The sequence below is a fragment of the Urocitellus parryii genome, unplaced genomic scaffold (assembly GCF_045843805.1).
Source record: "Urocitellus parryii isolate mUroPar1 unplaced genomic scaffold, mUroPar1.hap1 Scaffold_59, whole genome shotgun sequence".
Lineage (NCBI taxonomy): Eukaryota > Metazoa > Chordata > Mammalia > Rodentia > Sciuridae > Urocitellus > Urocitellus parryii.
The window spans coordinates 2,785,439-2,857,527 of record NW_027554094.1 but is presented as its reverse complement, the minus strand read 5'-3'; the positions used below and the strand labels follow the sequence as shown (position 1 = coordinate 2,857,527).

Sequence of the window (72,089 nt, the reverse complement as noted above, 5' to 3'; positions counted from 1 at the left end):
CTTCAGCAGCATTATTTTTTTAAGACCATGCATGTAATGAGAAAATTTCGAAGCAGCATTTTAAAAGAAAACAACCATGAATTCACTGTAAACAGCATTTAATTTCCTAAGGGAGGATAATCACTCAAACATGATAATTACCTAAAACATTGAAAAAAAATTAGCAATCACTAAAGGTCTCAAATAGATGGACAGGATCTAAATAGCATTAGAAATAATGAAAAACTTTCATAGTTAACATAACATTTTTATTATATAAATATTTCAAAATTCCACAAAAGGTTATAAAAATCAAAATGACAAATTATAAATAAATAAACCTTAAAAGCATAAAAATACTTATCCATAATAATGATAATGGGAATGAAAAAATTTACACAATTTTTCACTCAATATTTTTTTGTTTTCTGGTCTATATATATTATCAAAATCAGAATAAATGAAGTCAAAAGCATTTCTGACCATTACCAAGAATCACATTAGGATTTCCACTTATTGCTTTCATTTCAAGTAAAAAGAATCTTGTATTTCTTCAATTCTACAGATCATTCTCAATCACATATTCTTTCTTCCCTTTGGAAGTTTAATTTCACTGGATGTAGAACTCAAGGATGATGGGTTTTGTTTTTTTCCAACACTTTAGAGATTTCACTTGGCACTCTCTTGCTTGCATGGTTTCTAATAAATCCACTATAATTCTTTTTAAAATTAGTTTTTAGATGTTGATGGACCTTTATTTTATTCATTTTATTTTTATGTGGTGCTGAGAATTAAACCCAGTGCCTCATACATGCCTCGCAAGCGCTCTACCTATCACTGAGCCACAACCACAGCCCCAAGTCCAATAATATTCTTATTTTTGTTCTTCTATAAAGTTTTTCTCCCACCACCCCTGGGCTTCCTTCAAGATCTTCACTTTGTCTTTGATTTTCTTCAGTTGGAATATGGCATTACTAGGTGTATTTTTGTTTTGTTTTGTTTTGGTTTGGTTGGGTTGGGTATTTATCTTGCTTGGTATTGTTGGAGATTCCTGGATCTGTGGTTTTGTGACTGTTATATTAATGATAAAATATTTGAAAAATTCATGACCATTATTACTTAAATATTTCTTCTGCCTATAACAGGTGTGTAGAGAAGCTGTCTTTGCCCAAAGCAGTGTCTCTTTACTTAGGCCTGCAGATTCCCCTTGGGTAACTAACTATAGGATAAAGCTTGGCATCTCTGCCTTCATTTTGTATCTGTCTCCTCTATTACCTCAAACTCTGTGACCTGCTCAGCCCTGCATATACACATGTTAGTCATTTAAGGAGTATTCATCTAAAAGTGGGTAATACGAGGTTTATTAGCCCAAAATTTACCTAACTTATCTTGGCCCTCTTCAAGTCTGAGGCAAAATTTGCAGGGATATTTACAACATCCTGTTTCAGCCCCCTGAAGTGGTGCTTAGAAATTTCTAGTCATTGCTCTACCCCTTCCAGGAACAGCAAAGCCTTGCAGGCACATTACCACACACTGAGACTGCCCCCTTAAGCAGGAGCATATAGATTGTTCCTGCATCACTATTTTATTTTTATATTTAGTTCTGGTAAAGTATACATTAAAAATTACCATTATGTCCATTTTTTATTTTATTTTGAGACAGATCTTGCTAAGTTGCTTAGGTCCTCACTAAATTGCTGAGGTTGGCCTTGAACTTGCAATCTTTCTGCCTCAGTCTCCCAAGTTGCTGGGATTACAGGTCTGCATCACTGTGCCAGGCTCCTCATGACCGATTTTAAGTGCAAAGTTCAATGGCATTAAGTAAGTTCACATTGTTATGCAACCAATCTCCAGAACTCTTTTCCTCTTAAAAAACAGAAATTGTATACCCATTAAACCACAATTCCCCATTCCTCCTCTTCCCAAACCCTGGCAATTACCAGTCTACCTTCTATGTATAAATGTGATTATTCTAGGAACCCTATGTATTTATCTTTTCAGTTAGCCTTATATTCTGAAGGTTGATTCATGTAGTAGCATATGTCAGAATTTTCTATCCTTTTTAAGGTTGAATAATATTCCACTGAATGTATATACCACATTGTTTATCCATTCATCCATCAATAGACACTTCAGTTGCTCTTGGTTAATGTGAATATTGCTGCTATTAATAGCACCATTCTTCAAAAAGGCAATATTTTTACCCTGGAATTACTTTGACACTTTAGTTGAAAATAACAACACCACATACACATATGAGTCTATGTCTGGATTTTCTATTTTATTCAATTTATCTCTGTTTATACTAATGGCAATACCACACTGTCTACTGAAGCTTTACATAAGTTTTAAAATCAGAGAGTCTGAGTTTTCAACCCTGTTCTTCTTGTCAAAATTATTTTGGCTAATCTAGGGTTTTACATTTTCATATAATTTTTGGAATAAGCCCATTTATCCCAAAACACTTGCAGGGATTTTGACTGGGATTATATTAAATTTGTAGACTAATTTGGGGATGCCTCAGTCAATTGGGGCTGCTTATGACAAAATTCCTTAGACTGAGTAATTTATAAACAGAATTTTATGTCTCATAGTACCAGAGACTGGGAAGTCTAAGATCAAGGCACATGCAGATTTGATATCTGGTAAGGGTCTGTCCCTCATAGATGGCATAGGACATCTGAGTGTGTTCCTCTTATTATCACAAATGGATGCAGTTGCATTGTCTGGAGACAGGGACATTCAGAGGTAGAGAAATTCTTAGAAATTCTTTAATTGATAGCCTCTCCCACAAAACAACTTCGGGAATTACAATTAAAGTTAAAGACTCTCTTTTTCCTTGGCATGTCAGAGAATGGAGAAGAGGGGAGGAAGGGGAGAAAGATATGAGCCAGCCTCTTGGATCAAGCACAGAAACCTTGCATCACACAAGGGCTAACTGAAAAATAGCAAAAAGCCATGAGAAAGATGTGGAGGCAATCCCAAAATGTATCATGTCCATTTTTTTTCTCCAAATAAGTCCCACATTAAGTAGACAACTTTTCTAATGGTGAAAAATGTCTGCAAAACCTAAGTGATCCATTAAAATAATTGTTATTATGTGAGGAAAGGGGAAAAAATTCTGAATTACTTTGATTATCCCTCTAACAGCTTAGAGAAATATTGTTAATGGCCTAATGGATCAACAAACTTGGAAAACATCCATTTGCTTGGAGTTGAGTTGTTTTACCTAGTTGCTATACTGAAACTACTGTGTCCCTAAAATGAAAGTTAATAAATTTCACAGGTCTTTTCACTGTACAATTTCTCAATATTTATGTTTTTCTTTGGCATCAATGATTTTCCAGAACCTAACACCATTCCTCAGCATTATTAATATACCTCCAGTTCTTTCAGGAGAAGAAATGACTGACACTGTCAAATCAGATTGCTTTTCCTTTGCCCTGTTCTCCTATCCACCTAAAGCCATATTGTACCAGAGGAAAATAATATCAACACCAAATTATGTTCATTAAAAAATGTTTATTCAGCACTTAATACATATAAGAAACTGGTCTAGGCACAGGAGATGTCATCATTGAAGCAAAGTTTCTGTGCTTCAATTCTGCTGGAAAATAAAAAAAAAACAATAAACATAATATATGCCTTGATGGTGGGTATTATGAAGTAAACCAAAGCAGGGTAAAGGGAAACAGAGTGATGACTTGAGGGTTATAAAATTGATTATTTAAGTCAGGGGACTATTCTTCTTAGTAGCATTCATATACTAATTAATAATTCCATGAAAGCTGATACTGTCACAATTATCTTCATTTTCATAAATATAGAGAGAAGATCAGTGAAGTAGAAGTAGGAGAACAAGAGGGATGGAGTGAAGGAAAGGGAAAGAAATATGGAATGACTCTAACAAAATCATGTTATATATGTATATAAATGTACCAAAGTAAAATTCACCTTTTTGTATATGTAGAAAGTACCAATCAAAAATGAAAAGTAAAGGAGTGAAAGGAAGATCAGCAGAGGAGGGAGAAAAGGGGGAAGGGAGAAAAGGGGGAAGGGAGAAAAGGGGAAGGAAGAAGGGAAGAAAGCAGGGGATGGGGATCCAAATCAGATTCCTTGTATATATAAATTTATCAAAAGGAACCCAAATATTATGTATGATTATAATGCTCTAATTAAAAAATAAATTGAAAAAAAGTTGTCTTCAATTTTCACCTTGTTCCTGGCTTAGCACAAGATTCACAATGAATTCAACAGAAACAGTAGTATGCAAATATACTTACCTTCTACTCTTAAAAATATTGTAGTTATAAATAGACAGAATGCCTTTATTTTATTTGTTTATTTTTATGTGGTGCTAAGGATCAAACCCAGTGCCTCACACATGCTAGGCAAGTGCTCTGCCACTGAGCTCCAGCTCCAGCCATTACCTTCTACTCTTGAATTTGGACATATGTTGACATCATGAGGATAGATTATGATTCTAGTCCAGATTTTGGAAGTGCAAAGTCCATACTTCACATTCCTTATTCAGAACTATTGATAGCTAATTATACATCAGGTAAAGCAAAGAATTAGGGGTGATGATCTCAGGCAATCACTTTTCTTTAGGACCAAGCAGGCTACCATCTCCTCATCTGTTCCCTGGATTCATCTCAGGATTACATCAATCCAAAGCAACCCTGGATGTAGTCATCAATCACAGGGTTTCCACACCCAAGTTAACCAACAAATGCATGGCAAATGATGAGGGGCATGTACAAAATATTGCAGGGACTCATGTATTTTTAATAATCATTTTAAAGCAACTACTATTGTACCAAGAACTATTCAAGGGGTGGATTATTTCCCCTCAGTTCAAAATTTCTCAGCTACTTAAGATTTGGACAATCATATTGCTTACATATTTAGAGATAATCAGAATTTGATGACAAACCACTTCACTGCAGCAGAATCACACATCCCTAGGCACAAGGGGTTGTTGAGCAGGGACTTTTAGCAGAGGGATTGAACAACAACAACAAAAATCCTGGCTATCTAGGCTGGTGCTATCCTGTGGTGTAGGATAGATAAAGGGTTCTGTCTCCTCCCCTCCCTACTTTTCCAGCAAGGAATTCCAAGTCACTTGCCCTCCTAAGTCAATTTCAAGGTATATTTGCTGAGTTATGAAGATGGAATACACATACACACACATGTACAATCTGTTAGCATGATTTTGAAGTTTTAAATATCTAGACCCAGGATATATCAGCCTCCATTTATACTTTTGCTTTGACCTCACAAATGTCAGATGTAGGCCCAGATAGAGTCATTCTGAATCATTATAGAAAGGAATGAATTGGCATTTTTCTGCCCCCATTCCATTTTCTTTATAGTCATAATTAATCAGAATCTATCTGCTCACCTCTCTCATGCTCCCAAGGGAAAAAAATCACCTACTATAACCAGGAATTAACCAAGAGAATAGATTGGCCAGGATTCTTCTTTTGGATGTGAGACAGGAAACATGGAAATATGATCAAACACACTGTGATTCTAAGAGATGACAACAGGAGGCAATTTCAAAACAAGCCTCTGTTGTTGAACCTTTGGGCCTCGATGACACAAGAGTGTTTTCCATTACTGAGAAGAGAAAACCAATGCAAATACAGTTGGCTCCCTATATTCACTTGTTCTGCATTCATGGATTCAACCAGCTGTGGATGGAAAATGTAATTATGCCTACAAGGCTTGTGTCTGTACTCAACATGTACAGACATTTTAGTTGTCATTATTCCCTAAACAATACAGTATAACAACTATTTACATATCATTTACATTGTATTAGAAATTATAAGTCATCTAGAGATGGTTTAAAGTTAATTGGAGAATGTACATAGGTTATGTGCAAATACTACACCATTTTACTTGAAGGACTTGAGCATCTGTAGATTTTGGAAACTGAGGAGGTCCTGGAACAATCCCCCATAGACACTGAAGGACAACTTAAAGGTGGATGATTTTTCCTGATTACTGAACCAGGCTTCGGTTAGTTTCAGAGAAACTTAATTTGAGTTGATTTATCTTTGCTGTGTGGAGCTGGTTTATCATTTGAATGGATCCAGTAGATCACTCTGGAGAAAATAATGTACCTAGGAGTTAGGCCTTTTTAGTTGACTATCTAGGATCCACCCTGGTATGTGGCTTACCTCTAAAGGCCAATCCTACCTCTCTAGGGGATAAGAATGAGGATGAAAAGCCACAGGAGGGAAGAAGGAAAAAAGTATCTGCTTATATCTGAAAATGGGGAAGAGCTATAGAGAACTGTGAGGAGAGATTTCATTCAAATAGAACATCCATTTCCTTGGACTACTCCATGTTTTTAAATTCAAGATCCATCAGGTTTCCTTCCTATTGCTCTCTCTACTCTCCCTCCCAGCCCCTGCTTAAGGATTATCTCCTAATAGTCCTTGTATTATTTGGAAGACTATGTGTATCAGTCCAAGTTCCAACATGGAAGCACAATGAACTGTGGAAGAAGGGATTTATCATAGGAATTAGTCCTGGAAAGAGGGGTGGGGGAATGGAGGCCCAGAAGGGAGTTGGAGGATAGGAGAAGCCACCCACCATTAGAAGCTCACAGCATCCAGCTACCCAAGTGGAAGAGGAAACCTGTAGGGAGACCTGTGGAGAGTTGCTCCTACTTCTAAGCCTGCAGCTAACTGTCCAGTGGTGGGCCTATGGCTGCTATTGGTCAAGAGGATCAGCAACTGGAAAGAAAATCTGGACACAGAATAAGAATGAGGACAAGCTGGGACTCAGTGTAACTTAGACCTCTGTTTGTCACCACACCTTACTACATAAACCTTGGGGAAGTAAGGACTCCTGCTTTCCCCTTCAGTACATGCAACTAACACAGAGCTTTAAGGGAAGGGGAGCCTGGGAAATGTTATTCCAGCTTACCAAGTTGGCACACTACGTTCTACCACACTAGGAAACTCATAATATATCTGCTAACAGAACTACCCTAGCAACTGGCATGGCACCTAGACAAAGATGGCACATGATGAATGGATAGACAGAAAGCCTAAAAAGTATCCATCAACTGATCAGAGCATATTTTATTATCCTGGATATTAGAATATAGGAGAAAATTACTAATAGTTTTCCCACTGGGATGAGGCCAAGGAAATCTTCACTTAGCTAAGATGAATTTAGATAGGTAGATGTCTTCATTCTCAGCTGAGGTAACAGTCAGCAACCAAAGTTCCCATAGCACTTTGGTGCAGCTAGATTTTTTTTAACCATCTTCATTTGGCTTTATTTTGTAACTCTAGAACCAGGCAACACTTCATTTCATCAAATAGAATATGTGTTCTATGGGTTGAGCTGTGGAGGTTGGTTTTATAGACAAGGAACTAGTATGCACAAAGTCCTCAGCACTGAAAAAAGAATATCCAAGCTGGGTTGGGTGGCATGTAAACCAAACTACTCTGGAATCTGTGGTAGGAGAATCACAAGTTCAAGGCCAGCCTGAGCAATACAGGGAGGTCGGTTTCAGAGGTCGACAGAGGGCTCCATTCCTTTGGGCTGGAGGTGAGGCAGGACATCATGGCTAGACAGTGTGGCAGAGGAAAGTAGATCATATCATGGTGAATAGGAGGCAGAGAGTGGTATAGCTAGATTTTAAAAGAATCTTTTTCTCAGAAAGGCTTCAGCACATGCATATTTAAAGAGTTCTTTTTCACATACCCAGAGTTATCTGAGGGGACATTACCTTAACAGAAATTATGAAGATTCCACATTGTTAAAATGCACAAATTCATTATCAGTGGTGCTTAGAATAACTCCTTGGAAGGAATAAAAATGTTTATTAGAATCAAAGTACATTTGAGTGATTTATTTTCTCCATCTTTATTTTCCTATTTAAAGAAAGTGCTGATTTGTATATTAACACTTCAAGGTTTTGACTACTTTCTTATCTTGGAAAAAAAAGAAAATGTTTGTCATTCCGAGAGCATAATCAATTGAGCCAGCACACAATGACATAGTTAATTCACCAACGGAATTTGTTGCCATAGCTCCAGCGAGGGACAGGGTAAATTAAACAATGGCCTTTTTCACAACTGCAGCTTTCACCACAACCTGCCTGTCCCCACACAACAGGCCATCATAGCGCCAGTCCAGAGCACAGCAATTGTCAATGAACAACAGTCCAGAGAGGACAAGAGGAGGCTTGTGGTAAATAAAGGAAGAGTGTCGGGCAACTTGAATCTCTGCTTATTCAATAACTGGACACTCCTAGTTCCTCCAAGCTCATCTTTAAGCACTGGGCATAGAGAGCTGGCTTGACCTTTGGTCAAGTGTTCCTGTCTAGAACAACAAAAATTTCACTTAGGGATTCATAAGAACTTGAAAGGGAAGAGGATCCTAGTGAAAAGGGAAAGAGATCAGAGGTAGACATGGTGGGCCACCAGGAATGCACCATGGAGGAGGACACCAAGAACAATTGCACTCCCAAACTCTGGTGCAAGGTAATAAATATGTAACCAATTTCTTATTGATTTTTGCCTTTGACATCAAAGTTAGTTCAAAGAGTAAAGTCTTCTGTATCTGCTAATATAACAGACCTGTACTAATTAATAGAGTCCCACTGAAAATGGAAATATATCCATCTTATTAAGGTGATAAAAAAGAAAAACAAAATGTGGCTAATATTTCTTTATCCCCTTATGGAATGTGTAAGCTCCTTGTATAGAGTTAGGCAATAGGAGCTGACTCACTTTCTTAAAAAAAATCAGGGGCTGGGAGTGTAGCTCAGTGGTAGAGTGTATGCTTAGCATATATGAGACCCTGGGTTTAATCCCAGCGCCAAAGCCAAAAATAAAGTCAATTTATCAATTAAATATGAAGAAATATAGGTAGCCCAAGGCAAAGAATGATGATGTGGGAGCCTGAGGACATTGGAGAAATGTTTTAACAAAATGTCCATTGTCTTATAAAATGAGGAATTCTCCTAATAAAAATGTTCCATTTTTTTAATTTTGTTTATTCTTTTTAATTATACATGACAGTTCCATGCTGTGTGACTATCACATAAATGAGTTTATCTTATGTGGTCTTTAATTTTGGGGATTGTCCAGAGGAATGTGTGTTTGAAGGGTAGCTTTGTTAAATGAAATAAGTTCTAGATGGAGAAAGTTTGGGCAGTGGGACAAAGTTTTAAGGAGAATCTAGATAATGTGAAGAAGAAATTTAAGATCAGAGGCAATCTTCCCAGAAACAGCATGATTTCTCTGGTGTTATAATGGTGAAACGACTTTTACTCCATTAACCTGAAAGGGGTTTCTCAGGCCTTAAGACATGGTCCTATCATTTCTGTCCCAGAACTCCTTCAAAATCTTCCTGTGTACCTTGGAATGGATATGAATAGCTGCGTTAAGCACCATAGGCTCAGAAAGTAATCTGGGTCCACATCCACTGGACACTTAAGCTGATGACTGGTAGACCATTTTCCCTAGTTGGTCCCTTTTCAGATAGCCATCATGTTATCTTGGCTTTAGAGAAATTTGCATATTGAAGGTATATGGGTTTATTTTTAATGTTTTTATTAGTGCATTATAGTTATAATATTGAAGTTCATTTTGACATAATCATACATGCATGGAATATAATCTGCTTCATTTCAGTCCCCAGGACTTCCTCTTTCCCTAATCTCTTCCCTTCTCCTCTTCCCTTTCCTCCACTCTCCTGGTCTTCCTTCTAGTTATTGTTATTTTAATTAGTGATATATAAATATACATAAAGGTGAAATTCACTGTGGTATACTCATATATGTATACAGCATAATTTGGTCAATTTTATCCCACCATATTATCATTTGTTTAATTCAATTAATGGGATAATCAGGAGGCATTTAACCATTGATTCATTCTTCATTCAAAAAATAGATTTGAAATGGTATCAAAACAACTAAATTCAGTTCTTGACTAGTGCAGATATAATCAATATGTTCTTTCCATGTTGGAGTCATGTAGAATCAAATCTGTGCAAATACCACTTTGTACTCTCATACTGTTTATGAACTCAAAAATAGACAAAGGCCTCCAATTTCATGGTCACCCAATAGCATCACTTATCATAATAATGACTGGCATTTTTGGTCCTTAAGTGGCATGCCCTGTTCTAAGTACATTCTATGCCTTGCTTCATGTGATTACGTTCACTGAAAGGGCTCAATCTCCTAGCCACTGGTCTATTTTGCTAATTTGTGCCTGAGTTCCTCCCTGATAAATGGAATGGGTTTATTTATCCTCCATGGGCAATCAAAATGGATTACATTGTTAATTGTAACAATATTAAAGGAGAGATTATATTAGCATTTTTATCATGTTTCTCAGTTCTCAATGTACTGTACTTTTCTCACACAGGTGATATCAACTTTTATAAAGTTAACTTTCTGTCAGGGTTTTTGTACACCATGCACTGTTATCCCACACTAACACATGACCATTTCTGGTTATTGCTAACGGTGTGGCTTATCAGCCAATAGTTACAAGCATCATTAAATATTGTATCTGAAAAGTGAGGACAACTATGAATTTAATAGTATTTTAGAGCTTTCTGAGAATGGAAACTCTCTTTAAGTGATAAAGTTGGTTATTTACATCCCACATATTTAAATTTGGTTAGCACTTATTTGGAAATAGGAGAATGCCCAAACATTATTCCAATTCCTCTTGCCCCAAATCCTGTGAAGTTGATATTATTCATAATCTCATTTTCAAGTGACAAAATTGGAGCTCGTAGAAGTTAATTGTCCAAGGTAGTGCTGAAATTCAGGTTCCTCAAATTCAATTTCAATTTTTCTTTAAACCTGTGTTGTCAAATAAGGTGGACACTACCACATATGGCTATTGGGCACTACCACATATGGCTATTTAAATTTAAATTTAAACAAAATTTGAAATTCTTTTCCTCAGTCACACTAGCCACATTTCAAGTGCTCAACAGCTACACATGACTAGTAACTACCTCATTTGGACAGTGCAATTACAGAATATTCCATAATCATGGAAATTTCTTTTAAACAATATTGCTCAAAATCATAATGTCTCTTTTAGATATGTTGACAAATGTCCTCAAAATATATTTAAGTTTTGTAACAAATAATATAGACTTAAAATCTTACATTAAAAATCTCATTCATTTAAAATCTCCTCATTTGCATAGTACAAGTTAACTTTGGTCTGCAAATTAATAATGTACATAAGAGTCAAGGAGACTGTTAAATGCATTTCAGAGACCAAAGATTTTTAAGCACCATCAAATAACTCCAGAAGCACTCACTTAGATGCAAGCAATTGATATGATAATTACACATCATTTTTATTTATTCATTAAAACAGGGATCCCCTAAGGTGACCTTGTAGGAAATAATGTGGCTACCCTACTTATTTCTAGTAACCCTTTTGCTATTTCTAAATTCTCTGTAAGATCACTTTATGCTATTGATTTACCTTCCTCTCTTCCTTTGGATCATACAGTAAATTGGTAGCACAATATACTTCCACACTGAAATTTTGACTAGCTCAAGATCTAATTCCAAAACCTTCACTTCTCCCCCTATATTCTGTGATTCCTTGAAAGAGGTGCTCCTGTGGACCCAGGATAGTGCCTGGAACATAGTAGGATTGCCTAATATCTGTTGATTGACAGTTCTTCCAAGATACTATTTACTGAAGTGGACTTGGATTTTCTACAGAGAATACATGAATCAAATGGAAAAATATCTTCTGTTTTTTTTTTCTTCTTCCTCCTTTACCAGTCTTTGTTCCCAAGTCTTCATGGTAAGATAAGGACTTCCCATCTGTGAGAAAGAGATGACTTCTGGGCATTCAGGTGGGAAGGGAGGGGCATGTGATCTGGCCTATGGATTTGGAAACTACATCTGCCAGCTTTTTCAGAGGGGAGAGTGGGCATCAAATATGTTGCCTTCCCAAGGCACTAGTCATCAGTTAGCTCCATTAGTCCTAAAACACCATGTTGAGTGCATTTGCTGGTACTGTGCTGGTTCTAGGTAATGAACATGATAGAAGAGAGAATTTCGACTTGTTTAGAGAAGAATGAAAGTGGGGCATGTAGCTCAGTTGGTAGAGTGCTTACCTCAAATGTACAAGGCCCTGGATTCAATCCCCAGCACCAAAAAAAAAAAAAGATAGGAATGATACTTGTGGTTTTATTTGTTTCCAGTGCTGGGATCAAACCCAGGATCTTGGGTATAGTAGGTAAGCACTTTACCACTGAGCTACACCTCCAGACTGAAACTTACTTGTATGTCTAAATCCTTAGCTGAGGTGATTTCTTACAGCCTATTGAGATCCATCATACCAAACATTAATGCATTTTTAGCAAAAATAAAACCCAATTCCTCAGTTTAGTTATAAGTTTCAAAGAACATGATTTGTTGCTTTCTTGTCTTCCATAAGGAAAATTTCTAGCCTACAGGCCATAATCAGAGAAAGAAAAATTCATAGAAACAATGTAAATACACATTAAATATTTAAGATTTTATTTGAACAACTTAGAATGCTCAGATTTATGAAGCTGAGCATTTTTAAGCCACCTAAAGGAAAAGTAGTTGCATTTTTACTTTTTGTTCCAAAACATCATTAAACCTTCTTTCCTCTCATCTCTAATTCCTGACCATGAACCCTAATATTACAGGAACAGGCTTCTATTTGTGCAGCCTTCACCTAACTCAACATAGTCTTTGTGTCCTTCTAAAGGGTCACAAATCCTCTTAATTCAATTAGCAAATATATGATCACTGCCAGAGGTTTCTCTTCTGACACTTCTCCCCTCTGAATATGGACAGGTGGACACAACCTGCCCCAGGTTTTATAACATTTTAAAATTCTGTGTCTTTCCATGAATGACAAATCACCCCACCCCCATATACCTGAGAGAGAAAGAGATAAAGAATTTTAAAAATTGGAAAGTATGGTCCAGGACCAAGAGAAACATAATATCTGTTTCAAATATGTTTTCCTTAGTTCCATTGATTCAAGTCATAAATAAAAGCACAGAGTAATTTACATGATAATTTCTTTTGAAAACAATGACCAACATACCTCACATATATTTTTTATTTAATTTTTTTCATTGGTGTATACTTTGTTTTTGTTTTGAGGATGGAACTCAAGCCTTCCTGGATGCTAAACATGTGTTGTACAACTGAGCTACATCTGCTACCCTAAAGCAATCTTTTAAAAGTTTGTTCTACATATATATTCTTGTTCTAGATGTTCTTTTTTTTGAGAGAGAGAGAGAGAGAGAGAATGAGAATATGAATCTTTTTTGTAGATGGACACAACACAATGCCTTTATTTTTATGTGGTGCTGAGAATTGAACCCGGGTCCCGCCCGTCCTAGGGGAGCACTCTACCTCTGAGCCACAATTCCAGGCCCTCTAGATGTTCTTAAGAGTGGAAACTATCTCATTCATCTTGGATGCATGGCTCCTGGGGACGCTTAGTAAATGTTTTTTGAGTGAGTGAAAGGAATTTAAATCACTATTTATTCTGTATCTTTCTTGTCCAGGGAATCCTGATTTTGTCCATCTAGGATTACCTCCAGGTCATCTAGGAGAATGAATGAGTTTCAGTCTAGCCTTTGAAGCATGATTCAATGTTAGGTGGACCAACTTCAACTTGACTCCAGACTCTAAATTGATTAACATTGCCATTAGCACTATAACAAAGATGTTGTGGTCACCATTTACAAGGCTCTCTTATTCAATCCCTGCCGGTCTTCTAGGATTGCTATAGGTTTGTGATATTTAATGACTGGGAAGGACTAGCTCAGAGATACAATAGATGGCAGGTTCACCTTTTACAACTCTTTCTCAGCTTATCCAGAGGGGCAGGAGCTGGACCCATCAAAGAGAGATGGTTAGGACTTATACGTATTATCTGAATTCTTTCTCATGTGGCTACTACACCTTTATCTAAGGGTAAATTTAAGTACTAAGAGTGTCAATTTAATTACTTTCTTAAATATTACAAATAATTCAAGATAAAAAATGGAGAACTGGGCACAATAGTGCACACCTGTGATCCCAACAGCCTGGAAGGCTGAGTCAGGAGGATCACAAGTTCAAAGTCAGCCTCAGCAATGTAGTGAGACTTCAATCTTAAAATAATAAATAAAAAAGGGCTGATGATGTGGCTCAGTGGTTGAGTGCCTGTAGGTTCAATCCCTAATACCAAAAATGGAGAATTAATAAAAGCTTTGTAATATTTTCTCTGTTGTTCATTGAAAAATAGAATTATTATAATAGAAATTCAATTAAAAATGATAAATACTACATTAAACATCTTATTTAAATATAAAATATATTACTAATTTGACAGTCCTTTGATTGGGGGCTACTGATTAGAGCTCTGTGTTATCTCTTTTCCTTTTCTTTTTTTTTTTTCTAGTACTGGGGATTGAACCCAGGACCTTGTGCATGATAGACAAACATTCTACCAATGAGCTACACCCCTAACTTTATTCATTAGGCATACAGAAACATATTGCCTATTAGTTCTGGTTTTATTCTAATTGGAATGAAAACTTAAGATACTTTCAAAACACTCTGCCTATAGAAGCCTAGATTTTTTTCCAGTTTAGTCTCCTAGCTTTTACACTTGTCTTGACCTCAAAAAGCAATTCAACAGCAATTTTTGAAGGTCAAATAATTACATATTCTCTTTCTAAAACAATTTAGCTTCGTAAAACAAGACACATTTGAAAGACGCAATTCACATTTAAGGTATACAAGTCAATATTTTTAGTATATTCATGGGGTTATACAAATATCACCATGATTTTAGAATAGACTACTGTCATCATCCCATAGAAGAAACCTCATACCCACTACCAGTCACTCCCCACATACCTCCTCCTATGCTCCCAGCAGTAGGTAAACCACTAATCTACTTTCTGTTATAGGTATTTACCCATTCTGGATGTTTTGAAATCAAGGGAAAACCAGAATAAACCCTCTAGGCTAAACTTATTTGACCTGCTCTTTGTTAACTTCCAGTCACCTTTCATCATGCCTCAGAATATAAATATCCACAAGGCCAAATCTTGGTGGGTAGATTTGAGATTTGGGTCTCTTGTCTCTTCACAATTGGTTGCCTTGTGAATTAACTTTCTTTTTTGCAAATCTCTTTGTTTCATAGATTGGTATATTTCATGGTGAGTAAAATGACCTGGTTCAGTAACAATTTCATATAAGTACAATTATATAACATGTAGTCTTTTGTATTTGGCTTCTTTGACTTAGCATATGATTTTAATATTCATACATGTTGAGGCATGTATCAGTACTTGGTTCCCATTTATGGCCAAATAACATTCCATTGTGTGGATATATCACAATTTGTTTCCCCATTCATTAGTTGATGGACATTTTCCACTATTTACTTATCGTGAATAATGCTTCTTACGATATTCACATACAAGTCTTGTTTGTGAACATATGTTCTTAATTCTCCTGGTGTAAAGCTAGGGATGGAATTAGTAGGTCTAATGGTAAGTCTATTTTTTAACTTTTTGAGGAAGTGCCAAACTGCTTTCCAAAAAGGCTGCACTATTTTACATTCCCCTCCAGCAATCCATGAGAGTTCCAACTTTTCAATTCTCACCAATACTTTTTATTTTTCAGGGTTTGTTTGTTTTTGTACAGGGAATTTTACATAAGGGGTACTCTGCCACTGAGCTACATCTCCAGCCCTTTTTATTTTTTGAAACAGGATCTTTACAAGTTGCTTAGGGCCTTGCTAAATTGCTGAGGCTGACCTCGAACTTGTGATCCTCCTGCCTTAGCCTCATGAGTTGCTAGGATTGTGGGCATAAGCCATGGTGCCCAGCTACTTTCCAGATTTTAAAAATGTCCTAGTGGGGGCTGAGGTTGTAGCTCAGTGGTAAAGCACTTAAGCATGTATAAGGCATTGGGTTCAATCCTTTCCACTGCATAAAATTAAATTTAAAAATAAAGGTATGTGTCCATCTACAACTAATAAAATATTATTTTTTTAAAATGTCCTAGTGGGTGTGAAGTGATGTGTTATTGTGGTTTTGATTTGCATTTCCCTAATGGCTAATGATGAGCATTTTCATGTGGTTAATGGCCATTTGTACATCTTCTTTGGAGAAATGTCTACTTAAATCCTTTGCCTAGAGGGGTGCAATGGTACATGCCTGTAATCCCAGTGGCTCAGGAGGCAGATGAGTGCAGTGGTACATGCCTGTAATCTGAGTGGCTCAGGAGGCTGAGGCAGGGGGATCACAAGTTCAAAGCCAGCCTCAGTAATGGCGAGGTGCTAAGCAATTCAGTGAGACCCTATCTCCAAATAGAAAGCAAAATAAAGCTATGGATGTGGCTCAGTGGCTGAGTTCCTCTGAGTTCAATCCCTGGTACCCCCTGCAAAAAAAAAAAATCCTTTAACTATTTTGACTTGTGTCATTTATCCCAAAGATCCATCTTGGTCCTAAAGCAGGATTTTTAAACCTCATCATTATTGATATTTTTAGTTGGACAATTCCTTGTGGAGGCTGGCTTGAGCAATGTAGGATGTTAAGTAGCATCCCTGGCCTCTATTCACCAGATGCTAGTAGCAATACCCACATAGTAATCAAATTATCTCCAGACATTGCAAAATAACTCTTGTGGTGTTTGTGGGGAAATCTTCTGTAATCAAGAACCACTGCTATAAATGATCCTTTTGAAAAACTTAGAAACATAACTCAGTTTTAGTGGAATAGTAGAGATAGAAGCCAGTCTGAGTGAGTTGGAGATGATTTAAAATGTAAAAAAGTGAATAGATCCTATGAATATGAGCTGCCCTTCCCAAATCTGATTGTTCATGAGTTAACTAACCATATAAGAGATAAATATCAAGGCACAAATGAGAATAAGTTGATATTATAAAATAAACAATAGTTTAACACAACAAAATAAAGGAGTTATAACACAATATATGAAACAATCTAGAATGATATGGTTTCTAAGAAGGAAAATTCACTGTGAGCTGATCTTTGGGGGAGAACTTAACCCTCCCATGCATGAAGTACAAATAACTGTTAGGCAAGCTCTTGGTTTCATTTATCATGTTAGTCTCATCTCTTATTGGACACATCTGTATATCTATCTTAGACACAGATTTCATAGTTTCAAGGAATGGCACTCACTAAGTTAGCTCTTTCAGAAGGGTGATTTCCGGAGTGGAGAATGCAAAGGATTATCTTATAAAATCCACAGAAAGCTGAAAAGCATGCCTCAGCAAAAACAAGAATCAGGGCAGCTTTGAGAAGCCCTCAGAAGGGACATTCACTCCATTTGTTCTAATACTCTGCCTACAGCTCAGCTCTTGACCCATTTAGCGTCCATCTGTTATTCTTATTCTTTTTGTGTGTATGTGATACTGGGGACTAAACCCAGGAACATTCCACCTGCAAGCTATATCCCAGTCCATTTTTTAAAAAATTTATTTTGACATAGAGTCTCACTAAGTTGCCCAAGCTGACCTCAAACTTGAGATCCTCTTGCTTCAGCTTCCTGAGTTGCTGGTATGCACCACTGCACCCCACTCTTATTCTTATTCATGAATGAAGAAATATGAAGATATGAGAAACCACTTAAAAAGCAATGACTTGGTGCTCTCCCTCTTTTGAGACCAGGTTTCACTATGTTGCCCAGGCTGGTCTTAAACTCCTAGACTCAAGCAATCTTTTGACTTCAGCCTCCCAAGTAGCTGGGACTACAGGGACATGCCACAATGTCCAGGTTGACTCCCTTAATCAGGTGTCCCAACACAATTTTCCTGGGCTGTGGGGTAAAGCAGTTTTCATAAAAGGGGTATGGTGTGATGACAGAGAAATAAAGAAATAGGGCCATATCATAGATCCTTAAGAAATTCTAATTCCATAGAGATTTTCTCCATTCCCCACCCCCACCATTATCTTCTAAAATATTTATTTTACTGCCCCCCAAAACACACAAAACACCTCACAAAACACCTATGGTTTGCCATCTGAATACACAGTTATCACCATGAATCTCTTTCCTTCAGTCCACGTAGCACTGTGGGATTTTATGTTTGTTTTGTTTTGTTTTTGGATACTGGGAATTGAATCCAGGACTCTACACATGCTAGGTAGGTGTTCTGTAACTGAACTATATCCCCAGCCCAACAGCACTGTGTTTTTGACTTCAAGTTCCCTGACTTCAGAAACAGGATGGAGGACAAATTGCACATAGTTGTTTCTATTTAATACTGATAGTAGGCAGACATCATCTAAATGGAGATGGGCTATTTTAATAAGAGAAATATAATCCATATGGGGAGTAGTGTCTGAATCTGCTTTATCCTAATCCTCCCCATAGTTGGGAACAAAGACTATATAGAGTTGTCAGGAGATGATACTTTTCACTAGTTAATAAAGAGATGCCCTGCCTTCGCAGTCTATTAATTAAGAAGATAATCAGTGCAAGCTTGGAGTTTGGTATTTGAAACTCAAAGGCAATAAGATCAGAACACTACTCAGTTTTTTTTCTTCATAAAGAAATGAATAACAAATTAGGGCCTCAGAATTAGAGTAATCACATTTTTGAATGATTTCTCCTGAGCATGCTTTTAATAACCTGTATGTGTTAGGTAAGAAGAACAAAGAAAGGCAAAGTTAATTACTCAGGAAAAACTTCATCAAGGAATTTTGGTCACCTTACCCTAGGGTTTCTCAACCTTGCTACTACTGATATTTTGGATTAGACAATTTTTTGTTGTAGGATTGTCCTGTGCATGGTAGGATGCTTAACAGCATTCTGGTCTCTAACCATTAGATACCAGTAGTGCCCCTCCAAGTTGTGACAAGCAAAAATGTCTCCAGACACTTAAAAATGTCCCCTGTGGGGAAAAATCACCATTATTGTAAACTACTGAATTAAATACTACCTTCCTTCTCACTCCCTAGCCTCTAGGGCCTTCTAGGTTTTGCTGTTTGAAACCCTCAGAACAAACCAGGTGAGATGGCACACACCTATAATCCCAGTAACCTGGGAGGCTGAGACAGGACAATTGCAAGTTTGAGACCAGCCTCAGCAAATTAGCAAGGCCCTCAGCATCTTAGTGAGACCCTGTCTCAACATTTAAAAAAAAATATAAAAAGGTGGCCGGGATGTAGCTCAGTGGCAAAGTGCCCCATGTTTAATCCCAGTACCTAAAATAAAATAAAATAAATCCTCAGAACAAAACATCTCATACTAATGCCCCCTATATTTTTCAGGGAATTATTTGAAAACAAATTGAGTGGATCAAAATGATTTATCTGGATAACAGAAGGGTCTCATTGCCTTTCTGTATTGAAAAGTAGTAGACAACAAGAACAAAGGAAGATCTAATGAAAGTATTTATTTGAGGCAAACATTTGACTTATATTTAATGTCCACAAAATCTTTAGGTGCATTATTAGCCTTATTTTATTATGGAGAAAACTGAGGCTAAAAGAGGTCAAAACATTTGCTCAAGAACACGTTTTTTTAATTTTGTGGTGGAGGTAGAAGCCTGACATCATGCATTTACACATATTGTCTGAGTTTAGGTACTTAAAGTGCCAGATGCCAAATAAACCAAGGTGACCACTTTTTTAAAAAAATATAATTTCTGGGGCTGGGGCTGTAGCTCAGTGGCAGAGCATTTGCCTAACATGTGTGAGGCACTGGGTTCAATCCTTAGCACCACATAAAAATGAAACAAATAAAGTAAAAGCATGCTGTCCATCTACAACCACAAAAATTATATATATGTATATATATATATATATATATATATATATATATATATATATATATATATTTTTTTTTTTTTTTCAGGGGTTGGGGTTGTGGCTCAGTGGTAGAGCACCTGCCTGGCATGTGTGAGGCATTGGGTTCAATCCTCAGCACTACACAGAAATAAATAAAGGTATTGTGACTATATACAACTAAAATAATTTTTTTTAAATATATAATTTTTCTTTTTTTTAAATATAATTTTTCTTATGAAGAGTTTCAGACTGATACAAAATTAGACAAAATCATACATTGCCATTTGAACTACTCACATACTCCCCACCTTGCCTCAACAGTGATCAACTCATGACCAAATGTTGCCTCAACATTACTGACATTTGGGGTGGGATAATTTTTTGTTGTGACATGCACACACACAAGGCCAGGCCAGGCCAAGGTCTGACTGATTCGACTGGCAAAAGTACAACAAGTCACTTTTAGATTCAGACAGTTTATTACTTACATAGACAGCAAAAGAAACAGTAGCTAATGCTGCCAGTTTCTCATAGTCTTATCTTCACACACTGAAAAAGATAACACTGAAACAAAATGGGCCAGATGAGTCCCACACCCATCGCTCCGGGGCCCGCTATAGGCCACAAGTAAGTGGATTTCTATCTATAACTGTATACTGAGAGGAGCAGGGTAGGTACCCGCCTCTCCCAACAGAATAGAATTGGTGATTAGAAACTACCTCATAACAGCATTTCAAGGGAAATAAGGAAGGGTGTGAGAGATGGCCCTGAAACAACAGCTCACAGGCCTCCCATTCTTTCCTGTGCCAGGAGGATCACATTCTCCAGTACTCATATGAACTGTACCTCAAGCCTCTGCCTGCATGACCCAAAGTTGTCAGAGGACCAGGCAGGGCCATCCCCCTCTAGTGGAGGAGTGCCTTGTGCATTATAGGATGCTTAGCTGTGGCCTTCACTCACTAGATGCCTGGAGCACCATCCTCCAAGTTGTAAAAAACAAAAAATGTCTCCAGATATTACTAAATTTATTTTGAGGAAAAGTTGTACCCAATTGAGAATCACTGATCTAGAGCTATATCCACTGCCCACATCCAAACAATATATTTCATGTGCAAATACTACAGTATATACTTTTTTTTCCAGTACTGGGGATTGAACCAAGGGATAGTCTACCAATGAGCTACATCCCTGGTCCTTTTAGTTTTTATTTATTTATTTATTTTGGTATGGGCTTGAATCCAGGGGTGCTTAACCACTGAGCCAAATCCCTAACCTTTTTATTTTTTTAGTTTGAGACAGAGTCTCACTAAGTTACTGAGGCTGGTCCTGAACTTGAAATCCTTCTGCCTCTGTCTCCCGAGTCACTGGGATTACAGGTTTGTACCACTGTGCCTAACTACAGTATATACTTCTAAAAATTGAAAAATATAAACATAATACCATTATTATACCCCCAAATTAACAATTTATTCATGTATTCAGAAATTGTTCAGATTCTAATTGCCTCACAAATGATGTTTTTATACTGTTTGAAATGGGATACTAATAACATACCCACACATTATGACTAATTGATGGTTTTTAAATCTCAATCCATAGGTTTATTGCACATTTTTTTTTTTGGTTGAAGAAACAAAGTTTTTCCTATGGAGCTTCTCACAACTTTGATTTTACTGATTGCTTCCCCATTGTGTTAAAATATGTTTTATTCCTTCTGTATTTTTTGTAATTTAGTCTCAGATCAAGAGGTGGGATCAAAGCCAGGTTCTATTTACTTGAAAGGCATATTTCATACATAGTACAGAAGTCCAAAATATTTAGGGTGGTCTTTTTGTCATCTTATCAGTGGTTAATGCTCAGAGCATAGATCTAATCATTCATTGGGGGGTTAGGAAGCAGGGATAATTCATTTCATTCTTCATTATTTTCTTATCTTCTTCATTACTCATTCTGAGATACTCCTATTTAGACAGTTTGTATAGGAAAGGTAAGATGAATGTCTGATTCCTTCTCTGTAGTTTCCAGTTTTCAAAGTAATGCATTTGTTTTCTAGAACCCACCAAAATTTTAGGGGTTCTCCCCCACCTATAGTACTGTGAACTCGTGGGCTTAAATATATATAATGGGTTTCAGTCCATTGCAGTTCTTATCCTTATTAATACCTAAACTTTCCATCTTTCACAGGAATCTCTTCAAGATGTCTCATAATTTTGAAAATTTCTATCATTTTAAAAAAGTATATATACACACACACACACAAAATATTGTTATATCCACAGTCTTACTTGGTAAACCCCTGTACTTACTATAGTTTTATAATTTCTTTACAACGATATTAAAGCGTGAACCTCAGGCAACATCTGCCAACTTGATCAAAATTCATATTGAGGGACCTTACTTGACCTACTGAGTTAGATCCTCTGGGCCCCAGAAAACTATGGTTAACAAATGCTACAGGTGGTTTCTATGAACATTAAAGCTCTAAAACCTTTGCTCTACAATAATTTACTTCTGAGCCTAATTTTGGGTATCTAATGCTTTCCACTTTAAGACAGGGTCACAGGGATTATCTCATCCCCTTTAAGAATCTCCCACCACAATAGGCCACTCTCTGTTCTTATTGGCTATCACTAGTAGCATAATCATCTTGGAAGGAAGTGTTTCTGATATTTTTGAAACAACTATAAGTCAATGAATGTTTGACATGTTTATGACAAATCTAAATTATACCTAAAATTTAGATATGAGTATATAATAACTGGTTCTCAGTTATTGATTAGTTGTCATGATGGAAATTTCAAAAGACTTATTCCAAATGGTTTCTTGTTTGTTTGTTTGGTGGGGGAGTACCTGGGATTGAACTCAAGGGCACTCGACCACTGAGACACATCCCCAGCCCTATTTTGTATTTAGAGACAAGGTGTCACTGAGTTGCTTAGCACCTTGCTTTTGCAGAGGCTGACTTTGAACTCTCAATCCTCCCATCTCAGCCTCCCGAGCCACTGGGATTACAGGCACCTGGCCCAAGTGTGTTTTGAACAATGATGATATTACATGTGCTAGGGACTGCTATGGTTCACTGTCATGGTTTTACTCCTTTTGAGTTTTTATGGTTGAGTGGTAGTATAAGTTTATTCAAACCATTTTGAATAAAGTATTATTTTTATTTGAAGCTGTGCTTATCTCATGCTGTCTTGATTACTTAGGAGAATATTTTACTATAAAAGGATGGTTTCTGTGGAGGCCCATTGGCTACATTACTCTCAAGCACCTGTGGGTGAGCCATTTGACATAGTCTCTCACCTGACACTTTAGTAGTAGACTAGGTGTGTAAAAGGATTGTATTTGGACATATTGAAGGTTTTTACCTAGCCAGTTTCTTGAGACACATACACGAATAAGGCTTCTCTTGATGCAAACAAAATTGTCTTGAAAAAAAGCATTACTTTGGGATCAAAATCCATATGTTAATAAAGCCTCTCATCTGTGCTTTACCACAGTGGTTCTGAACTTTTAAAAGTCCTGATGCTGAACCCCAGGTCAATCAGACCAGAATCTGTAGGGTGTAGAAACCAGGACTCAGCGATATTGAACTCACCAGGTAATTCTAATATACAATCAAGGTTGAGAAACGTAAGGAGTGAAGACAATAAGATCCTTCATTAAGACATACCAGACCCCCAAAGTATTAGATTCTCTTTTTTTCTAAAATAGGATATTTAGGCCTGGCCCAGTGTGGAATGTGCCTATAATCCCAGCTAATTGGGGGAGCTGAGGCAGGAGGGTCTCAAATTCAGACCAGTTTGGACAACTTATTGAGACACTGTCTCCAAACGAAATTTAAAAGGCTGGAGATATAGCTCAGTGATAGAGTGCTTGACTAGCATGTGCCAGGACCTGGGTTCAATCCCCAGCACCACATACAAAAATATGGTATTTGGTATACTTGTGGGCTTTTGGAAACATCATTTCTTGCCCGCATCACCCATTATTATTCAGAGATGTACATGTCACTCACAGAGAAGCAAACACAGTGAATCCAGTTCTGGTTACATTGCAGAGGAAGAATCCATCAATGCTACTTTTTGAAAGATTAAAGAATGTGAAAGCATTTGTTTTCTTCTGTTAGGGATGGAACCCAGGGCCTCAGGCATGCTAGATAAGCACTCCGCCAATGTTCTACATCCCCAGCCGTGGCATCTTCTTAAGTGTGTTTTGTAATGACATTCTGCTTTGGCATCTACTGATTGAGTCAAATATTAAATTTATAGGGGCTTAATAAAAGCTTTTATCTAGCTAGGTTGTATCATTAAATGTCAAACAAACTAAATGAAAAGCTTTCAACATGAAGGCTATCCAGAGAGCAAAATGATTAGAGCATTGCAAATGTTGAGATACCAAAGCAGCAGGCAATGTACCTGGGCTTTGAAGTCCCACAGCCCTGAATTGGAAACTTGGCTGTTACTAACCATCTCTGTGACCTTGGGCAAATTATTTAACGTCTCTAAGTACCACTTGTTATCTGCAAATTGGGCATGATGCCTATATCTGACAAGGAGTAGGGATTCATAAATTACTAAGTATTAAAATCATAATCCACTTTTTGTTCAGAATATCTGGAGGTCCAGCTCATGCTAAGAAAGGTGTGGTAGGTTGAATAACAACCTCTCAAAGATGTCTGTTAATGGTCCCAAAGTTGTCTTTACATAGCTAAAGTGACTTTACAGACGTGATTCAGTTAAAGATCTTGAGGTGAGAGCAAGTGTCCTGGTGGGCCTAATGTAATCACAAGGGTCCTTTTAAGTGAAAAGAGGGAAACAGACAACTTAGAAGATGAGACTGTGAAAGATGGAAACAGACAACTTAGAAGATTAAGACTGTTGTAGCAAAGGCTAGAATGATGCAATTGCTGGTTTTGAAAATGGAAGAAAGTGGGACATGAGCCAAGTAATGTAGGCAGCCTCTAGAAGCTGGAAGGGAAATGGATTCTCCCTTAGAGCCTCCAGAAGAAATGCAATTGTGCAAATACATTGATTTTAGCTCACTGAGACCCATTTCAGACTTCTGACCCTGGTCCACACTTATGATAATAAACCTATGTTGCTTTTAGACACTGTTTGTAATAAATGGTTGCAGCAGCCATATGGACCTAATACAGAAGATTAAACCAAATCTTTCTGTGCATTCAAAGATTCTGAGTGCAGGTTTACAAGATGAAGAGTCACTTTGGAGACCAAATCTTCAAAATCTATTAGTACAAATCTAAGGATTATAATAATAGTTTAATTGTGAATAAATGTATCCATCCTGGCATTAGATAGTCTTCATTATTCAACTAGCCAGTTGAACTCATTGGTGTCACATTTGAAGGCTACAGGCAAAATCCTTAGGATCCTGCAGTATTTGCTACAGTGCTAGGAGAGTGAGCCTAGTGGTTCAGCAAGAAGGAATAAAAGTGGATATGACAGATCAATAACCAAGAAAGAAAACTGTTTAACAGTATATGAACAGGTGTAAATGTGATTAACCATTCTGGAAGACATTTGATAATAGTATCAAAAAGCATGTACCAAAAGCTTTAAAAAGGCAAGTACTCTGAGTCAGCAACTCATAAGAAAATTCATCCTAGGGGAAAAACCTTGATTAATATGCATATCATTCACTTACTTAAAAAATCCTTTCATGGTTCCTGTAATTGCTTATAGATTAACACCTGGGGATACTAAAGGGCAACAGCAGTATATCCATTTATGTTGAATAATTAAGACTGGCAGGTGTTCATAACCATAATAGCTTTGTATGGACTAGAACCTGGTTAGATTATTAACCTCTGAAGGTCCCTCAACCACTTTTGGTATATTTGGTCTTTTTTCATTAAAATCACAGTAAGAGTGATTGTTACTATCTGTTTCACTGTTAACTTGGTGCCTGGCCTTGTACTTTTATCACCCAATTTTGTGAGTTAAGTAAATTAATTTTTAATATATGTGTGAAATCAAGTCATTGTTAAAAATCACCTACAGTCTTACTTATCCACTGACATCAGATAGTATATTTGGCATGTTGTGAATTCAAAGAATGCTCAAAGACAAGTAAGAATCTTTATCCATTTTTTTTTTTGGTTGCATTACAGGTTTGTCATATGTCTGGACCCAAACCCCAAGGAGGAGGAACCAAAATTTATACAGCATTCTTGAGTATGATGGCGGCTGCATTTGGAGTTTTGATTAAACTGCACTACATGTGTGATTATTACTTGTAAACAGATGATTAGATATTAATTAGACAATAAGTGATTGTAAAGCACTTAGAAAATAAAAGTGTTTATAAATACCACCAAGTAATAGCAACAATAATTCTTTACTGACTACACAGCTGCTAATGTCAGTTACACTGATTTATTCCAGCTAAGGGCAACTTTATTTTATGCCATCATATCTGTTTTGATACAGCAAAACAAAATATATTTATAACCATTTTATCATCAACATTTAGATAAATACATCTCATTTTGATTAGAAAAACATCTTTAAATACCTTTTCAAACACAGGTACAACCATTATAGTATGGTGTCCTTGAGTACTAAGAATTCGGGACCTCCTTATTGCTTGTCTTTCTTACGTCAAATATTTTAAATATTAGATGTAAAAATTTATTTTCATTTATGCAGTAAGTTTTTCATGTTGGGTCTGTTCAGTTTCTCCCCAGAACATTACAACTGTGCTTGGAATTGATAAATTTTGGTCAAATGGATGAGTGAAGGTCATTTTTTTTTTTTGGCTATTATAAAAGTGGAAAAAGAATAAAATACATTTAAGAATTAAACAAAAACAGTTTCCATTTTGTCATTTTTTCCAAAAAAAAGTTTTGAAGCTCTATTATATCTCACCATTAATTTTTCTCCTAATGGCCATTATGGGTCATAGCTCTGTATACATCCAGTTCTTAATCCAGTGATGAATCCGGCAATGCTGCCTTGTTAATTTTTAAGTCATAAGTAAATGCAGGCACCTACAATGAATCCAGATGCTTGTATGCATGCACAGATTTGAAATGAACTAAATGAATAAAAGTGAAGAGTTCTTAATGTTTCATGCATTCAGAAGAAAAGAGGGGAGGGGTTATACTGAATGATGAGAAGTATATGAGTTAATAACCATGTTAATAAAGCAAACCTAACTACATTAAACAGTAGGGAGTGTAATATGGTGGAAAACTGTTCAACTTTGATTCGGGAGGCCTGGATCAGGTGATACTTCTATCACTCACTGTATGACATTGCCATGTCATTTTATATGAATTGGTTTATTCATCTGAAAATTTTTAGTATTAAAATTTGGCAATCTCAGTGTGCTAATCTGATATAATTTAATATGTAAAAGTGCCACATGAGAGGTGAAATTGTTTCCACTGCAAAATATTTTTTATTACCATGACTTTCCCAGAGTGAATGGAAAAGACATATGCACAAGTTTCATTACTTGGTATAATGGAGATTTTTCCAGACCATCAGGATTTCTTTTTCTTTAGATGGGATCTTGCTATATTGCTCAGGCTGGTCTTTAACTCTTGGGCTCAAGTGATCTTCTTGCCTCAGCCTCCCAAGGAGCTGAACTACAGGTTACAGGTGCACATCATCATGCCCAGCACACATTGTCAGGTCTTAGGCCCTAACTTTAAGCCACATCTGGAGAATGGGAGATGTGGCTCAAAAAATAAAAATTTGGGGCTCTGTATGTGGTTCAAGTGGTAGCGTGTTCACCTAACATGCATGAGGTACAGGGTTCGATTCTTTTTTTTTTTTTTAGGGGGAGAGAGGAGAGGGAGAGAGAGAGAGAGAGAGAGAGAGAGAATTTTAATATTTATTTATTCTTTTTTTTTTTTGTTTAGTTTTCGGCAGACACAACATCTTTGTTTGTATGTTGTGCTGAGGATCTAACCCGGGCTGCACGCATGCCAGGCGAGCGTGCTACTGCTTGATCCACATCCCCAGCCCCAGGGTTCGATTCTTAGCACCACATAAAAATAAAGATATTGTATCCACCTAAAACTAAAAATTAAATATTTTTTTTAAAATAAAAATAAAATTTGGGGCTGGGGTTGTGGCTCAGTGGTAGAATGCTCACCAAGTATGTGTGAGGCCATGGGTTGGATCCTCAGCACCACATAAAGATAAATAAAGGTATTATGTCCATGTATAACTAAAAAGTATTTAAAAAATAAAAATAAAAATTGTAAAAGATGAAAAAATAATGAAATTCCATAAGAGGTAATACTGGTTTCTGGAAATCTTAAATTCTTCTGTCAATTTTACCCTCTATTTTCCATCTTCCTCCCTTCTTTGTAATAAATTCCTTGCTTGGTAAACTTGAGACTGTGAGAAAAAAATGAAAAGTGGAAGAATAGTGGAATCAGGAGTGATGGTTTTAGGGAAAGATTTGGAATAAATGTTTTACATGTGGCCTTAGTGATAAATTTTAAGAGCAGTATGGCATCTGGAATGGCATAAAGATTATAGCTAAATAATTTTAAATATTTGGTAGAATTGTCCTAACATTTTAAAACAATGTATGTAAAATCCCCAGCCTCATTACTAAAGATTGGAAAATAGAAAAGAATTAAAAAAAAAACTTAAAATTAATGCATTTTAAAAGGCTAAAATATATTTATTAATTACCTTATGATTTGCTTTTATCCACAAGTGATGAGGATGTGAAAGGTATTTTACCATTAAAAATATTAAAGCCAGGTGCTGTGGTGTACTGTTTCATGCCGGTAATCCCAGTGACTTGGAGGCTGAGACAGGAAGATCATAAGTTCAAGGCCAGCCTCAACAATTTATCAAGATCCTAAGCAACTTAGTGAGACTCTGTCTCAAAAAATAAAGAGGGCCAGGGATGGTAAAGCACCCCTGGGTTAAATCCTCAGAACCCACCCCCCCCCAAAAAATTAGAACTTTACGATGGGGCACTGAAGTATCCTCTTAGTCTGAGAGGACCCAAAGGTAGACCCCAAGGGAAGGATTCAAGTTTACGTAGTTTATTTGGTAGGCAATCCCAGGAAACACCCACATGAATGTGGGCAAGTGAGGCAAGGAAATACCCCTAAGAGGAGTCTTGTGTAAAGATGCTATCAGTCATTCACACCCTAGGATAAATTGCTGTATTCAGGCAATTCACATTTATTACAGGCCTTCTGAGGGTCTGTGCCAGGCCTAGTGACAGTAGACACGCCTCTGAAGAGAATTAGACCTTTGTCATCACTTCCCTGGGCAACGCTGGACATGTTGACTCCTTTGGGGCTCGAGCTCCTATCTGCAAAAGGAAGACAGAGTCAGAGGGATGCTGTTTGGTCTCAGGATTTCATTCAGTGGGAATCATTTTCCACTGTGCTCTGAAGAAGCCGTAAATCATTAGATAAGCAACTGCAAGATACCTTTGTTAAAGTCATTGGTAGAAATTATTGACCTGAGAAGGGCCAAGGTTGTATGTTTTGTGTCACCTCAAAAATGACCCTCCTTGGCAAGAGACAGACAAGAACCACCCCACCACTGTGCATGCTGCGTTCAACCAGAATTGAAGGATTTTCAGCTTCCCCTCTGAAAGGAGAAAGGGCTCTACCTACAGCAGCTCTTGACTGACTTCTGTGTATATTTGGCTTTCTGCAATTTTGCTTTTGAAGAAAAGTTTTCCAGCTTGAATAAGTGACCTGATGAGAAGATTTTAGAATATCTATGAACCTATCAGCTCTGATGGCTTTTAGTGTCTTGCAGTTTTCCCTGTTTTCTGTAGGTGCCTGGGCATGTTCCCAGGGACAGAGAGGTCTAGGCACAGGACTCTGGACCAAGGTGTTTCCATGAGCTGATCAGCCAGGCCTGGGCTGCTGTGTCCCAGCACCGGTGTGGTAGTGGAGGAGGTTCTGCGGAAGCATAGGGGCTGTTCCTCCAGTTTTCCCAGGGCTACTCCTAGGCTGATCAGAGCCTGTCCTACCTTCTTGGTGGGAGAAAGCTTCCCCAGAAATGTAACCATCGTCCCTCCAGAATTATATTGTAAGAAGTGCATTCCAAGGGACCAGCTTGACCCACAAGTACTTTAAGGAGAGGAAGGACCAAGTTAGAGATTATCAACAAGATTAGTCCTACAGACACTTGTGAGGATAATAATCTGTTGCAATGCTCAGGGAATAAAGAAAAATATAAAGCATGTCACCTTTATCTTTTAACTTCAGCTTCTAGCCTACTCTAGGATTGGTTCCCACTAGAGTGAATGAGGGAATGTATGAATGAAAGAATGAATGGGTGAAGTTTTTTTTCTTCCCTTAGTGTGAGAGCCCTATTTTCCCAGAGCTCTCCTGCCTTCTCCAGTAATGTTAAATCCTCATTCTCAGAATCTTTTTCCTCTCCTCTCCCCTGTACCAAATCCTGTCTCACCTGTTTCTTCTCCACCATGTTCCTGTAAATTAATCTTATTCATGCAGAGATATTCACCAACAAGACCAAGCAAAATATGGGCAGTACAATAGAGGTCTTCAATGAAATGAGTATGGTGGAAGAAATTTTAGGAGCCCTGGAAGTTGACAGAAGGGATAAGATGATATTCTGCAGCTGAGTCACTTGCCAGGGTCTATGGATCAAGACACAGTCTATCAGGTTTTGTGTGATGCAGTCTCCCCCTTTGGCTTTTGTAACTAAGAACAAGTCGTTCTCAGAGGTTCTAAAAACTCTGAAGCCTTGGAGAGATCCAGGAAGCTTCAGAAACATGAAACCCATGTTGTGGTCCCAAGCTTCCTCCTATCTGGTATAAAGAACCCTGATAATTCAGAGTAGAGCTTATAACCTTTCAGGTTACAAATAACTAAAACTAGTTCAAACAAATTTAAAAGAAAATTGTTGCAGTGGGAGGTAGCATGAAGATCCAGGGCTGTTTCACAGATCCCAAGGCCAACTCACATCAGGGTCTATGAAGCACATGGACTTGCAAACAACTGAAGAACCAAGAATCCATCTAGAGTCCCCTTCACATTTATCATTCAGTTTTTTTTTTTCCTGAGCAAAGCTTTTCTGTACCCCCCACATATGTTTTCTATGTAATCCTATCTCCTTTCCACAAACTAAAAAGCCAAAGTTATTTGAGGGCTTACATTTTTTGCAGGTGGAAGAACTTCTCTGCAATCTGAATAGCATCTTATATGACACAGTGAAAATGAGAGAATTTCAGGAAGATCCTGAGATGCTTATGGATCTCATGTACAGGTGAACTTTTCTGATAAAATCTAAAGGGCATCACCTGGGGATCCCATATTTGTCACTATGAAGTTCTTACTAATGTAATTACCATAGGTATATGGACAGAATTGTTTTGGATGACATCCAAAGATGTGTATGATAATCAGTAGAAATTAAAATTCAAAGTGGTTTGATTCATATACACATTTTCAGAAAGATCACCTTAGTTCACTAAAGTGAGGTACCCACTCTATAACACTATCTTCTGTTTAACTATTATCTGAATTGTTTTCTAAGTGATTTGGTTCTAATTGTAAAACTTTGACTTCCAGTCCTTGTTCTGTAGAAATGATTTACAGAGGCAAAATTGTTTGTATGTAACATCGTAAGAGGCACAATACTTTTGTCTTCTGTCATTATTTTGAGAAAAAGGAAAGGAAGATAATTGCTTTAGATTCATGACAAAGGACATTATTTTTTTCATAAAGCTATTACTAAGTGCTCTTGGGGTCAAGCATACCTTAGACATGGAACAAAAACAGTTGAGTCAAAGTATTTGACTTTTCTCTCATGTTTTCAAGATATAAGGGAAAATCAGGGTGAAAAAAAAAGTTGTACAGTGTCATGGCCTGCTGCCCTTAAAACTGTTACTCAATCTGTCTTCAGAATTGCCAAGAGTTACCAGACATCTCCCAATCTGCGGCTGACCTGGCTCCAGAACATGGCAGAGAAACACACCAAGAAGAAGTGCTACACGGAGGCCGCCATGTGCCTGGTACATGCTGCTGCCTTAGTAGCCGAGTATCTGAGCATGCTGGAGGACCACAGCTACCTGCCCGTGGGCAGTGTCAGCTTTCAGGTAAGGACACATTCAGCTTTACCCAAGAACAGTGAACTCAACCAGGAGACAATTCTGCCCACACCCCCTGCACTAACAATGTCTAGAAGCATTTTTCATTATTACAACTGGAGTTGGGAAGATGGGTGTTACTGACATCTAAAAGGGAGGGTGTCACTGAACATTCTACAATGCATGGGAGAGTCTTTGCCACTAAGAAGTGCCCAACCCTTTGTCAACAGTGCACATTTGCCTTCTCTAATTGCTTTGCCATTTTTTATTGTTGTTTATAATAATGGTACCTAGAGGAACAGGCACTTTAATAGGTGTTCTGAACTATTACTCCTACTTCACAGATGTAGGATGTGAGAAAGCAATTTTTCTAAGGTCATTTAAAGTCTTTCTCAAAGACTTATAGGTAGCACCATATAATGATAAGCAAGAAAGTACTTCTGAACATTGAAGAAAATTATTTCTCTCATGGCCCAATCTTTTGATTCCATTCCCCAATTCTGTAGGGTCCCACTCAGATCCAATGTCAAGAAAGAATGAAATTGACCTGGAAAGGGAAACAAAAGGCTGAATCCATGTTTTCTGAGAATAACCTAAAATTACTCATAGTTGACAAGGGGAACTTGTCTGCCAGACCTAGAAGATGGCTCAGTGGCCACTTGTTTGTATGTAACATCGTAAGAAGCACAATATTTTTGTTCTTCCTACATAGTTTAATACAGTCTAGAGAGAGAGAAAAAGACAAAGCAAAATCAGTGTTATTAGTACTTTTTTTTAAGAGACACAGTGTGTAGAGATGGCCATCCCTGAAACCATGAACAATACAGCTACAATAATAGAATTTTTTTTCAAGCCAAACTTACAAAGTCATTTATAGTGTTTGTATTATTCTTGTCTGAATTTCCATGACAGATTTTATGAAAGGCTTTGTTCTCAGTATTGTTCTTCAACATGGTATTGTGATGCTTTGTGAACCAGAAAGAAAGGACAATTCAAAGTGGCTTTCCCAGGCTTAGAGAATAAGTCACTAAAATGATTGCTGGAAGAGTTAGGAGCCTCTCATTTCTAGAATAGTGTTCACCTGCAAAACTGGGTTTCACCTCATGTTATTAACCCCTCCCTCCTTATGGTCCTCAATAACAAAAATATGTATTCTATTATTTTATTCTCAGTAAATAAATTTTATTCTCAGTTCAGAAATGTTTGTTATAAAAATCAGTAATTTATTTCTCATCCCAAAGCATAAAAACATTACATCTGATTTTGAATAACACAAAAGCAAAACAGAAAGTTATAAAAATTCTTTTAGGTTCATCTTCTTTCATCAAATTTATTTTGGCCACTTGATATTACCAAGGATAAGTATTACAATTTTTCTTTTTTTGTTTATTTGTTTGTTTTTGGTAGCAGGGATTGAACCCAGGAGCTCTTAAGCACAGAGCCACAGACCCACCCCTTTTTCATATTTTATTTAGAGACAGGGTCTTGCTGAGTTGCTTAGGGCCTCACTAAGTTGCTGAGGCTGGCTTTGAACTCACAATTCTTGTGCCTCAGTCTCCCAAGCCGCTGGGATTACAGATATGTGCTACCATACCTGGCTTTGTATTACAATTTCACTTTCCAGAAAATCTTCAGACTTATCAGTTAGAGTTGAATTATACCATCCCCTTTTTTTATTTTGTTTACTAAACTATTTCTTATAATTTACTACATTTTATTTAATATACTATATTTTATTTAATATTCCCCTATTATTATATCTTATTCCTGTTTTTATATTTTATTTAATATTTAATAACTTAAGTATTAATTTCATTTCATTTTTAAATTTCATATGTAATAAGCCCTCTTATTCTTATTTTACTTATAATTCAGTTGATTGGCTTCTAATGAGACATACCAAGGTGAGACAGAATTGTTATTCTAGACCTAATATAAAAACTCCACATTATCCCTACATGGGAACATAGACCTCCATCTTTTCATATATCTTTACTCCTTCATTCCTGCTTTCAGAGCATAATTTATTGAGAATTTCTTCTGTCTTCATGACCTTTATATTCTAGCCAGAAAGATATCATATAATTAATTATTCCATTCTCAATCATAATTATGATAAATACTATTATAAAAAGACACAAAACACTGTGAGCTTTTAGACTGTGGTCCCACCTTAGGGTCGGGAAGGAGTGCAGAAGGTGAGAAGGAAGGTGAGGAACTGTGAAACACGGGTCTTCATGATGGACAGTACACAATGACTAGGTGTTCTCAGATACAGAAATGATGTCAAATTATATCGTGCTTATGGGTGAACTGTTATTTCTCTCAAATGAGACATAACCAATCAGTTTAGAAATGGGTGCTTGAATGCGACAGAACTTACAACCCACAGTGCCTAAGGTACAAATGGAACTTACCAGCCCACATGAGGGAAGCTAGCCTGGAGAAGTACTCACCAACTAGAGCTGGAGACCTCAGAGATCATCAGATCCCAGAGTCATTGCCTCTTCCTGTCCTAGCCTCTGTTGGGCTTCACGCTCCCCACATTTACAACCTAAGATTTAGGTTTCCATCTCCAGAAGCCTGTTCAGAGAAAGTCTCAGAGTATCTTTTCATTCTGATGGGGTCATGTGCTCATTCTGAATCAATCATAATTGCCAAAGAAATCAAATGCTCCAACTAACTGAGCCAGAGTCACTGGTCTATACCTACAACTCTGAGAGGTTCTCCTAAGAAAATTAGGATGCTTTACATTGTAGAATGAAGGAATTCTAGGCAGTGTTATCAGATGTCCACTGTTAATCTCTTAAATGTTCTTTGCTTCAGTTTTTATCCTCATTCGGCTCCAATAAAATCGAGCCTTTGGAAAATACTTGTAAATTGGAGATAAGTCTGTGCAAGGAAAAATAACTTCGAGGTCACTGAATTCCAAGAAACTGAAATCATTGAAATTCTATGCCCTAGAGAGCAACATTTATTTCACAAATGTAGATATGCACACATTCTCAGATTCTGCAACAAGTTTTACATCCCTAAGCCAGAAGCCAGGAAAGTCTTTCCCAAATCTTTTTCCTCTGGGTAATAAACTAATAAGTTGTTGAGCTTCATATTTATTTCTCTACATGTGGAAAATTGCATGCAATTCTAATAGTACTAGTTTCCTGAGTTATTAGATTCTTCCAACTGAATTTGTTGAACCTTCTGTTATCTCCAATTCAGAAACATAATAGGCCTTCATTCTACATCTTAAAGCATACTAATTTTCTTTGGAAGAACCCTTCATAGTTTTAGGTATGGACCAGTGATGCTGGCTCTGTTATTTGAGCATTTAATTTCTTTGGAAGAAAGACTGGTAACAAAAGATTTTGAGAAACTCCACCTGTATTCATTAAAGTACATTATGATATTGGATAACAACTATTTCTTCATTGGCTGCTAAAGTTGAACTGGCAGACAGCATTTACTTTACAAGCCATCTCTGATCTAATAGGTAGTGGTGACTGGAGCACTATGCTGAAAGAATTTTGAAAATATATCCAAGTTCAGAGGGGAAAGAGTGCTATAATTGACTAGTTATGTCTACCATGTGCACAGCAATAGGAAGGAGTGGCATATGTGCTACTGGTTTGCAATACCTAAGCTAAGAAGGTATTTCATTTATGCATTGTATGCCTTTCTTCCATAGCTGTGAGCCAAAAAAAAGACTTTTAACCTATCAAGAGTTAAAGTAATTGCCAAGATCATAGCTTTGGTAAGGCAAGCAAAGAGCACAATATAAAGAGGTACTTTACTCTCAGGACCAAACAAGTAAAGAATTAGCACTTCCGTAACCATGGGAATAAGTACTTCCCCAAATTTTGTGCCTTGGTTTTTTCATTCAGGTCATACTATCCCTGACCATGAGGCTCTATCTTCTATAATTTATATAAGTAAAAAATGTGTAGAAACAAAAATGTTCAGGGGAAAAAACACTAACTACTGCACTTCTGTTAAAAACTTCCATAAATTTGGCACAGTGGTGTATGCCTATAATTCCAGCCACTTGGGAGGCTGAGGCAGGAGTATTTCAAGTTGAGGCTCAGCAACTTAGTGAGACCCTGTCTCAAAGAAAAATAAAGGGGAATTCTGGTGATGTAGCACAGGCATAATCACTTGCCCAGAATGTGAAAGACCCTGGTTTCAATCCTTAGCACTTAAAAACAAAGAAAACACTTCCATAAAGAAACCATTGCTTGTTAGTGTTATCTTATCAATATAAACACAACTGGCTATTTACCTGAAAGTCAAGACTTCAGGAGAAAAACACAGAAGTCGGAGATTTATTGAGCTATGACAAAGAGCCAAGTTAACTGAGTGTTGGCCTTTGCTTTTTAAAAACCAAGACCCTTGCTGTTTGTCCCTTAGGGTTGTTTTTGCTAATGTGGGGTTGTTTCAACTCAATTGTTGTTATATGAAGGGAAATGTTCCTTATATAAAATCTCCTGGTGGTTAAAAGTAGAAAGGAAATGTGGGGGTTTGAAGACTGGATGCTCAATGTATGCTTTCAAAATGAATGTCAGCCAGGAACTCTTCTGGGTAGAACATCAGACCTGCCATAATCACAGCCTTGGTGAGGATCCTGGGGTTCTTTAATATTTATTTGTTTGTTTGTTTGTTTGTTTGTTTTTGGTACCAGGGATTGAACAACACAGAGGCACTAGACCACTAAGCCACATCCCCAGCCCTATTTTGCATTTTACTTGTAGTCAGGATCCCACTGAGCTGCTTTTTGCCTTACCATTGCTGACGCTGGCTTGAATTCCTGATCCTCCTGTCTCAGCATCCTGAGCCACTGAGATTACAGGTGTGCACCACCGTGCCTGGCTAGGATCCTGGATTTCTGCTTCCACACTCCTACCTTCTGGGTTCCTATGGTCCAGTATTCAACTGGTCCCATGTTCTCTGGGCTCATACTGTGTTTTCTTACAGAATATTTCTTCCAACGTGCTGGAGGAGTCTGCAGTCTCTGATGACACCTTGTCACCTGATGAGGATGGGGTGTGCTCAGGCCGGTACTTCACTGAGAGCGGCCTGGTGGGCCTCCTGGAACGGGCCACCGAGCTCTTCAGCACGGTCAGTGTCCAGAGGGCATCCCAGGGCTGAGCTCGGGAATGCCCAGCCTTAAAGGCTAGTGAGCCCTCTCCACAGATGCCAGGGGCATGCAGGACAGGGGCAGGGCCCAGGGAGGACTTTGATGTGCACAGAGTGCATCAGCTCTCCAAGGGAGGTGGGAAGGCCTTTCATCACTGCTGTGTTCTGGTTTTCACTACATGCGTGTTGGCTGGACAGTAGTTTCACAGTATTATTTCCATTTAATAGGGATGGAAGCTATGCCACAGTGAGGTGAAATGGCTTGCCCAGGGTTACACAATAAATGACTCCCTCATTTTCTCTCTCAGAGAGAAAAAGATGGGAAGGAGCCACTGCAGGGAGAGGGCAGAAATCCATGGTGTCCTCCCTCCTAACAACCGAGTCATCTTCAAGAGCCTCACAGGCAGGACCAGCTCAGAGAAATGCAGGAGCAAAAACCACAGACACTCCCCACATTAGCCTAATCAGGGTCTGAATGCTCCAAATAAGAGAAAAAAAAATACATAGAAGACGTCACTGGATTCAGATCAAAGAGAAAAGCCTCTTATCTATTTTTGCTTTAATGATCTCCTTCCCCCACATTGTAATCCATGTAAATATTTAATATTTCGCTATATTTAGAATAACCAATTTATTTTTCTCCCTATATTATTCTTTATTTTCTGCTTTTCACCTCCAAATTTTCTCCCTATAACTTCTATGTATATTAATTATTGTTTTAACCATTGTCTTCTTTTTTTTCGTGATTTCTCATTCAGGATTCAGAAAAGGTCCAATATACTCTTATTTTCTTGAAATTTTAGCTAGAATCCTGTTAACTCCCTGGTGGGCATGCAATGAACATCTGTCTAGAGGAGGACCTCTGACGCTATTTAAATACATAAAAGCTGCCTTCCTGAATGTTCTTAGTCCTCAGTGTCAAATATTCTCTCCTTTTAGTCTGAGAAAGCCCTTCTCTTTCACATCTTCATATAGGACCATTTAGCAATGTGTCTGGGTCATTTTGAATGTTGAGATGCTGGGACAGCATTCCTGCTGTGTAAAATACTGGGACGCAGAGGTATATCCATTCTCCAGCACATTGTTTGCATAGTGAACTCTGGTTGCTCTTAAGTTTCCATTGTATTAAATTTTCTTTGATGTTCTTCTCCTCTCTCTAAGGGAGGCTTGTATGAGATGGTTAAGGAGGTCTACAAGCTGGTCATCCCCATTCTGGAAGCGCATCGAGACTTCCGGAAGCTGACCTCCACTCATGACAAGCTGCAGAAGGCCTTCGACAACATCATTAAGAAGGTAGCTGGGGGTCTTTGCTAATGGGTACTGTTACTGAGTGGTAGATGATCTTGTCCTGGAGATGGTGGCCAATCCTCCTATCTCTCTAGAAACTCATTGACCTTGAGCACATTACTGCAGTTCTCACCCATCAAACAGAAAAGGGCTCAAAACTGACAGAGGTCCAGATTTCACAGTGTGAAAGGCAGCTTGACTTACTTTATGACCTGGAAATGTGAGAATCTTTTAAATTCACATAAAATAAAGCCCAAGAAATCTTTCATGGGATTTCTTTCATTTTTATTTCCAAAATTTATTCTATAAACATTGAATTTGCTTAGTAGAGGGATTTTTGTTTACATCAACTGTAGAATTGATATGTTTGTAACATAATAAAAAACCCTTTTAACCCAGTGGATCCTTAAGAATGACATCACTAGAGAGAGGTTTTCTTATTTTGCTTAATAGGATCACAAGAGAATGTTTGGAACTTACTTCCGAGTTAGTTTCTATGGATCCAAATTTGGGGATTTGGATGAGCAGGAATTTGTTTACAAGGAACCTGCAATTACAAAGCTTCCTGAGATCTCACATAGACTAGAGGTAAGAAAAGTGATTTTGTGTGCTTGCCATTGTATACTTCACAAAAACAAGTTAGAGTGAATCACTACCAAAAATGAAAAAAAAAAAGGCCAGGATTCAACATTGAGGTATATATACATTTTCCACATTGCATTTATTATATGAAGGAGTAGCTGAGATCATGAGGTAAAGCAAGATTTGCATAGTTTTCCCCTAAGATCCTGTACATGTCTTTAAAAATTTATAAATCTACATCATGAATGTTTACTTTTCAGGTCTATATAAAATCCAGTCAATGTCACATCTTCTTATGCTCCATTCCCAATGTTAGTGATATATACTAACAGATGCAGAGTAAAAGGGTTTTTTAGGATGAAGTTTGCCATCTTAACTTCTAAGCAATCCAATCATACTTCTGAGTCACCCTCCTGCAAAATGTTGTGGCTGTCATTGTGGTGTTGCTGGACAGCACAGGCTGTTCTGATAAGGACATTCTTGACAGTAGCTGCAACCTGCCATCTACACTTGGTCAGTAATGTAACAATAAAAAAGCATCATGTTCTGGCAGGAAAGGCTGAAAAGATGGACAAAAAAGAAACTGTATGAAGAAAAATCAGAAAAAAAGAGAAAAGAAATAGCTATTGAAAGGAAGACTATCAAAAACCCAGGAAGAAACCCAAGGGGTGCCTCCAAAACAGCACCTTCTGGGGCTGAGTGACTAAGGTCCCTGAAGTGCTGACAACTATTAACCAAAGAGTCACTCCTTATTCTTTCTTGCTATTGCTTGGGATATATGCCCTTTTATGTCTGTGAACTTAAAACACTTTTGTTACCTAATTGCTCCTTGAACTATTATCCTTGCCAAATAAGAAAAGGACTTTTATCCTTACTTGACTCAAAGAAGCCATGGCCCAGAGTGGTTGGGCGTCTTGCCCAAAGACAATAAGCTCATAAGAAGGAAAAGTAGTCACTGACTCAGGCCAATTGGTTCCCTAATATTGTTCCCCTGACTTGGAATTAAAGGTGTATATGTTGTCTTCTTGCACATAGTGGTTTGCCACATGATGGGAAGCCTGGTGACCTCTAAATTCTCAAGATACAAAAGAGGTAAACTGTGCCATACCTCTGCAGATGCCTCAGGAAATAGGATGACGCTCACTAAATTCAAGACAGAGTTTACATTTTGTAGAGAATCATATATCAATTGATGGTGCTGGACTTCCTCATATTTTTATTTATGTCTCAGGAAATGCTGAACTGTGCTCATTAGCTCAGAGGGACTCTGAATAATCAATGAACAAACTGCACTTGTTCCAAACTTACTCCACTTCTAAGAAGACAGAAAGTTGCATTATGTTAAAAATTATCTTTATAAACTATTGTTTCCTCTTACCTAGGGGTTTTATGGTCAGTGTTTTGGTGCAGAATTTGTGGAAGTGATAAAAGATTCTACCACAGTGGACAAAACCAAGTTGGATCCTAACAAAGTCTGGAGAAACTTTGCCAAAAAGAACCATCAGGTTCCTGAGTCCCCTTATGCTACCTTAAGAATACAAAATGACCTCCCTCTGTCTGAATTGACTCACCAGTCTTTTTTTTTAAAGGAGAGAGAGAGAGAGAGAGAGAGAGAGAGAGAGAGAGAGAGAGAGAGAGAGAGAATATCTTTTTTGGAGATGGACACAACACAATGCCTTTATATTTTATTTTATTATATTATTTTTTTAATGTGGTGCTGAGAATCGAACCTAGGTCCCATCCATGCTAGGTGAGCGCTCTACCACTGAGCCACAATCCCAGCCCCTCACCAGTCATTTAAAGGAAACCAAACATTTTTGTCTAGGGCTCCATTACAGATTTATTAGGTCTCCAATCTGCCCCTGCTCCTGCCCCCAGTACTAGGGATTGAACCTAGGAACATCCTACAACTAAGCTACATCCCAAACCCTTTCTGTAAATATTTATTTTGACTCAGGGTTTCATTCAGTTGCCAGGTAGGCCCTGAATTTGCAGTCTTCCTGCCTCAGCCTCCCCAGCAGCAGGAATTACAGGTGTGTACAACCACATATTTGCATATGTGGTTATTAGGTCTTCAAGAAAACATACTCAAAGGCATGCATCACAACAGGAGCTTTCATTTATCAAGCCCCAACTGGAACTGGGGATGTAGCTCAGTGACAGAGTGCTTTTCTAGCATGTGGGAGGACCTGGGTTCAATCCCCAGTATCAGAAAGAAGAAGAAAAAAAAGCACCTACAGGGTTCCTGGCACTGCATCAGACCCTTTATCATCCTTTCATTTCATTCCCAAACAGCTCTCAAAAATAGACTTTGTTGGGGCTAAGGATGTGGCTCAAGTGGTAATGCACTCACCTGGCATGCGCGGGGCACTGGGTTCAATCCTCAGCACCACATAAAATAAAAAATAAAGATGTTATGTTCACCGAAAACAAAAAAAATATTAAAAATTTTTCTCTCTCTTTCTCTCCTCTCTTTCTCTCTCTCTCTATCTCTCTCTCTCTCTCTCTCTCTCTCTCTCTCTCTCTCTCTCTCTCTCCCTCTCTTTCCCCTCTCTCTTTAAAAAAAATTAAAAATAGGCTTTGTTGTTTCTGTTTCCAGATATGAAAACTGAGGTAATAGAAATGTTGGGCAATTTTCCAAGAGTATCAAAGTGACAGAGCCAATACTCCAACGTGGGGTCTGTCATGTCCAAACCCACATCACTGCTCTTTACTGGCTTTCTATAAACTCTTTAGACTCTCAATTTACAACATATTTAAAAAATGTAGACTTCTGCCTGACAGCTATTTTTCCCCATACTTTTATCAGTCATTGTAATTGTACATAACAGTGGGATCTGTTGTTACATATTTGCACATGCCCGCAATGTAATGATATAATTTGGCCAATGTCATTCCCCTGACTGTATTTAAAGGTATCATTCTTTAGGCTGCAGGTACTCCTTCCAGCTGAGTGCAGGATCTCTGTGCTGTTGGAGAAATGACAAAAAGGGCTTGACCTTCAGTTTTCCCATGTTTATCCCAGGCTATTCCATTTCACCCCATCTATGTGTACCTCAATACAACTCTGATGCTTACCACCCAGAATTAGCATCAGACTCCACAAGCTCAGTCCTCCATCGAACTCAGAGGCACTCAGCCACCGAGACACATCCCCAGCCCTATTTTGTATTTGATTTAGAGACAGGGTCTCCCTGAGTTGCTTAGTGCCTCGCTTTTGCTGAGGCTGGCTTTGAACTCATGATCATTCTGTCGCAAACTATCGGGCTGCTGGAATCACAGGCGTGTGCCATAGCACCTTGCCCACATTTCTAACTAGCTACAAATTTAGGAGTACCCATGACACCTCTAAGGTCAGATAATTTACTAGAATGACTCACAGAACTCAAGAAATACCATTCTTCTGATTACAGACATACAGTGAAGGGCACACATAGGTGAAGGTCTGGGATAGAGCACATAGTTTCTGTGCCCTTGCTGAGTAGAATCCAGGCACAGTACTCTGCCAGCACATCACTGTGTTTGTCAGCCAGGAAGTTCCACTGAGTCTCCGGGTGACCAGTTTTTATTGGGGTTTCATGACATAGGTGTGTTTGAATAAATCAGTAGCCACGTGATAAAACACACTGTTCAGCCCCTCCCCCTTCTCAAAGCTCAGGGGGCTCAAAGTTCCAGCAGTCTGATCACAAGATTGGTCTTTTTGGTGACCACCTGAAGCTATTCATAAGCCCAGGGCTGGTCACCTTATTAGCATAACAAAGACTCCTGTCACTCAGGAAATTCCAAGGGTTTTTGAAGCTCTGTGAAGAAAACAGGGACAAAGAGCCAACATATTCTTTATATTGCCACAGGGGGAGAACTGCCTGCCCGGTCCACTTCACAGCACATATGATGTTCTGGGCTGCTGGAAATAATGCAATGCAGGTGCTACAAAGGGCCAGGGACAGGGGACACTCACCATCTGATATAGCACTGTATGTGAACTGTGAACCATCCAGACTCCTCCCTCAGCTCTGTCTTCTGGGATGTTATGAAGATGATGCAAATAGGGAGGAACTAGCCATATTTCAGAGTTTGCTTTTCTTCTACATTTTTCAGAATATTTGCTTGTTTAAGACACATTCCTAGCCTAGACTTGAAAATAGTAACTGTGATAAGAGTTGAACTAAGCTTTAGACAGAAATATCTGGAGCCCTTGGATTGGCTGAGTGGCCCAGAGCAATCTGTGCTAGTGTAAACTATGCAGAATCACCACTAACCTCAAGAATCACCACTAACACAAGGAGCACGTTTCCCCTCTTCTTAAATCCCCAAGGTGGGTTATGAGAGCTTGGATGAGAACCTAAATCCAGAATCACAACCAGATTTCATTATACCAAATAGTGATTCACGGTCTGAGGTCAGTGACCCCACCCGTCCACTCCCCTGGGAGGGTGTCCCAGCATCTGTGCCCACTGCCATTCTTTTTCTTTCTTTATTTATTTTTTAAAGATGCCTTTCTGCTGCATAGTGGTGCACACTGTAATCCCAACAACTCAGGAAGCAGAGGCAGGAGGATGGTAAGTTGGAGGGAGGTTAGCTTCAGCAACTTAGCGAGACCCTGCCTCAAAAATAAGAAAATAAAAAGGAAGGGGATATAACTCAGTGGTAGAGCACCTGAGGGCTCAATCCCCAGAACCATAAAAAAATAAAAATAAAGATACCTTCTTAATTAATAAGCACCTTTTTCACTGTGTGTGTGCACACATGCATATGAGTATGTTTAAATGTTGCACATACAGTTAAATTCAATGTTTTCATTTTAGTTCTTTGAGTTTTGACCAATATGTGTAGCCACAATCATGATATATCACTCCCAAACATTTCCCAATGCTGCTTTGTAGTGATTTTCTGTTTCCATCCCTGACAGTCCTTCATCTGTATTCCATCTCTGTACCAGTGTCTCTTCCAGAAAGTACCCATGTGGAAACACACATAGCCATTTGAGGCTGGCTTCTCTCACTTAACATGGCCCATCTGGTGCATCCATATTGTTCTGGTTCAGTCCTGCCTACTGATGAATACTATTCTGCTCTCTTCCTGTGCCACCGTTTGTTTATCCCTTTGGTTTGGTTTATTTCTAGTTTTTGTCTTATGAATAATGTGATTATCGATGTTTGTGTACAGAGATTTTTGTGGCTATAAGTTTTCATTTCTCTTGAACACCCATGTAGGTAGGAATGAGATCACAGGGCTGAGGGCCAGTTCATTAACTATATGAGAAGTTGCTAACCTGTTTTGCCATGTGGCTGTGTATCCTGCATCCCCTCATCTGTGCATGAAAGTTTCAGCTGCTCTCGGTCCCTGCCAGCACTTGGTACTATTAGTTTTCTTAGTCTGACCATGCACACTTTCTAAGTGTGTTACAGTCATGGTAACTCTGGAAAATAAAGCTTGGCTCTTGGGAATAGAAGTTTGCAAATCTCCATTCTGAGGCTTCTGTTGGATCCATCTGCTCTGCTTGGAAAGAGCAGCTGGAGTTGGAGACTCTTCCACAGGCACATTCCTCTCCTCTTCCTCTGGGCCCTTTCTTTCCCTGGGGTGGAAAGGAGGAGCTGCCGGTTCTGAATGCTCCCTTGATACGCTCAGCCCCAGTAGCTTCCACGCGCAGCGCCGTGTTCCAGCATGCCCTTCAGTGTGTCATGGATCCTCTTTGCAGAATGGCTCATCTCCTCCTTCCCCTTGCCTCTCCCTCCAGGCCTACATACAGATCACTTTTGTGGAGCCTTACTTTGATGAGTATGAGATGAAAGACAGGGTAACCTACTTTGAATTTCAACCTGCAGAGGTTCATGTACACCACCCCCTTCACTCTCAAGGGACGGCCTCGTGGAGAGTTGCACGAGCAGTACCAGAGGAACATGGTCCTGACCACCATGCACGCCTTCCCCTACATCAAGACCAGGATCAGCGTCATCCAGAAGGAGGAGGTAACATGCCCAGAGGGGAACAGCCACCATGAAGGAATGGGCCTAGGTGAGGCAGGCTGGAGCGGAACATGAAGAGGGGCACACTTAAAATACTGTGATTGACCCAGCAGCTTAGGAGGCTGAGTCAGGAGGATCTCAAGTTCAAAGTGAGGCACTAAGCAACTCAGTGAGACCCTGTCTCTAAATAAAATACAAAATAGGGCTGGGAGTGTGGCTGAGTGGTTTACTGCCCCTGAGTTTAATCCCCAGTCTCCCCTCCCCCCAAAAAAACCCAACAATATATGATTGAGCCATACCCTCAAGATTCCAGGGAATCACATTTAGGCATGTACGTGTTTTATAGCCCTGTTTTATATTAACTATTCAACACTTTAGAGCTATATCTCTAGTGTAAATACGTTTACATATTTAATTGCAATGTTTAATATTTATTTCTATTTTAAATATGTACTTAAGTAAAATATATATACAGTTGTCCCTTCATATCCTCCACAGCCATCCAGTCAACCAACTACAGACTGAAATACTGGGGGAGAATCATTTCATCTATAATGAACACATACAGACTTTTTTATCCTCTCTATTCCCTAAACAATATGCTTTGACTCTATTTACATAGCATTTGTACTGGGTTAGGTACTATAAGTCATCTAGAGATGGTTTAAAGTACAGGAAGTATGTACACATACTATACCATCTTATGGGAAGGGCTTGAGCATCCTCAGATTTGGGTATGGGAAGGGGTGTCCTGGAACTATGCCCATGGGATGAATTATTTAAGTTTTAAATATTTTATGTAAAAATTTTAAATACCTAAAAGCTCATAAATGATTTAGGCATAGTTTTTTGTTAATTATTAGAGACAGGTGCCTGAGTGAGGAACCCCATGGAGTTAGTGGTGTGTTATTGGAAGAGACCATGAGACAAGTGAACCAACTGACTTCTAGTCCACGCTTCTTCTGATGACTTTGCACAAGCTACTTGTCCCCAATTTCTTCATCTATATATTGGCAGGAAAGACCTCTGCATACAGAAGACTGTTGACCTGTTTTAATAGGACTGATAAAAAAAAATCCTCAATGTTGGACTTAGTAGCACAGCCATATAATTCCAGCAACTCTGGAGACTGAGGCAGGAGGAATGCTAGTTCAAAGCCAGCCTCAGCAACTTAGCGAGGCCCTATGCAATTTAGTAAGACCCTGTCTTAAAATGAAAAGGGCTAGGAATGTGGCTCAGTAGTTAAGTACCCCTAGGTTTAATCCCCAGGTTAAAAAAAAAGGAAAAAAAAGAAAGTTCTTAAACCACAGAATTGTTCAAAATTATATGCTATAAGCATTTTATTTTTCTTTAAAACAGCTACATGTCATCTTTTTTTATATATAGTGATACAACCTTCTCTGATTATGGGTTCACTGATCACAATTCATCATTGTCTTTCTTGTATAAACCACACCCATAGTGCATTGTCCATGATTTTCAGTTTTGCTTTCTGTAAAGAAGAATGAGGCCTTAAAGATTCTTGTTTAACAATACGAGAGTAGAAAGCTTCTAGATTTTTATGATTTCTTCCCCTAGCATTTTATAGTTGTCTTGAGCACACCTAATATGACAGGAATTTTTATAACAGCTCACTTTCATGTTGTCTTGCCCAAGCACTCAGCTCAGTTTTCTTAGAAACAACTCTTTTTCTATCCACACCCATAGTTCATCAGTTTAGGCTTTATTTAATTAGATTAGGTCATTAAAATAACAAGTATAACAGGCATCATCAAGTCAGTGAGCAGTAGATGGCTTGTGAATATCCACTTCATTGGGCAAGCACAGCAATGGCTGAGCCCGTCAGCCAGTGTTGAGTAAGACAACCGTGTCGGCAAAGGGGTTTCACAGAGGGCACAGAGAGCATGACCTGGGGATTCAGTCAACAGGAGGTGGGTTTGGAAGGCATTCCTGTGTTTCTTATTGTTTTGACTTTTGAACACTAAATTATTCTAGGCATAGCACAGAAATAACTTGATTACCTCACTGAAGGCCTCTGTCCAAATGGGGTCACATTCAGAGCTACTGGAGGTTAGGACTTCAACATATGAATTTGGGGGATAGGAATCAACCCATCGCATTCAGGATCAGAATGGAAAGAACTTATGAATGCAGACCTAATAGAACCTTGCTATTGACTGCCTGTGTCGTTTTATAGAACTTAAGCTTATAAATCCCCCTTTGAGTATAAAATGGAAAGAATGGGAAAATAGTTTAAAAGAATAAATGTTACATGTATATAAAGTTCCTGGAACGTGGTAAGTACTCTGGACACGTTAGGTCCTTCCTTCTTTTAAACCTATTAAGATTACTCAGAAAGTCTTCGCTGCTTTTTCAAATCCAGGTGCCCTCTCTGATATAGCTCCAGGTTTGTTCATGGCTTGTGAGATCAGACAGTAGCTTCCCCATATTTGTGTCTTATGTTCAGTTTGTTTTGACTCCAGTGGAAGTTTCCATTGAAGACATGAAGAAGAAGACCCTGCAGTTAGCAGTGGCCATTAACCAGGAGCCCCCTGATGCAAAGATGCTTCAGATGGTGCTTCAGGGCTCTGTAGGAGCCATTGTAAATCAGGTAACAAGTGAGTTGGTGGCAGCTCCTCTAGTTCTCAGTGTTTTGGTTGTGATGTCTACCTCCTTCCTTGGGGTTGATAAGTCTGATCCACGTACAAACAATGTTTCTAAATTTAAACTGAACACTCGTGTGGTTTGGAAGACTTTTAGGAGGCCTCTTTTTTGTTTAACAACTTAAGGTAGAAAAGAAATCCTAGAGATAAGCGGACCAGGTTTAAGGAATGCCACATCAGGGCCAGACCTGGCAGTATGATCCAGGACTGGGGTCCTGTTGAAGAGAGCTTAGTCATGCCCGGTACAGGCAAGGTTGTTTCAGGACTTAAGACTAAGCTAAGCCTCTCTGTAAGAGAGAGGAGCAAAGGCTTAGACCATCCAGCTCCTGGATCAGTCACCAGATGAACTGACAGGCCAAGGGCCTTGCCAGCAAGGAGTTCCTGGGAATCAGGCTCCTTAGGTCACTTCAGACCCGACTAGACCTTCTCAGACTTCTTAGAACTCTAATTCCTAAACTCAACATGGGACTAACCCTGTCTCAATTGGAGGGAGGTACTAGCCTAGAACTCTCTATTCAGTGGGCCCCCTTAATGTCAGTTCTAGATGCTCCATTGTCCCACACTCCACACTCAAAAATTCAAGGTGCATCATGATTCTTTACTCACTGAACACATTCTCCAACTGAGGATTCACTAGCAAAATTCTGAGTCCCCTTAACATCAAGAGAACTGAAACAGCTACAGGAGAAATGACTGTTGCCTTTCCAAGATCAGAAAATAATTAGGAAGATTTTGTTTTTGTAAGGTGCCAATCCTTTCATGGAAGACTCAGTAAATCCATAGCCACAGACTATCTGAGTCCTGTACAGCTCTCCAACTCTAACTGGCACTTGTGCAAAATGATGTCAACACTAGGGTAACCAGATAAGTGGGTATGAGCAGAGAGATAAGGCAATTTTTAGAAAAACTGGAAGCACATAACTTTTGATGCATTTGCTTGACCTTTATGTATCAAGGAAAGCCTATTTGTACCTGTGAGTATTCTCCTAAAACTTAGGATTCCTCCTAAGGAATCAGAGTTACCTGAGAAGCTCAAGACTTTCAGTGACTTTTTGTTTTAGTCAAACCAACTACAAAATTAAATGTTAAAACTAAGAAGCCACTCCAACATTTTCTCCAAATAATGTAATTTTCTTTCCAATATCAATTTTGTTTTCTTACTTTTTTCCATCAGGGACCACTGGAAGTAGCCCAAGTGTTTTTGGCCAAAATTCCAGCTGACCCAAAACTCTATCAACATCACAACAAGTTGAGGTTATGCTTTAAGGTATTCATAATGAGGTAAGAATGGAAATGGGTGGGGATTTCAGTAAGCAGTGGTTCTCTAAATGTGTTCCCCATACCAGCATCTTTAGTATCACTTGAGAACCTACTAAAAAGATAAGATGGTGCTGGAGGCATAGCTTAATGGTAGAACACTTATCTAGCATGCACAAGACTCTGGGCTTAATCCCCAGCACTGCAAATATAGAAAGGGAGGCAGGGAGGGAGGGAGGGAAGGAAAGAAGGAAGGAAGGAAGAGGGGAAAGAAGGAGTCTCAGGCACCTCTCACCTACCCAATCCCATGGGGTGGGTTCCAGCAATTTCTGCATTAAAAGTTCTGCTGGGGACTGGGGTTGTGGTTCAGTGGTAGAGCGCTTGCCTAGCACATGTGAGGCACTGGGTCCAATCCTCATCACCACATAAAAATATATAAATAAAATTAAGTATTTTATTTTATTTTATTTTAAAAGTCCTGCTGAGTGATGCTGATGTGCACTGAAGTTTGAGAACCACTGCAGTAGAGCAGTACTACATCTACTACTAATAAGTAATTTATACTTGAACTGTGAAGTGCCACTTCATGCCTACAATCTCATGAATGGCTCACAATCACAGTGTAAGACAGGTACATCATCATCCTCATTTTACAAAAGAGGAATCAGAGGTTCAGAGATGGGATGTGATTTCACTTACAGTCACATAGCCAGTCAGTGGCTGAGTTCAAACCAGGTATTCTGCATCTGAACAGTCCACATTTCCACCAATGTTCTGATAGTCCACTGATGCATTAGCATCCCAGAAGTTCTTAGCATTGACAATTTATGTAATTTCCCAAATCATAAATAACTTGTTTTTAAAAACCGAGAAAGAGATACTGCCTCAAATGGAGAGGTAAAGGTAAGGTTCTCAAGCTGGGATTTTGCAAAAGTGTCATCCTGAAGACACTTCCCCTTGTCACACAGGCCTCATCTCTGCTTCTGAATTCTGCAGTGGAACTGGCTTCCAGAGCAACTGGGTCAGCCTGGACAGGAAGTAGGTCTTTGGGCACTCTTGGAATCTCTTAGAATATAGACAGGTGTATTGCATCTCTGAGACCTTTAAAGAATTACTAGGAAGGATGTGATGGCATTTCACCTACAAGAGAAAAGGACGTCAGAAAAATGTATGCCAATGTTTCTTTTTATCTAGAATCTTAGAGCAGCAGTTGGGATTTGGATATGAAGTGTCCCCTAGGAGCTCCTGTATTAATATGGGAATGTTCAAGGAGAAATGCTTGGATTAGGGGAACCATAACCTTAGCACTCCATCTTAATTTGAATATGGACAAACTAGGTGATAACTGTAGGCAGGTGGGACATGGCTGGAGGAGGTGGGTCACTTGGAATGTGACCTGGAAGGGTTCATCTTCCCTGTGGCCCTTTTTCTCTTGCTCTCTCTGCTTCCTGGCTACCATGATATTAACCCTCACCTTGGGCCCAGAACAATGGGGTCAGCCAACCATAGACTAAACCTCTGAAACTATGAGCTCAAAATAAACTTTTCTTCCTCTAAATTGTTCTTGTCAGGTATTTTTGTCACAGAAACAAGAAGCTGACTAACACCATAGCATATAAAGGATAGGAATAAGCTTACTTGACAGAATTAGGAGAAAGGAGGCCAAAAGTTAAAGTTTGTTAAAGTCATTGAAAACTCATCAGGATGCTAGGGTTGGGTGAGGTTGGAAATATGGCCTTCAAAGGTTGCAGTGGTCCAGGGCTCTCTGGACTTCTGAAGGGACCTGTGAAATCTTTAGTGAGTACTTTCTGTGACCCAGGTATGATATTAGGGGAACAAGAGCAGGGAGCATCTGTTCTTGATGATCCTCCACACCAAATAACAACACAAAGCAGCCTGCACTAAGAACTCTAAGTGTTCTAAATATAGGACTACAGAGATAAGAAAAGGCAGGTCCACTACAGAATGGAGTGATTAGAACAGGCTTTGTGGAAAAACACCACTTAAACCTTGTCTTGAATATCTGTTGGGAAGAAAAGGGGTAGTGGGAAGAGGAAGCCATTACTGGTAAATGAACCATCATGACTGCAAGACTTGGAGTCAGGAATGCAGACGGTGCTTCTGGACTCCTCTCAGTCCTGCTAGAGCAGCATGTTCTTGAAAGCCTGCCAGGACAGGAAGCAAAAGTCAGAGAGGCGACAATATTAGTAAACAGGACTTTGCGTACAGTTTAAATGTAAAGGGAAGCTTATTAGGGAAGAAGTGATTTTCCTTTTGCTTATAGTTCAAACTGATTTCCTGTACTACATCTTCAATCTAATATCTTGTGAGTGTGATCATCTCCAGGACTCCACATGGTTAAATATATCTAAGAAATCCTTATTGAACTCACATTCCTAATTAGCTCCCAGCCCCAGAAAAAGTTACTACAAATGGAGCTGAGAAAACTAGTCTCAGGCAAGAGACACAAAAGACAATGGGATTTTCTAGGAATGGTCCTTTAATGATGTTATAATTTAGTTTTTGAGGATGTTATCTATCTTTATCCCAACATGGCTTGCAAAAATGCTAAATTTGGGGCTGGGCATGGTGGCACATGTCTGTTATCCCAGCAGTTTGGGAGGCTGAGGCAGGAGGATCTTGAGTTCAAAGCCAGCCTCAGCAACGGAAAGATGCTAATCAACTCAGTGAGACCCTGTCTCTAAATAAAATACAAAATAGGGCTGAGGATATGGCTCAGGGGTCAAGGGCCCCTGAGTTCAATCCCTGGTACTACGTACCCCCCAAAAAGCTGATTTTTAAAATTGAATTCACCATTTGAAATGCTATTCTCCACCCCTCTCAGTGATCATTCCCATCCTGATGAGACCAGACTGTAGGCCCACTTTCCTGGCTGCCCTTGGCCTGTGGCATTTTGTTCTGGGAATGCCAGGAGACCATCAGTGCTTCCCAAACTTCCCTGCACTTACACAGGACCTGGTCTTGTCAAAATATAGGTCCTGATTTAGTAGGTCTGAGACTGGGGCCTGAGACTGCACTTCTAATCAATTCCCAGGTGCTGATGCTACAGCTGGATAGAGGAGACTGAGTAAAAGAGGCTGTAGAGTTTGCTTGGTTGCATCCCTTTCACATTTTTCCCCTACCCCAGACCTAAACCCCTCAGGCCATCTCTGTTGCCATTGGCCTCTTTTACCTTCCCCATCTTCCCTTCAAAAAAGTAAAAGTTCTCAAACTGCTACTCCTCCAACCAACATCAGCAAACCCTTAGCACAGCTTCCTGCCACATGTATGGGGAGACAAAGTCCCAATTCAAATGGGACAAGACGAAGCGGGGCTGGCACACAGTTGCCATGTTGTCTCAGGACAGCAATGATGACAAAGATGTTTCATTGTTTGACACAGAAGAGACAACTAATAGACCAAGAAAATCCAAAACTCGACATCCAGTGGCATCATTTCTCCATTTGTTCTTCCGAGTCAGTGCCATTATAGTCTATCTTCTCTGTGAATTGCTCAGCAGCATCTTTATTGCCTGTATGGTGACAATTATCCTGTTGTTGTCATGTGACTTTGGGGCATGAAGAATGTCACAGGTAGACTGATGGTAGGCCTTCCGTGGTGGAATCATATTGATGATGATGGAAAGAATCATTGGGTGTTTGAGTCCAGGAAGGTATCTCCTCAGGAGAATAACACTGTTTTAGAGGCTGAATCAAGAATCTCTTGGTTAAGACTAATTGCCTGTCCAGTGCTATGGGTGATATTTGCCTTTAGTACTCTCTTCTCCTTCAGAGTGAAGTGGTTGGCTGTGGTTATCATGGGTGTGGTACTACAGAGTGCCAACCTGTGTGGTTACATCAGGTGCAAAGCGGGCAGCCAGAAGAATTTAACCAGCATGGCTATCTCGTATCTTAGAAAGCAGTTTTTAAAACAAAACACTGGAAATGAACAGAGAGAAAGCTTATGTTCTCTGTCATATTGGGGAAGGGCAAAGAGATTCTTGATTATGAACTGTTTAGAGCTCAGTCCAGTTGCATAGAGGAACATTGTTTTTTGTTTGTTTTGTTTTCACTTACAAAGTTACTATTAAAACTGTTTTATTTTTTTAAACAAAGTTTTTATTTTCTTTTTCTAGTAGTTGAGGCTGGGAAGTATGATGATATCACTAGAAACATTGTCAGAATTTATTTTATGGTGTACATATGTATGCATATAGTAATGTATCAGTATATCCCAAATTAATGTGTTAGGTTTACACATATTACAGAGATATTTGCATTTTGATCCATAGAATATAGGATATTCTTAGTCTATCTCAAAGGTATGTGTGTTTACATACTATTTCTGTAGGTTATTTTCAGAAATAAGTTGATTCCATGATTAAGAATAAGCACTTGGCTTGTGTATGAGTTAAAAAGTTAGAAAAAATGTTAATTTTAAATATATACTTCATGTTGAAATTGCTTACCTTAGATATGCACAAGTGAAAACCAAATTCAGGCTGGTAGTGTTAACTAGTTTCTAAGATTTTCTTTTATTTTTATACTTAAGGCCTAAATAATAAATGGAATCTTTATAGTTTATGTTTAAGGGATACCCAGGGATTGCTGCTATTCTATTTATTTCATGGAAAGGATAGTCAGATTTTTATTTTGGAACTTCCTGGAAATTCTTTGGTGGTCTTTGGACTAATAAAATCTTTTAGTACTAAATTAATATTATTCTTATGTCATAGTAAGAATAATCATTTAAATATTTGGTGTAATAAATGCCTAGTGACATTTTATTTTATGAATCTATTTTTTCTTGCTATAAGGGGGATATTGTAAATCATACATTTGTATTAATAATATTTCTTAAACAAGGAAATATAGTTAACTGTAAACTAAACCAATCTACAAATTATTGTAGGCATTTGTAAATTCTGTTGTCGGTACTGGAAACTTTGTTGGAATCTTTTAATCAGCCGATTATGTTGTGAATGTATTTGTACATTGTTAAAATATTTTTAAATATGTTTTGTTTTAGTTGAATAAATGTCTGTTGGAGTGATAGCTTGGAAGATGCACAACTTTATATTTGTATAAAACTATTGTTTACAGAGCAAAAAAAAATTGTGATGGGGCTGCAGGCAGAACCACAAGCCCTCTCATATTTCATCTATGTCCACCCAGGTGACTTTTCCTCCACTTTATTTCATATAGATCAAAAGTGGGAGGTGAGGTGGTATAAATTCACTAAAACTCACCAACACTACACTTAAAATAGGTGAACAGTGGTATTATGTAGATTGTACCCTTAGTAAGTAGTAGATAAGTCAGGTGTGGTAGTGCACACCTATAATCCCAGATACTCAGAAAGCAGAGGCAGGAGGGTTACAAGTTCAGTCTCAGAAACTCAGTGAGACCTTAAGCAACTTAGCAAGACCCCGTCTCAAAATGTAATAAAATTTTTAAAGAGCTGGATGAGGATTTGTGGTAGAACTGTGCAAGGTTCCGGGTTCAATCCCTAGCACTAAAAAAAAGGAGAAGAAGAAAAAGAAAACAGTAGATGTGAAAACCTTCTTTTCTGCCCCCACCCCTGCTTTATTGCTTCTAACTCCAATCAGGAAGTTACAGCTGTTCAACATGTAGAGTAACTGTTTTGTCAAGTGCGTTTGTTGCCATCTCCCCACTCTGCTTTAGAGAGTGGAGGTGACAGGAGTGGGAAGTGGGGGCTGAATTGCTCTCAGACTTCCCCTTCAGTGAGCTCCAGCTTCCCACACACCTGGGCTGCTGATCAATAATCCCAGAGTTCTGAGAGGTTCAAAGTGAGCCTACTGATGCAGAACTCATAGCGGAAACATGACCTTGCCAGGTCCACATAGCTCGTTCTGCTGCCACCTGGCAGTGGCCTCTCTGACTCAGCTGTAGCGGAACCAGACACAGGCACAAAGAAGGCTGGCAGCTCATCTGCTGCAGCCAGCACTCCTCCAGCCAGACCTGCTGTCCTTCACACCACTGCCAAGTGGGACCTCTGTCCTCTACTGTCTTTCCCTGAAGTAAAAGAGAACACCTCAGAAGCTCAGAAGCCAAGAGTTGCCATGCTCTGTCCCCTCCTGGCTCCCCAAAGCACCCAGACCCTTTTAGGCACTGCACTCTTTCTAAATTTTCTTCTTACATATCTGGATTTTTCCTTCCTATAAAGACTAATTGATTTATTTTTTAAAAAATTATACCAGGGATTAAATCCCAGGGGACTTAACCACTGAGTCACATTTCCAGCCCTTTTTATATTTTTTATTTTGAGATAGGATCTCAGTGAGATCCTATCTCAAAATAAAAAATATATAAGTCACTGAGTCTGGCTTTGAACTTGGACTCTCCCTGCCTCAGCCTCCCAAGCCACTGAGATTACAGGTGTGACCCACTGCACCTGGCTAAATTTTATTTTAATTTAAATCAAAGATAGCAGTACAGGTGCCCTTAAGAACAGTGTTTCAGATACTCTCCAAGAGAGCTCTGCTGCACATGTACAGTTATTGAGTCAGAAAAAGGGTGTTAAGTGGCCATGGTTTCAAACTGGAATTAGGGTCTATGAGAAAAAGAAGAAGGAATTTGCCCAAGTAGTGCAAGAAAAGCCAAGTGCACATAGTGAGGATGGAAGAAAAAAAGTAAAGGGAAAAAGAGCTGAATATTTAGTGGGAAAGCAAATCTTTATCGTGAGAGGTTGCTCAGAAGCAGGTCAACAATGGGAAAATATAAGTGACTTGACATTTTCCCAGGGCCACAGAGACTGCATTAATGGGTTAAAGATGCTAGGTAAAAAACTGAAAACCAAGTGGAATCGCTAATGTGCCTGTGGGCACGCCCCCACAAACACACACACACACACACACACACAAACACACACACACTGCTGATGGGCAGAATCACAGCCTTTGGGACAGGAGTCCCCTGTGTTTCTCCTGTGCTAGCAAAGCAATAAGCCTTCTTTTTCCTTTGTCTAAAAAAACAAAATTAAAAAACAAAAACAAACAAACAAAGTCCTTGCTCAGTCCAAAGTTATCTGGCATTTCTTTTATGATTCTACCTAGTAGTTTCATAATGTCATAATGTCTTGTTTTATATTTAAGTCCTTAATTCATTTCAGTTTTTTTTTTTCACATAGTGAGAGATAGAGGTCCAGAGAATAAAACTACTTGAAATTTTCAATACACAATCTAAACATACACTGTGAATATGGTGGCAATCATGCAAAAGGAAACACCTTTTGACTCTATGCATAACAACAATTGAGTCCATTATTCAAGGTTTGCATAAAAATTATTTTAAATGATAAATTGTTCAGCAATCACAATAGAAGCTATGGAATTCTATGAAATTTTTGTTTCACATTTTCTCAACTGTTTTCATTTATCTTCCACATGTTCCTAATATCTAAATTATCCTCTTTTTCTCACTTAATAAAACTCCAAATGTTTTTGAGAGATAAATCTAAATTAAATGTAATAAAATGTATTCCATGAACTAATCCCTGTAAATAGTTATCATATCCAATTCAGTGCTATAAAAAGATTCAGAAAGAGTAAAGGGGTTATTATACATATTTAATTAATTTCTCATTTCCATACACTTTAATTTATGTAGTGATTATAAAACGTCTGATATAGTAAGAAATTATATTTTATTGGATTAAATTTCTATAGATGGAAAATGTGTATGAGGTGAAGACTTAACATTTAAAATGTAATTTAGGTTTCTTTCCTCATTAAGAATCTAGACTAGCTTTATGAGATATTACATTCTCGGTGATACTTTAATTTTAATGTAGGAAAAGTTTGTAAAAGCTCTACTCTGTTCCCTAAACTAAATGAATGCCTTAGAAAGAAAGCAGAGTAAGCTGGGTGCTATGGCACATGCCTGTAATTCCAGCTACCCATTAGGCTAAGTCAGGAGTATCACAAGCTTGAGGCCAATCTGGACAATCTAATAAGACCCTTTCTCAAAAATTTAAAGAAAGGCCTCAGAGGTAGAGCACCCCTGTGAACAATCCCCAGTGCTCAAAAGGGAAGAAAGCAAGCCAGCAGAGTGGACAAAAAGAAAGAAATTACCAAACTGAGTATTTCCTTTGCAAACATTGAAAAATTTAGTAGCAAAGATATATGAGCACACATTTAGCTTGTCAATGATGATACAGAAGAAAAATTGTGGAGATCAAACCTTTATATATTTAATGTTCATAAATAAGAAAATACCATTGAATAATTCAATAGAGGACTTTTTAAAAAGATGACTAAAATAAAGTAACACAAATTAACCAATGCCAAAACATCTTAATTAAGGTATTGAAATTTGAGTGCCAAGGAAAAATTCCAGAAGCAGCCAAAGCATAATATTCAAATTACCAAAACAGAAAATAACTTCTGTTGACAACATATGAAAAACAAATATCGTGGATTCTAAAGACAGATTGTAAAATACTATAAGCCAAACCTTTGTTATGCTTCAATAATTCTGTTGATGGACACAACAACCAAACAAAAACCTCAAATATATTTGAGTTGGTTAACAAAACAGAACTCAGTTCTGTGTTGATTATATTTAAAATATCACAATGAAACAGTAAAATACAAAGTTGGGAAATAAGACAATGGTAAGAAAAAAATACATCAAATAAAACCTAAAAGAGAAGAAAATAGGTAAAATTGGTAATACGGTACAAAGTTGAATGCTAAGAAAATGCCATTCAATAACAGTACACATCACAGCTGTATGAAAATCTGATAATTGTTAATAGCAAATGAGGGGGAAAAATGCTTTATAGCTGTATCCTTTCCTTAGTAAAATTGTATGCCATTGTGCTACACAAAAATAGAAAAATATGAATGCAAATTAGAAGATATAAAATAGGGATGGAACAGATTAGTATCTTGAGGTGAAGCTAATAAAACTAATAAAATATTAAAAATAAAGAATGTCATCTATTCATATTTATACACTAAAATCTATATGTTAGCACACATAGAATAACATCTAAACAAATGTAAACTTATGAAGCCAGGACATTGGCAGGATAATAAAATTATCTGCTAAAAGTAATAAAGGCATTTAATGTAATCACAATAAATTCTTTATATATATATATATATATATATATATATATATATATATTTTTTTTTTTTTTTTTTTTTTTAATTCCAGAGCTCCAGAGGACATGCACTCAAGGCTGCACTTATACTTGGGCCAAACAGGCTCCAGTCTTGGAAATGGCCTGGGGCTAGAAGTGAAAGGCAAGTTGATATTGGTCTTTGTCTAGGGGCTGATAGTGACAAGTAAATTCTCAAGGAATTATACAATTCAGAGGCTGCTGAAATTAGAGATGGGTAAGGAAAGTAATGAATCACAGAAGTATCTGCAATGGTCTTGAAATGAGAAATTAGAACAATATCAAATTGCTTTTTAAAGTATTAAAAACTTTTATGGAATATTTTCTCACAAGTGTATTCAAATATAAGGAACTATACATATAATCAAAATAATTTAGTAATAGTATAATAATAGGCAAACAGAAGAAAATGGAGAAATTTTTCATTGAATATTTAACATTAATACACATGAATATTTTTAAAAACTTTAATTCAGGACTGGGGATGTGGCTCAAGCAGTAGTGCGCTCACTTGGCATGCGCAGGGTGCTGGGTTCAATCCTCAGCACTACAAAAAAATAAAATAAAATAAAGATATTGTGTCCACCGAAAACTAAAAAATAAATATTAAAAAATTCTCTCTCTCTTTAAAAAAATAAACTTTAATTCAGTGAGAAATGATGGACACCCTCATGAGTGTTACTGTATATAAGATTTTCAACCTAAAGAGAAAAAAATGGATTCTTTCATTATATTTAAAACTAAAATCCAGGTAAGCAAAATACTTACATATTTTTAAAGCATTAATAACCCTTTAATGAAGTCTAGGAAATTAAAAGTATTATTTGAACTAGAAAAGTCATTCCCATCCAAGACTGCAAATCATGAAACCAATATAAAAAAAAGATATTTTATAGGAAAACATAATAAATACTATCACAGAATAATGGAACAAAAAACTCATAATAAACAAATTAATTTCTAGAATGGGAAAATTATTTCTTAGAGAGTAATAAGGAAAACAAGTCAGTGTAATAAAAAGTGGTGCATGATTTTGAACTCCCTCTCCTGCCTGTGGAGGAAACTAGGCAAATACATGGAATCTCTGTATTCTACTAGAGGCAATTAACCACATCCCTAAAAGGCACATCTCCACCCCTTTTTATTTTTTGGAATAGGGGTTGCTAAGTTCCTTAGAGCCTTGCTAAATTGCTAAGGCTGGCTTTGAACTTGTGATTCTCTTGCTTCGGCCTCCAGAACAGCTAGGATTATAGGCTTTACTTTGCTTACAATTGCATGTGAATTTTTAGTTACTTCAAAATAGAATATTTCATTGTGAAAGTTGGCATGAATTAGTTGATTTTATAATTAAGAAAATTTTCAAAATGCCAATCAATAAAAGAGATGTATATGAACTTTATTTTAAAAAGCAAACATCATTCAACCATAATATTTTGCAAATTTACCAACTATGAAGTACTATTTTTGCTGCCTTGTTCTAAGAATGAGAAATCAACTGAAGAATAATTATGTAATAAATTTGGAAAAATTTCATGTGGCACACATATTATCTATCATTAAAAGGTAGTTAACATTCAAGAGAATTTTTCCTGAAGTAAAAAAAAGAAAAATGTTAAAAATTCTTAAACATTTATAAAACACATGATTAGAACCATGAAGAAAATTTTGAGAAAAAAAAATTTGATAAGCACCATGACTTAGCACCATGTCCTTTATACAAGGATATGAGACTATACTAATGTGTTGAGATGAGAACAAAGGAGGTAGGCATATAAAAAAGTAGTATCTATGATATGATTTATTTAACTAAAGGGTAAAATTGGAATTAATTTACATGTGATTGTAGTAATAATTAACTGTTGCCATGTGCAATTTTTTCTTGCTAAAATAAGAATGTTCCCTTTATTCAAATTTTGATATTTTCAAAGAAATTATGCAAAGTCTAAAACATATATGCTAAAGTATCTCATAATTAGCTTTTCATGGATCTAATTATATAAGCCATGTTATAAAAATTAAATAATAAAATTTTTGAAAAATAATTTGAAATTTTACTTGGAGTAATATACACTTGAAAGGAATTGAGAAAATCTGGACTAAAAAAGAGCTTATGATTAGTAAATTAAAGCTTCTAAATATATAGACAGTTCATATTTTTTATAAGAAAAGTATTTATTTATTTATATATTTTCTTTTTATTGGTTTTATTTTTTAAATACAGGACAGCGGAATGCATCACAATTCTTATTACACATATAGAACAATTTTTCATACCTCTGGTTGTATATAAAGTATGTTCACATGAATTCATGTATTCATACATGTACTTTGGATAATGATGTCCATCACATTCCATCATCATTGCTAACCCCCTGACTCCTCCCTTCCCCTCCCACCCTTCTGCCCTATCTAGAGTTCCTCAACCCCCTCTCGCTACCCCAACTATGAGTCAGTCATCTTAGACACTGCATATTTTTAAAAAATATATATTATGGTCATTCAGTAGAGAAAAGAAAGATCAATGAAACAGAATGCAAGGCACAAGAATAAGTCAATGACATAAAATTTAGTGTACAATGAAGGTGTCCATTTACATAATTTGAGGAAAGATGAAATATCATAGGTATTATCATTTATGATAAGTTTGCCATTACCTATGAACATTCTGTTGACTGTTTGACTCATAAAGTTCTGCTTTGGTTCTTGCACATAGAAAGAGAGAAAAGGAGGGAAAGGAAAAGAAAGAAAAAGGAGAGAGATGTAGTTTTATAGTATCAAACTAAAGTAGTAAAATCACTTAAGTAATTACATTCTTGTAATGGGGAAGTTTTTTAATGTATAAAAATAATAAACCATATAAGGAATTATTAATAATTTGACTACCACATGTATGGTAAACATATTAGTCCTCTTAAGACCCCAAAAATCTATAAAAACCAAAGAAAAATTTTTAACAAATTACTGTGTTGAGTGTTAGCTTTGAATTTTGTAATTTCAGATAAAGTTTTATTCTTAAATGTTTAGCAGTTCCTATTTAACTAATACATTTGTTTCCAAGGGTTTCTATAACAAAGTAGCAAAACTATAGCTTAGCACAAGGGAACTCTACTCCCTCACAGTTCTGGTGTTCAAAAGTCCAATTTCCAGGAGAGGGCTTGGAGAAACTTTCTATCTCATGCCTCTCTCCCAGGATCTAGTAGTTATGGGCAATGCTTATTATTCCTTGAAATTTAAATATCACTCTAATCTCTGATCTATCTCCACAGGACTTTTCCCCTGTGAGTCTTTGGCTCTGTGTCTCCTTTTATAAGAATACCAGTGATTCATTTAAGGCCCACCCTAACCCAGTATGACTTTGTCTTAACTGGATTACATCTTAAATACTTTATTTCCAAGTAAAGTCACATTCAGAGGTATCAAATATTCAGGCTTCAGCATATTCAACATACAATAAACATATATAATTTGTAAATTGGGTGTTTTTTTTCCAACAGCAAATGTTACTTCTGACTTATACTAGCATTACCCTTGAAACTTAAAAAACATTCTTCATTATATAATTAATCAAGGGGATTACTGATACATTAACCTATTAAGCCACACTGAAATGATTTATCTTTACTTTTGTCCCTTGGTTTACTGTTAATTACAATTCTTAATACAGTTTATGCAGTCATAGACTCAGGTAATAGCTGTATATTGTGTGTATACATGATCAAATGCAGGAAAAGAGGGAGCTATAATTACCTAAGTTGTTTATGTTTGGGGTCACTCATTTCTATATATGGTAGTTTTCTTTCAAATTCTTTCTCAAAACCCTTGCATTAGAATCACAGAAGCCCCTGTGTTTCTCCTTTACTAACAAAGCAATAAACCTTTTTTTTTCCTTTTTCTTAAAGCTGTGTCCTCATTATTGGATTGGCACTTGGGACAAGGACTGAGGTTTCAGGGCAAGGACCTAGCTTTCAGCAATAAATTGGGTGACCCAGGTGGGACCTAAGAGCAGCCCCTGCTCCAGCTTTCATGGGTAGGCCTGACTTTCTAAGGAACTCCGCCTCCATGCTGAGGATGCAAATGGCTGGCAAAGTTGTTAAGAGCCAACTGTTGGAGAGTTAGGAAATGGGGTGAGTTTGCCTTGGAATGAACCGAGGAGCTATTCCTTTGAGTAAGGGGAGGAACTGAGAGAACATCCTAGAAGTTTCTAAATCTCATTTAGGTTTGGGTAATTCCTGCCTTTTGCCCATAAATAGTCAGGTTGCTCCATTATGGTCCATTTTCAGAAAAATAAATTTGAACTCAGTAAAGTTAAAACATCCTTGGCTTTCTAGTAAGTCCCCCAGTGTGCTTGCTGAGACTCTTGATTCTACACATCTAGTTCCTCTTCATGTGAACATCTGGTCCTTCTTTATGGGGACCACTCTAGTGCCATTGGTGTAGGAGTTATAATTAAGCAGAACTCAAGAAACTAGTGATACTCCCTTCTGATGTGTTCTGGGTTCTCATCTGTTTATTGGCCTTGGGTTTGGGAATTCTCTCGGGTTGTCTTTTTGTTTTGTTTTGTTTATGTCTATTACTGCCCCTTTTAAGACATGGCCAATACTGGATTGACCCAATAGGTAGTATCTTGGGAAAGATCTTGGCTTATCAATGTAAAGGTTCCAATCTGTCAGTCGTGGTTTGGGGGTTCTTCTCTGGTCACCTCTGTGTTTCTTTTTGTACAATCTTTCAATAGGATTTAGTCTGTCAGAGGTAAAGTAAGTTGAAGAAAGGGCCACCTATAGGTATAAGTCTGTCTTAGATAATGCTTTACTGTAATGATCTGGCTTTTAAAAAGATTTCTGGATTATTATACAATCTTGCAGTTGGAGTTGGTCTATCAAAGTTAAAGTAAGTGGAAGAAATTTAGATGTACAGGTCTGTCTGTCTGTTTTAAAGGTTTGTGTCTGTCAACCCTGGTTTTGGTGATCCTCTCTCCTCTGTTTTTTGTATCTGTTACTGCTAGCCCTTTTAAGACTGGGGCCATGCTGTGTTGCTCTTACTAGAAGTTTCTTGAGCAGAGAGATCTTGGGTGAATAAGCCAAGTATAGGCATTTGCCTAAGAGAAAAACAGTTGACTGCAACACAGTCTGGCCTTGGAATGGTTTTTCTGGATTATTATACAATCTTGACTTTGAAGTTGGTCTGTCGGGGGTAAAGTATATGTAAGAGATTCTGTATATTACCGGCATTTATGTTGTTGCATGATAAATGGTCTGAACCATTAGGAACTAATTCGAAGGTGAAAAAGGCACTGTCTCTGGTGTGCAAGGATAGCAGCACACCAGAAAAAAGGGTTAAAAAGATTTCAATCTTTTTATTCAGTACTGGCACTCCCAGCACTGTTTCTCAGCCTAGCCACAGATTACCACAGATCATCTCACAGTGGTCAAGGATACTAGCCCTAAACTGGAAAAAAAATTCCAGAAAAGATGCCTGGGCTGTAGAAAAATTGTCAAAGAGAAACCAGCCTCTGCTCTGCATTCCATCCCATTTTGCCCATGGAGGCTAGAGGTTGTTGGCCTCAAAGATTTGGCAGTAAGTTTCAGCACTTTTAGTTTGTGACCTGGGGGCAGGAATAGTCCCTCATTTTAAGATCTGATAGGATACTCATTTGGCCAGGGGCAAATCAGTTCTTGCTATAACAGTATCCCATCAAACTAAACACATGGGGAGACTGGCAGGGTAAACAAGTGCACCCAGAAAAGAAAAAGAGAAACTAAGGTCAACCCATGTTTTACAGACAGCCTCTGAAAAAGGATCTTCAAGGAAGCCTAAAGAAAAGGATGAAAAAGGCCTCCTCCATTGCATATCTATATGCCTATTATAAGAAAAAAGACCCAAAGGAGCTCTGGGTATATTTGATAGTTAAAAATTCACTTAAAGTTGTTGGCATCATGATAAGGCAGACAGGTCAGGCTCAAAAATTCCTGTGTTCCAGGGTAAAAATGCTACCTGGGAGAGAAAAGATTAAGACAAAATTCATGTACATGCCAGATTGTCTGATCCCGCTCCTGGGATGAATGTATTATGTAAATTACATGCAAAGATAACATTCATAATGATTTTTTCAGAATCTGAATTTAAGAAAGGGCCTGAAACTAAAAAAATAGAAAATTATAGAAAATATTTTAATATGAAAAATTAGAAGGTAAAAAAAATGTTTCTGAAAGAGGAAGTATTTTGTCTGGTAATGTAATATTCTCTTGCTAAAGTCCAAGATGAAACAGGACAAAACTAAACATGCAAACAAGTTCTGAGTGTTTATATAAGTCACTGAATGTTTGTGGAAGGTAAATCTCAAAAAGTTTGTGTTTCTGATTAAATTACCTATTATTAGCATAGTCAAAGTTATTTGAACCCTTATGTACTAATATGAAGCAAATCCTTAAACACTGATCTATTCTTATCTATCAAGATAATTTTCTTTTATTTGTTAGGTTTTATTACTTGGGGAAACTAAGTTTTAAAGGATTTAGGATTTCTACCTGTTTTAAAGTCTTAAATGATTACTTTGTAACTGGTTAAATAAAAAAATGTCTTTTAGGTTATGAAAATATAGTTGACACCCTAAATATGTAACTAGGTATAGATATAGATATAGATATAATTCTCAGATGCATATAATATGCATATAATATGCATCTGAGAATTATATCTATATCTAAGTGTTGTATAAGTGATATGTAGAAGTTTATAAAATAAAAATTTATGTAATTTTACTGACAAGATAACCAATAAGTGTTCTCTTTTATACATTGTATCTAAGATAGAAGGGACACATTGCCATTTAAAGACCTGTCATACCTGTTTGCTTTGACCAAATTAATTTCTCATCATTAACACTGTTTCCTAGATGTATAAAAATTTAAGGTTATCCTTTGATTATTTTTCTAACCCATGAGAACTGTGATTATTGTTACTGTACACTATTAATTCTAAATTGTACTTTAAAAGTTAATCTTAGTTAAATGTAAAGCTTAGGAAAGCACTTTGCCAAGTTGGTGTTCTCCAAACTAAAATTACCTATAGTAATGAACTCAGCTTTGTATAGAAATAAAAAATTTGGTTGGTAATTATTCATGTCATTTGATGTTCGATAACTGGATAAAGTAACCTGTTGTTAATAAGTTATAAATACAATTTTGTGTTACTCTTCATACTGGAATTGGAATTTAAATGTATCTTTGGAAGGTAATAAGGATAGCCTGATCTTTCTAAAGTAACATTATAAAACATGGAAGCATTTTGCCACTTAAAAAAGTTAAAAGCTCTCTTAGCCTTTGTTTTATTAATGTTTAAAATATAATGTTGTGTTGTGTTACGTGCCAAGATCCCCACCTTACCTGAGATAAGACTCAACCTCCTACCTTACTCTATGTTTAAATCACTCTAAAAATACACTATACTTGAGCTCATTTAGAGTTGTGTTTAAAGATCAAATTTTGTTGTAAAGATTACTGTGATCTCAAAATTAACAGGGGATAGAATATATAAGTAGAGTTTTAAGATCATTAAATCATTTATTATTTGTTCACAGCTAATACACAAATTGAATATGTTTTTGCTGTTAATTTTATTTTGCATTTTCCTTGTAAATTTTATAATTGTTGCCTATTTGTGTTTTGCAGAGGTAGCTTCTAATAAAACAACTTGAGTTAGTTTGAGATAAAAAAGCCATCATCTATAAGATAGATAGTATATAATGCTGACTTCTGATATTAATACTAAACCCAATTAAATGAAATAACTGTAAAATTATAGATATTGAAGTTATAATCTGTTAGTCCTTGCTTAAGACTGGTGAAACTGGCTTGCTTGATATTTAAAACCAAAATTTGGAGATCAAACTCAAGGAAGTACAAGGGCCAAGGAAAAAGCAGCCAACACATTTACCCTTACCTCTTAAGGTCAGCAAGAGAATGATGGGAACCCCTTTCTGGACCCTGTAACTCTGGTGAGTCACCTGATCTGCCCATCAAGAGATTGAGAGGAACCTAGAGAACAAGAAGTCAAGAAGTGTACATTCTGCAAAGAGGGGATCACTGGAGATGGAAATGTCCCTGATGCTTCCAAGAGAAGTCACCTATGGTCAGCAAGACTCTGATCCATCCGGGAAGATGGCACCATTGGTAGAGAAAAGCTAAAGGAGCCAAGAGGCTTCACACATGTCCCTAAAGTGGTCTATGGGGTTCAATTGACTTTTAAGAGTAGATAAGAACAAGATCAGTTTTGACCTACTTGGTCTTAAAAATCTGGCAGGAGAATGTAGCCAAAGCACAATCCTACATGGATATTTAAAATGAATAATGATATTTTATGTAACTTAAAATATACACTTGTGTCAGCCCTATTGAAAGTAAGTAAAGCTGGAGACTCTAAAAGGAAGGGTTGTTGTGTGGGAGTGCCTAACGAGAATGAATACCCAGGACTCTAGAGTTGCAAGTTTGTCCTGAGTTAATTTGAGCCTGATCACCTAGACCTACAAATCTTTCTAACCTCCTACATTGATAAACTCAATCTGTTTTTCACTGATATGATTATGAGTTACTCTCTTCATGCTTTTCAGAGACTAACTGAAACACTAATTGCTTTTGTGATAATTGTTCACAAAAAAAGTAAAGGTTTGCCTTGTTTATTGTTGTCTTAACATGATCCCTGCTCTCTGTTTGCCTTTTTAAATCACCTTCCCTCTGCCACTATGGACCTCTGGACTACTCTGATACTGAATATCCTTAACTGTCTATGCCCTACCTGATAGAGAACAAAGACTTTGGGTTACTTCCCCTAACTTCACCCTCTTTCAGGAGAAAGCAGCTTGGAGATATGGCCACCTATTTTCTATAGAAATGTAATCTAGAAATTGACAATGGGTAATGTAACTCTGGTCCACTTTATGCTTTGAATATAAGCCTTGATGTGCTGCCTCTAAAACTAAATTTTAAAATGGACATGTTTCTTTCTCTTCCTCTTATCCTACTCCTCCCTAATCTCTCCCTCATCTCTCCTTCTCTCTAATATCAGGGGAAACCTTCCCCCATTTTAGGCAGATTTATGTGTCCTTGAGTACACCTATCAGAGGAACAAAGTCATCCAGACTTTGGGGATGGCACCAAAAGATCTCAGAAATGACTATCTCCCATATTAACAAGTAAATTACAACTCCAACAGAGAACACATGAAATATAGCCTTTGAATCACCTCTTTAAAAGTTCCCTGTTTTTGCTGATGGCCAGAATCACAGCCTTTGGGACAGGAGACCCCTATGTTTCTCCTTTGATGGCAAAGTAATAAACCTTTTTTTTTTCTTTTTTCTAAAAAGAAAAAAAAATATTACATTGTTTAGTCTTCTGCATTAATTTTCCCAAGAATGCTGCCATCTCACATGCCACATTCACACATTTTCTGTTTTTAAATGAACTATGTCCAACTTATTTTAGGTGCAATTTAAGATATTTTCTATTACATCACAATAAATGATTGTAAATGATTACATAAACATTTATACATGTTTAAAATATTACCTAAGTCATTTATACCATATTCTAGGGATTACTGTCACTGAAATTTGCTGTAATGGGAACTATTATTTTAAAAAAACTGATTCACGGATGTCTTACTTGTAAACATTTTCTGGCATTCTAATGCATGGATATTATTGATAAGAAGCAATGAAAAATGAAACTTAATCAAAGTGTTAGGTAGAAATCCCCAAAAAAGTCTCTTTTTTGTTATCTTTCATAAGGTAATTTTATAGAATACAGAATGGAAAATAGTATTAGCAGTTTCATTTTTTTTTACCATTTCTATTAGTATTTGAGACAAAACAAATACATCCTAAAGGTCCATGCAGAGAGATTGCTAGACTACGCAAAGTCCCAAGACAGCCTTGGAGGGAAAGAAGAACTTGCCTCTGTGTGTTGGATACTGAGGAATCCTAGGGGAGGGGATATCTGCAGTTATTCATCCAGAGCACTGAAGAGAGCCCTGTTCCCTGGAAGCTGAAATGCCTTTGTCCCTCATAAGCATTCTTTTACCGCCAAACCTTACCACAGACAGAAGAAAGTATGTGGAGGCCCATTTTTACAACTGGGTTTTCAGAGCAGCTGTTCACAGATTTAAAAATCATCCTTTGATTTTTCAATTTCTCTCCTTTATAGCTGATAATGCTTACGGGTTGTGCTGAAGAGAGATTAGAGTCAGGTAATGTAAATGACAGATGCAGAGACACTTGTTCTATGCTACGGTCAATATGAAAAATTATCCTACTTTGATGAATAGGAACCTGATGTGCTGAGAAACACGACAAAATGTAAATTAAACAGCCCTTTTATATTCAAAGGAAAATTCAAATTATGTTTAGAATTGGGCTCTCTCCAGATGCGACTGAATGACAAGCCCTGTGTGTCCTGAAAGGAGCATTTTCTATAGACAGAAAAAGGAATAGGCCTATATCTTTATTTTTATTTTTATGCTGTATGGCAAAACTTTTGGAAGCTAATCATTTTTATGTACCATAACTGCTACAGCAGCATTTCCCAAACTGTGATCTGAGAAACTCTTGTTTTCTGAGCAACATTACAAGGAACCTCTAGCCAAAAATTATCACACATTTTTTTCAAATGTTAATAACATATTTCTTCTAAGAATTTGTTTTCAACACATATAGAAGATATATATATGTATATATATATATACATATATACACACATATACATATATATGTGTGTATATAATGCATATATACACACATATATACGTTATATACACATATATATGTATATGTGTATGTGTATATTTATGTGTGTCATACATACACATACATATATATATATATATATATATATGTGTGTGTGTGTGTGTGTGTGTGTGTGTGTGTATTCACTTTTCCTTTAGTTGTCTGATATGCAGACCTCTGGAAATTCCAGATATAAAATTGGAATGGTGTGCCAACCTGATGCTTTAAAGGCCCAGGGTTTGGATAGAAAAAAACAATAATAAGGGCAGCTGACAGGTAATGTGCACTCTCTGTGTGCCAGGACCTGCTCAAAACTTTTGACATGTATTAATTCCTTTATTCCTTGCAATATTCATGATATATGATGTAACTGTCTTCATTTTACCAAAGTTGAAGTACTTTCCCTCTTAGTGAATGGACAGAATCTTATATAAATGGACCAGAATAGATACTCCAGAAATATGATCGCATAAACATATTTACCTTATTTTTAACAGAATAAAAAGTCAGCTCAATTCAATGGAGAAAGGATACTCTTAAAAAAATCATGAAACAATGGAATTCACAATTGCAAAATTTTAACCTTGATCCAAAAAGTAGAAAACCTTCCAGAATGACACGTAAAAGACAATGTTTGTGACTTGAAATTTGGCAATGTTTAAATATGTCACCAAAAGCTGGACTCATTAAAAAAAGATAATTTGAGCCCTATTAAAATTAAAATCTTTCTCATTAGAACACTGTTAAGAATATGAAAAGATTAGCTAAGGTCTGGAATACAATATATGTAAATCACATTTATGATTAAGAATTCCGAATATATGAAAAAGCATAAAATCAATATTAAGAGAATAAAAATAATTAAAAGGACAAATAGAAATTTTGACAAAAAAGTTATACTTTATTGGTGACAGAAAGCACAGGGAACGATCCTTTGCATCATTCATCATCATCAGGGAAATGTACATTGAAGTCAAAATGAGGTACACCACAAAATTATTAAAATGGCTAACAATAAAATAAAAAATTAATGACAATTGCTGACAAAGAGGAGGAGTAAATGAACCTCTCATATTACTGGTGAGAAGCCCAGATAGCACAGGCAATTTAGAAGAGAGTTTAACACTTTTGTAATTTATTTTTAAACTTTGTTCTTAATTAATTATAAACAAAATGGAATTACATTTTGAATGTTGGGTACATATTCTTTTACAAAAAAATTAACTTTCACCCAGAAATATCATCTAATTATGCTTCATAAGTTTCCTCTTTGGCTGTTTAATGTTAGATTAAAAGTTTCCTTTGGTCAAAAAATTTTATGAAAAGCTAACTAGGAAAAACAAGGGGAAGAAATAGGAGTCCATGTGCAAAAGGAAATGGGATGACAAATAAGATAACATGGACAGTGCTTCAGTGTGTCACAATAGATTTTTGCCAAAATAATTGAAGGACATATTTAGAAGGCATTTGAGTTAATAAACACTGTAGGCACAGCATAGAAATTATTAAGGCTCTATCTTTTGGAGGTTGTGTACGCCTCACGAAGTTACTTTGAATACAATTTTGGAACCAAAAATGCAGGAATGATTTTATAGCTTTCCCCAATTCATTAATAAATGTCAATGGAGGATAATTTACTTATACATCAGTGTGTGAATTTTCCTTGAACTGCTAGGAAAAAGTCATTTTCACAAGAAGGTAAAAGTCACTGGCAAAATTATGTGGTGAATCATCTTTTCACAGTTTCTGAAACTTTAGTATCAATCAGAATCATGTGAAATCTACTGAAATGCAGAGAAATTAGCCACACCCTCAGAGTTTCTAATTCACTATATATGGAGTGGGACATAGGAATCTGTATTTTGAAGAAGTTACCAGGTGATGCTGGGCACTTGTTCTTTTGTCCACAGTTTAAGAACCACTGAGCTAATCTGTATAAGAAATACTTAAAAACTATGCTCCCAGCCCCACTTTCTGAGTAGACAGATTCTTAACCACATATTTTTCTTAAAAGAGTTGCTGCGGCCATGTTCCCAGAAATATTTTACTTCTTCATTTTGCCTTAATTTTGGTGCTGTTTTTTGTTTACTTTTCTCCCTAGAGAGATTTTTCTTTTTCGTCATTGTGTAGCTTGCAGAAGAAAACCAATATTCATGAATGCAGAGTATAAACATGCAGCTAGGAGTTCAAGCAGTGTTTAAATTTTATTGAATTAAAAAACTACTATCGTGTTTTATTCTGGAACATCACTTCTTAATATATACTTTTGAATTTCCTATATCTTAAAAATGACAGTTTTGTTTTGTTTTGATTTTGGCATAGAGCAATAAGGAATGTATTCTGTTCTCAGATCCCAGAAAAGTCAACACATTGATTTTAACCCAGTAAGATCCATGTGAGGCTTTTGACCTGCAGAACTAAAAGATAATAAATTTGAATTTTAGCCACTAATTCATTGCAGCTGTGATAGAAAACAAACATATTTCTAATATTATTATTTAATAGAAGGAAATAGTTCTCTTTGGAGAACCAGTTCCTTATAGCTGGATAGGCAATTTGTTAAGATTAGATAAGGGTGTCTTGTAATGGTATAAAGGTGATATTACAGAACCCAGGTCCATTTAACTATTAGAAAAGGGTCTGATGAATCAAAGACAGCTATTTGATCAAGGACAAAGATCTATTCAGTAAACCAGGAAAACTGAGATAATGGAGGACTAACATCCTGAAAGACCATCTTTCAGGAAAAGTATGCTCCTTTTATCATTACACAAGGGAGGTTTAGGTTCAGGTTAGGAAGTGAATGATTCTAAGCTCCCCTAAGGTGATGTGGAATTGGATTTTGCAAAACATGGTGGTTAGTAATCTGATCATGATACCCCTGTGAATATTGAACACATGAGTACAAAGATGAGAAGAGAGTAGGGAAGTTTTGGATAAATCAAACTTGTACTTCTAATTATGGAGGAACATTTCTTAAGTGACTAACAGTCTGATTCACCAGGTATGGTCTGATTCACCAGGTATGGTGGCACATGCTTGTACTCCCAGAAACTCCAGAGGCTAAGGCAGGAGAATCACAAGATCAAGACCAGCCTGAGCAGCTTAGTGAGGTACTAAGCAACTTAGTGAGACCTTGCTCAAAATAAAAGATAAAAGGGGCTGAGGATGTAGCTAAGTGGGAAAGCACCCCTGGGTTCAATGCCCAGAAAACAAAACAAAAAACAAGTGCAGCAACAAAACAGTCCGACTCAATGAGTAAGGTGACAAAAGTGAAGAGACAATACAAGAACAGAGACACTAAGGTTTTACTCTGATTTACACCTACACAGGCCAAATGAAGGATCAGTGCTTTTGACAAAACAGCCTGCAGGTGCCTGAAAAGTAATGTAG

General features: G+C 37.3%; 1 protein-coding gene and 1 pseudogene across 1 annotated transcript; both read left to right on the top strand.

Annotated features, from left to right (window-relative positions):
• The first annotated feature begins 30,474 nt into the window (after window positions 1-30,474).
• LOC144252801 (dedicator of cytokinesis protein 8-like) lies at window positions 30,475-50,063 on the top strand. The gene is given in 12 exon segments (XM_077794909.1): window positions 30,475-30,612; window positions 30,967-31,067; window positions 31,707-31,899; window positions 36,859-37,002; window positions 38,182-38,313; window positions 38,761-38,895; window positions 40,272-40,361; window positions 44,627-44,697; window positions 44,699-44,858; window positions 47,323-47,466; window positions 48,693-48,799; window positions 49,970-50,063. Coding segments are annotated over 12 exon segments (1,509 nt in total).
• Window positions 50,064-52,125: 2,062 nt separating this feature from the next.
• LOC144252800 (Golgi apparatus membrane protein TVP23 homolog B pseudogene) lies at window positions 52,126-52,814 on the top strand (annotated as a pseudogene).
• Window positions 52,815-72,089: the final 19,275 nt, after the last annotated feature.